General features: G+C 45.9%; 3 protein-coding genes, 2 long non-coding RNA genes and 1 pseudogene across 11 annotated transcripts; 3 read left to right on the top strand and 3 right to left on the bottom strand.

Annotated features, from left to right (window-relative positions):
- Positions 1 to 10,865: 10,865 nt before the first annotated feature.
- Positions 10,866 to 13,102, bottom strand: LOC125554989. Its single transcript, XM_048718323.1, has 7 exons — positions 12,622 to 13,102; positions 12,339 to 12,540; positions 12,033 to 12,236; positions 11,776 to 11,949; positions 11,344 to 11,694; positions 11,161 to 11,256; positions 10,866 to 11,073 (listed from the first exon to the last, which is right to left on the bottom strand). The coding sequence occupies exons 1-7, from the start codon at positions 12,864 to 12,866 to the stop codon at positions 10,930 to 10,932; spliced, it is 1,416 nt and encodes a 471-aa protein (XP_048574280.1). The 5' UTR covers positions 12,867 to 13,102; the 3' UTR covers positions 10,866 to 10,929.
- A 10,545-nt stretch (positions 13,103 to 23,647) lies between these two features.
- On the bottom strand, positions 23,648 to 25,162 carry LOC125554408. 2 transcript variants are annotated; one of them, XR_007304405.1, is made up of 3 exons: positions 24,934 to 25,162; positions 24,727 to 24,801; positions 23,648 to 24,329 (listed from the first exon to the last, which is right to left on the bottom strand). It is a non-coding gene; the product is annotated as an uncharacterized LOC125554408 (long non-coding RNA). The 2 variants fall into 2 exon arrangements; XR_007304404.1 differs by having other exon boundaries at positions 24,946 to 25,155.
- A 7,918-nt stretch (positions 25,163 to 33,080) lies between these two features.
- On the top strand, positions 33,081 to 37,101 carry LOC125553181. 6 transcript variants are annotated; one of them, XM_048716970.1, is made up of 4 exons: positions 33,081 to 33,298; positions 34,227 to 34,336; positions 34,667 to 34,829; positions 35,737 to 37,101. In XM_048716970.1, the coding sequence occupies exons 3-4, from the start codon at positions 34,766 to 34,768 to the stop codon at positions 36,936 to 36,938; spliced, it is 1,266 nt and encodes a 421-aa protein (XP_048572927.1). In that variant the 5' UTR covers positions 33,081 to 33,298; positions 34,227 to 34,336; positions 34,667 to 34,765; the 3' UTR covers positions 36,939 to 37,101. The 6 variants fall into 6 exon arrangements, with proteins under 6 accessions (XP_048572927.1, XP_048572925.1, XP_048572924.1 ...); XM_048716968.1 differs by lacking the exon at positions 34,227 to 34,336 and adding an exon at positions 33,460 to 33,575; XM_048716967.1 differs by lacking the exon at positions 34,227 to 34,336 and adding an exon at positions 33,460 to 33,628.
- A 9,430-nt stretch (positions 37,102 to 46,531) lies between these two features.
- Positions 46,532 to 48,740, top strand: LOC125554407 (annotated as a pseudogene).
- Positions 48,741 to 50,003: 1,263 nt separating this feature from the next.
- LOC125554406 lies at positions 50,004 to 51,611 on the top strand. Its single transcript, XR_007304402.1, has 2 exons — positions 50,004 to 50,627; positions 51,228 to 51,611. It is a non-coding gene; the product is annotated as an uncharacterized LOC125554406 (long non-coding RNA).
- A 17,505-nt stretch (positions 51,612 to 69,116) lies between these two features.
- On the bottom strand, positions 69,117 to 70,499 carry LOC125554988. Its single transcript, XM_048718322.1, has 3 exons — positions 70,391 to 70,499; positions 69,964 to 70,113; positions 69,117 to 69,701 (listed from the first exon to the last, which is right to left on the bottom strand). Exons 1-3 carry the CDS (start codon positions 70,463 to 70,465, stop codon positions 69,117 to 69,119), a joined length of 810 nt encoding a protein of 269 aa, XP_048574279.1. The 5' UTR covers positions 70,466 to 70,499.
- Positions 70,500 to 71,438: the final 939 nt, after the last annotated feature.

Raw genomic sequence — 71,438 nt, 5'->3', positions numbered from 1 at the left:
TGGCTTTTTATAAAAGTTGGGGTGGGGGGAAACCCCTTTTTGTCAAAAAAAACTTACATTTAGGAAAGGAGGGAGTACTAGCAGAGACCTTGGAAGTCCCGACCAGTAGATCAGGTCCTTGCTGCACACCCCATGGGTGAAGCTGGTAGAGGAGGTAGCAGGCAATATAACGACAGAGGAGGGCTGACGATGGAGGAACTACCCTATATGGCATTTGCTCACAGCTGTTTACTCCTTTATCAAAATAAAGGCCGAACTCTATCTCTTGTTAAAAGAATTGCCCACACCCTAGCCAACGATTATTCTTCGAATGGATGTCTGGAACGGTATATTAGCACGATGCTATTATGATGGACAAAACAACTATACATCAAAGGGGAAATCTATTGTAAACCGTCTGCTCTTTCCTCTTGCCCAGTGGCATAATATTTAGAACGTCCCTATACTTAAGGAGCTGCATAATGGAGTACCACTAGTAGAAAAAGGGTCAAACGTGAAGCACATTAGTGCCGGTTTGTATTTGAGCCGGCACAAATGTATACATTAGTGCCGGTTCCAACGGCTAGCCGGGCCGCTCTCATTAGTACCGGTTCGTGGCTAACCTTTAGCACCGGTTCGTGCCACGAACTGGTACTAATGAGAGTGGTGGCATGATGTTGTCAGTCTGGGCCCCCTCCAGCACCTTTAGTACCGGTTCTTAGCACGAACCGGTACTAAAGGTCGTCCTACATAAACCCTTAGTCCACCCGAGCTCGCTCTGTTCTTCCCCTTTCCCCTCTCCTCTCTGTTCTTCCCCTCTTCCTCTCGAGCTCATCACACATTTTGCCCAAAATTTGTCAAGATTTGAAGGCCCCCATCCATTCGAATGATCACAAAGGTTAGCAACTTTGTCATTTCATCTCTCATTGCTAGATTAGCTCTTGCAATGCTTTATATAGTTATTAATTTGTGAGTTTAGTAATTTGGGAGGAAATATATATATGTGCTAGTATTTGATTTATATGCAATTTGAGGTCAAAAATAACACTTAGTTTGCATATGTAGGTGTGGTTTACTTAGTACCTTCTAAATCTCCGTCGTAACCACCGTCGATCGCCCGCACCGTCCCGTCGCCGGCACCACCTTGTGGTGAGCCTCTTGTTCATGAAATTTTATATAAAAAATTGATGTTTGTGTGATTTGGATATATAGTTACTCGTATAATAATTATCTTACCCGTACGTTGTTTGTTATACATAGTGCCATGGTTTTGATATCCGTCCCCGTCGGCCCTCGTCCTTGTTATGATTCGGATGTGGTATATTCTCTTTTAAAACTATTTGTTGCATTTCGTGTTTATGACAAATTATGCCCATCAAGTTGACATAGATATTTTTATCTAGGAGGTATGTGAACCGGAAATTCCAACCGACCCTATTGTCGCGAGGTTAAATTTAGTTGAAAGAGAAAACGAGTACTTGAAAGAAAAATTGAAAAGAATTGAGGGGGAGAAGATGGAATTGGAGTTGCATGTTGCCGATGTCATCGATGATCACAAGATCAAGATGGAGAAAATGCGCTTGAAGATTAGAAAGATTAGAAAATATGCCATCGATAGTGAGGCTTGGTATCATTATGCTGTTGGATCAATTGTTAACTTAGTTGCGATCTTGATCGCATTTGTTGTTGCATTTAAATGCTTTAGCTAGAGAGTTATTTGTTTGTTGCATTTAAGTGTTGTATGAACTTGTATTAATTTGGTCTATTCGGTGTTGTGTAATGAAGATGAGCCGGCAATGGATGTACGATGACCGATGCTCTCCCTAGTTCGTTGAGGGCGTGCATACTTTTCTGCTTGCGCCTAAGGCAAACAAGCGGGCGGATGGTTTTATGCCTTGTCCATGTGCTGGCTGTAAGAATGGTCGCAATTACTCTACATCAAGAACCATTCACGTCCACCTGTTTGAGTCTGATTTCATGCCCCACTATAATGTTTGGACCAAGCATGGAGAAAGAGGGGTTATGATGGAAGACAATGAAGAAGAAGAGGACGACGACAGCTATCCTGGCCATGGGTTCCCTGAATACGATGATACAACAATGGGGGAAGAAGCTGAGCCGGTAATGCGGGAAGAAGCTGAGCCGGCAATGCAGGAAGAAGCTGAAGAAGAGGCATCAGATGAGCCCGTTGATGATCTAGGTCGGGCCATTGCCGATGCAAAGAGAAACTGCGCAAGTGATTTGGAGAAGAAGAAGTTGCAGCGCATGTTAAAGGATCACAAAAAATTGTTGTACCCGAATTGCGTAGGTGACAAGAAAAAGCTGGGCACCACACTGGAATTGCTGCAATGGAAGGCAGAGAATGGTGTATCTGACAAGGGATTTGGAAAGTTGCTGGTAATGATAAAGGATATGCTTCCAAAGGACAACGAATTGCCCGAGAGTATGTACGAAGCTAAGAAGGCTGTCTGCCCTCTAGGGTTAGAGGTGCAGAAGATACATGCATGCCCTAATGATTGCATCCTCTACCGCGGTGAGTACGAGGATTTGAACGCTTGCCCGGTATGTGGTGCATTGCGCTATAAGATCAGCCACGATGAGCATGGTGATGTCGAGGGCAAGCGCCCAAGGAAGAAGATTCCTGCCAAGGTGATGTGGTATTCTCCTATAATACCATGGTTGAAACGTTTGTTCCAAAACAAAGAGCATGCCAAGGCGATGCGATGGCACAGAGAAGACCGTAAGAAAGACGGAAAGTTGAGAGTACCCGCTGACGGGTCGCAGTGGAGAAAAATCGAAACAAAGTACGGGAAGGAGTTTGCAGATGACGCAAGGAGCGTATGGTTTGGTCTAAGCGCAGATGGCATTAATCCTTTTGGGGAGCAGAGCAGCAACCATAGCACCTGGCCTGTGACTCTATGTTTGTATAACCTTCCTCCTTGGTTGTGCATGAAGCGGAAGTTCATTATGATGCCAGTGCTCATCCAAGGCCCTAAGCAACCCGGCAACGACATTGATGTGTACCTAAGGCCATTAGTTGAAGAACTCTTACAACTGTGGAATGGAACAGGTGTACGTGCATGGGATGAGCACATGGAGGAAGAATTTGACCTAAAGGCGTTGCTGTTCGTGACCATCAATGATTGGCCTGCTCTCAGTAACCTTTCAAGACAGATAAACAAGGGATACCGCGGATGCACGCACTGTTTGGATGATACTGACAGTATATATTTGAATAGTTGTAAGAAGAATGTGTACCTGGGACATCGTCAATTTCTTCCAAGCAGGCATCCCGTAAGAAAGAAAGGCAAGCATTTCAAAGGTGAGGCAGATCACCGGACGAAGCCTCGCCACCGTACTGGTGCTGATGTACATGATATGGTCAAGGATTTGAAGGTGATATTTGGAAAGGGTCCTGGCGGACAACCTGTTCCGAAGGACGCTGACGGACGCGCACCCATGTGGAAGAAGAAATCTATATTTTGGGACCTGCCATATTGGAAAGACCTAGAGGTCCGCTCCGCAATTGACGTGATGCACGTGACGAAGAATCTTTGCGTGACCCTTCTTGGCTTCTTGGGCGTGTATGGGAAGACAAAAGATACACCTGAGGCACGGGAGGACCAGCAACGTATGCACGGAGAAGACGGCATACATCAGGGTCATCTAAGCTACGCTCTTACCAAAGAAGAGAAGGAAATCTTCTTTGAATGCCTGCTCAGTATTAAGGTACCGTCTGGCTTCTCGTCGAATATAAAGGGAATAATAAACATGGCAGAGAAAAAGTTCCAGAACCTAAAGTCTCATGACTGCCACGTGATTATGACGCAACTGCTTCCGGTTGCATTGAGGGGGCTTCTACCAGAAAATGTTCGATTAGCCATTGTGAAGCTATGTGCATTTCTCAATGCAATCTCTCAGAAGGTAATCGATCCAGAAATCATACCAAGGTTACAGAATGATTTGGTGCAATGTCTTGTCAGTTTCGAGTTGGTGTTCCCACCATCCTTCTTCAACATCATGACGCACGTCCTAGTTCACCTATGCGAAGAGATTAACGTTTTGGGTCCTGTATTTCTACACAATATGTTCCCCTTTGAGAGGTTCATGGGAGTCTTAAAGAAATATGTTCATAACCGTGCTAGGCCAGAAGGAAGCATCTCCAAGGGCCATCAAAATGAGGAGGTCATTGAGTTTTGTATTGACTTTATTCCTGACCTTAAGCCGATTGGTGTTCCTGAATCGCGGCATAAGGGCAGACTGGATGGAAAAGGCACGCTAGGAGGGGAACAAATAATATGTATGGACGGACATTCTCTCACTGAAGCACACTACACAGTTCTACAGAATTCCGCCTTGGTGGCTCTGTATATGGATGAACACAGGAATTTGCTACGCTCCAAACACCCGGAGCGGTCTGATGACTGGATTACACGTGAACAAACCAGGAGTTTCGCCAGCTGGTTGCAGACACGTACCATGCATGACACCTCTATTGAATATGACCTGTACTTGCTGTCCCAGTTACCATCTTCGAATATAATGACTTTCAAAGGGTACGAGATAAATGGTAATACATTTTACACGATCGCCCAAGATAAGAAGAGCACCAACCAAAACAGTGGTGTCCGCTTTGATGCAGAAACCAAGACGGGAAAGGAAACATATTATGGTTATATACAGGACATATGGGAACTTGACTATCGACGTGGTTTAAAGGTCCCTTTGTTTCGGTGCAAATGGGTCAATATGACATGAGACGGGGTAACGGAAGACCCGCAGTACAGAATGACAACAGTGGATCTCAACAATCTTGCGTATGCAGACGAACCATTCGTCCTAGCCAATGATGTGGCACAGGTTTTCTATGTGAAGGACATGTCTACCAAGCCAAGAAAAAGAAAAGATAAGGAAGCGAATGCATCGTACGATGAGCCAAAGCGGCACATAGTTCTTTCTGGGAAGAGAAACATCGTGGGAGTGGATGACAAGACAGACAAGTCAGAAGATTATGAAAAGTTTGATGAAATTGCTCCATTCACAGTGAATATTGACCCGAGCATCCCGTTAAATGATGAAGATTTTCCATGGTTACGGCGCAAAGGGACACACGCGAAGAAAAAGTTTCACACCCAAAGATCTGGGATGTGATCGGCTTCACTATCATCACTTTCTTCTGTGTTTCACACCCAGGAGGGAATGTCTGTAATAGTTAGGGTAGTTATGTGTTTTGGCATTTGAAACGCGAAGAAATTTTATGTGCAAACAAATTCTTTTCATGCATTTACTGATTTTTTCCAGCTAAATGACCCTGAAATTGAAAAGCATTTCAAATGAACTCAGAAAAGATTGAAAGTTGGCATGGTATCATAATTTCATACAAATAGCATGTGCAAGAAAGTAGAGAGGGTTACGGCAAAAACTGGATGCACTTCGTGTACAAAATGGACAATCTCTTTCAAAGTATCAGGGTTTCCGACGAAAACTGAACTGTTACAAAGGTATTTCATTTTTTAAATACCCTAAGCATTACTAAATTGAATATAATGATAAAACACACTAATATTAAACATAAGAAAAAAGAATCACTGAAAAAACTTTTTTCACAGTTAAGTTATTCACAAACTAGTGATTCACACAAATTTCAAATAATTCAAAATTTAAACTATTCAAATTTGAAATCTACCGGCACTAACAGAAAGTTTGTAATTTTTTGTACCTAAAGCAAAAATATTCACAAAGAAACTCTAAATACAGCAAAAAACAACTCAAAAATAAATAAAACAAAAATAAATAAAGCGAAAAAAATTAAGAAAAAAAAGCCCGCCTACTGGGCCAAAGCAGCCTGCATACGACTAGCGACACAACCTTTTGTTGGGCCAGGATGCAGGCCCACAAAGGCCCAGTAGGCCCACTGGGCGAAAAGGACAGGTAGGCCCAGTAGGCCTGGTTAGGAGAGGAGCTCGAGAGAGCTACCGCACTGGGGCTTATAAACCAGTGCGGTAGCCCCTCGACTAGCGAGGTGGGACTAAACTTGCGCACTGCCTGGAGCCAGCGCACCCCCTTTAGTACCGGGTCGTGGCTCCAACCGGTACTAAAGACCCCCCCTTTAGTACCGGTTGGTGCCACGCCCCGGTACTAAAGGGGGTGCGGTTCCCGCCGCTTGGCCTGGCCAAAACAGGCCTTTAGTACCGGTTGGTGGCTCCATTATCGATATCTAGTCACACAACTAATACACATGCATATTGATCTCCTTCTTAACAGTTCAAAGAGGTGCGGGAGAAGCTCCTAGAAACGGAGCGCGTAGAAGCACTTCAAGAGGAAATAGCGGGATTTTTGCTCGACCAGGTCATAAATCCGAAGGGAGAATACTATTACCCGCTACCGCCCCCATGAAAACCACTTCCAATTGTCATCGTGCTCTGAAGGCACCAATTAGGCTAATGCTACTGGCTCCGAAGGCAACATGCATATGTAGGAGAAATTGTATATAGCTATACATATGTGTATGTGTGAATTAATTAATATGGTGGTTTGTGAGACACTGATGATATATATATGCATGATTGGTTCTACTAGAAATTCTATATATATATATGCATAACGTGTACAATGTGTAGTATCGTAAAATACCAGCAAACGAAAAAGAATTAAAATGGAAACACAAAATTAAATGAAAAAGAAATCATAAAACTAAAAACCCCCCAAACCTTATAGTACCGGTTGGTCTTACCAACCGGTACTAAAGGGATCCAGGCCCCCGGAGCTGGCTCGTGCCACGTGGTTGCCCTTTAGCACTGGTTCGTGCTGAACCGGTACTAAAGGGGGGGGGCCTTTAGTGCTCACACTTTAGTGCCGGTTATGGAACCGGCACTAAAGGGCCTTACGAACCGGTGCTATTGCCCGGTTCTGCACTAGTGTACTCATAGCACTTCCTTGCCATAAATGTATTTTTTGGATTTAAGTGGTCTTTGTTATGAGCTATATTTTGTTCTGTCTATCTTTGTGATCTTTACCTTTTGCAAATAGTGCTTTGTGGTCTTTTAGCTTTTGCAAATAGTGCTTTGGGGTCTTTTAACACAAAATTCATTATTCTAAGGTTGGAAGACGTCCCACCAATCTACTAGTGCCTTTCCCGACACGGCATGGAGTAATGGTTGGTGTGACTATTGGAAGATCCATCATCAAGATGGTGACGCGAGCACCGTTTCATGTCCGGGTGAAAACTCTTGTCCTAGCATTTATTGATCGGGCTTAACAATGACGAATTTGTATCATCTTCTTGTTGAATGCGTTGTCTGCTTGTTGTGCTGGTGTTCACTGGTTGGTATCGACAACTAGGATGCAAAATTCCTTGTCTAGGTCATATCCGAACGTGGATACGGTGAGGCGAGGGCTTTATTCCTCTTGGAGTTGTTGTTATGGAAGAAATCAGACTTAATAGTTGGCGTCGTATCTTGTTGTCTACATGTGGTGCTAGTGTTCACTGGTTGGTATCGACAACTAGGATGCAAAATCCTTGTCTTGATCATATCCGAACATGCACTACTAGGAAAAGGCCTACTAATGGCGCACCGATTTTGCCTACTAATGGTGCACTACCGGTGCGCCATTAGTATCATGCCACTAGTATTTTTTACTAATGGCGCACCACTGGTGCGTCATTAGTATCTGGTATACTAATGGCGCACTTCTATGTTTTTTTCAGAATTTTTTTTAAATTTTTTTTCAAACTTTTTTTCAATTTTTTTCGTTTTTTTCTTAATCTCAGGTTACTATGGCTTAATCTCGGGTCAATATGCTTAATCTCAGGTCAAATCGCACTCCGTGATCAAACTTCCCGAAAGGTCACCCATCCTCACACTACTCCAGCCCAAGCACGCTTAACTTCAGAGTTCTATCCAAACCTAGCAACAGCTCACTTCATAGGCACTTGTTGATATATCTAGCATATCAGTCCAATTATACCTTGTTGATGTCTAGGACTTTGTTCATGTTCATGACTATGATAAAATTTTGAAAAATATTTCAAACTTCCCGGTCATATTACGTATCATTTTTTGAAAAACAATTCAAAAAAAAAATTCAAAACCAATTTTTTTCTATTACTAGTGGCGCACCACATCCATAGTGCGCCACTAGTAAGTTAGAAAATTTTTGAATTTTTTTGCCTCTAGATCTTGAAAGCCCCGTAACCTTTTTTCTGTTAGGTTTTTGGGGATTTTGAAAATGTTTAACGGGGTTCCCCCAGTAGATGATTTTTCATATAAAAAACTTTTTAATCCGAGTTCGTATGCAAAAGTTATGGCCATTTTGCAAATTTCCAGAGAGATTTTGCAAATAAAGTCAAAATTCATATTTGTAAATTTTCCCAACAACTAGACCACATATCACATGGGAAACTTATTTTCTTTTATTTTTTTGACATTTTTATCATTTTCTTTTATTTTTTCTAAAACTGAAAAGGCGGTCCATGGGGTGCATTCGGGAACTTTTGTGCCAAGTTAGTAATGGCGCATCGTGGGGTGGTGCGCCATTACTAGTTTTGAAAAGAAAAAAAATTAAATTTTTTCTTGAAAAAAACTTAGTAATGGCGCATCAGTGGACAGTGCGCCATTACTAGTTAAAACTACTAATGGCGCACTGTCCACAGGTGCGCCATTACTAACAATTTTTTTAAACTACTAATGGCGCACGGTGGGTGTGGTGCGCCATTACTATGTGCAAATACTAATGGCGCACCACTCCCATGGTGCGCCATTAGTAGTTTTGAAAAAAAAAATTTAATAATGGCGCACCGTGGGATGTGGTGCGCCATTAGTATTTGCACACTAATGGCGCACCAACACATGGTGCGCCATTAGTATTTAGTAATGGCGCACCACATGTGCAGTGCGCTATTAGTGTCCATCCCATCTATAGCCCTTTTCCTAGTAGTGGTGGATACGGTGAGGCGAGGGCCTTTATTCCTTCTTGGAGTTGTTGTTGTGGAAGAAATCAGACTTAATAGTTGGCGTCGTATCTTGTTGTCTACATGTTGTGCTGGTGTTCACTGGTTGTTATCGACAACTAGGATGAAAACCCTTGTCTAGGTCGGAACGTGGATACGGTGAGGCAAGGGCATTTATTCCTTCTTGGAGTTGTTGCAGAAGAAATCAGACTTAATCGCTGGCATCGTATCTTGTAGTCGTTCGAATGTGATTGAATATGTTATATATGTTTGTTGATGTTTTTGGCCTCATTGCCTTACATCAACTATAATAAAATATGGATGTGTGCCTGACAATGATGTAGAGGCCTGGAGTTCCACCCCCCTTTTTAAATATTTTTTTTCATTATTAGCAACATGGATGTAAATTATGTTTATACTCCTAATTTTTGTAAGTAAATTGTATTGGGGCCTGATCAAACTTAAGAAAGTTTGACTTGCATGCCATCCAAAAAAGACTTACATTTAGGGATGTATTAGTTTACATTCGTGGATTACATAGCAACCCTAGGTGTAAGAACAAGCATGTAAAAATTTGGAGAAGTGTAAGTCAGACACGAATGTGACAGATTGGAAGACCATTAAATGATAGCCAACTGATTGTATGTATTTACAAGAACTGAACCAGATATTATAGATATAGAACAAACATGTTAGAACTTATAACACATGAGCGCAGGTGCAACTAACAAATTTTGTAAGAGGAAATATCACACGTAGTGCTTCACTACTGGGCATCATTTTCCTCTGGCGGTCCCGGCCATTGCTAGGAATAGAATCGTAGTGATTACAATGCAAAAATGTGTGCACAAGGAAGCCAGGTCAGCAGAGGAAGCAACACTACCGGACTCGCGGGCTATGCCTACGGCCCAGGGCCGTCGGCATAGGTCCTTTGCCGTCGGCATAGATCTATGCCTACGGCTGCCGTCGGCATAGCCCCGTCGGCGTAGATCACGTCAGCGTAGATGTGTCAGACCGTCGGCGTAGTATAGCCATCGGCATAGGTGCATATGCCGACGGCCGTAGGATAGCCGTCGGCATAGTTTAGCCGTCGGCGTTGTTTTCCGTCTGACGGCAACGGATGGCGCCGTCAACAGCGCTGGCGATTCAGGGGACGACACGTGGCGCAGTTATGCTGACGGCTTGGCCGTCGGCATAGATGGAAATCTATGCCGACGACCTAGCCGTCGGCATACCTGCGCCACGTGTCGTCCCCCGGCTTCTCCTGGCGGCAGGGCTATGCCTACGGCTAATCTATGCCGACGGCTTTGTCGTAGGCATATGTCTGCCACGTGGCAGCCCCTGGTTTCTCCTGGCAGCAGGGCTATGCCTACGGCAAAGCCGTCGGCATAGTTTGCCACGTGGCAAGCCCTGGTAACTCTTGGGCGTATATATGCCGACGGCTTTGCCGTAGGCATAGTTTTTTTCCCCTGTTTTCTCTTTTCCAATTCATTTGACAACATTTCAAAACAGAACAATATGAAATTATGCAGAAATATGACAATTCATCATGTGAACATACTCAAGTTCATCTAAACATACTCAAGTTCACCATCATCATCTAAACATACTCAAGTTCATCACATCATCTAAAGATCATCACCGATGGAAGTTCATGAACATAAAAATAGTGCAAGACATGAAACATGATAAAAGTAGGAATATGAAAGGCATGGCACGATGGCCACATGCACGGAATCATCAAGCAAGAGCACCCCCGCCAAAACCACCACCTCCGCCATAACCACCACTACCTCCGCCAAAAGCACCACCTCCGCCAAAACCACCACCACCACCTCCGCCAAAACCGTCATTGCGACCACCACCACTCTGCCAGATCAGAGTGACTGGGGTCGACGGAGCAGGAGTCGAGCCACCGGTCCCCTACATGTTTCAGAAAAGATTCTAACGGTAAATATGATATGATAGTGTTTCATGAACGAGAACTAGTTTGCTAGTAGTTAGGCAAATGTACTAACCGAACCATCACTGCCTAGTGCCACCCATTCATCGAACGTGGGTACGTGTGGGGGTTCTCCCGCAGGTGGTGGTGGGGGTCCCATTTGTGGTGGATCCGTGCGGTTAGTCCAAGACGCCAACATAGCCTGAATGTTAGTTAAACAAGCAAACTAGAGGATCAGAAGGAATGAAAGTGCAAAAATTTAGGTTGGTTTTAAGAGGGCAAAACTAACCGTCATCATCTGACGGTTGTAATCATCGTTTGCCTTCACTCGTTTCAAGTACTCCCGCACCTCGAGATTCCTATCCTCGACAAACTCCTTATATGCCTACATAATTTAGGTTGTTTCTAAGTGAGCAATGCTGAAAATAAACTGAGAATGCAAGATAGAAAAAGATAAAGAGGAAGTACTTACAGCATGCTGGCGGGCTAAGGGAGTCTGTGAACGCCCCGTACTCTCTAACTGGCTCGGGTTGCTAGCCCGAAGCCGTGTGTACGAGATCGAAGGAGTGATCAAGCCATCGAAACACGGATACCGGCCATTCTTCTTCCCCTGGATGGCCACCACCGCCGTGTCGTCGATCTGAGACTGGGCGACCTCAGCAACAGGAACATCCGGATGCAACTCCTGATAGTGATGAATGTAAGACCCCAGGTGCTCCTCGGTCTTGCCGTAGTACTGGCTCTCGCCCTCCTTGCGATGACTCCGCTCGCGGGCCATCTTCCACGACTCCATGTCTGAGAGCGGCCTCTTCAACTTGTCCTCCTACAACGTCAAATAGAAGTCAGCCATACATAAGAACATGACGTAAAGAAGAACAAAAATGCATCATGCACATAGATATACCTTCATGGCCTTGAAGCCCCAGTGGTTCCTGTTTCCTTGGCCGTGTGTCCCGTCGTCTCCACGGTTAGCCCGGGCCTTGATGCTCTTGGCAGCAAACTCTGCATCGGCGCCGAGCCACCTATCCACCAAACTCGCCCATCCGTCATGCCTTCCATAGCACCAACGAGGAACAACCTATGCAAATTTTGGAAGCATGAAATGTGAGCACAAAACATATAGTTGACTGCTTGAAACAATGAAAAGTTAGTAATAGTTACCATCATGAACTGCTCCTTGCTCAAGGTAAGTCGTAGCTTCTGCGCTTGAGTTTTGGTCATCTTTTGGTGCAGGTAGTAGTGGTAGTACTGCGAGACGGCAACCCAGCGCACCTCGTACTGCAACTGACGAGCTTTCTTCTTCGCAGCCGCAAGCAAGACCACGTCGGCTCTGGCCTTGTGCTCATCAAGAAATCTATAGAGTTGCTGCAATCATGCAAAAACCAGAAGCAAACAAGGCATGAGTCGAGTGATTCAATGATAAACTATGAACGAAACTGAAGACAAGTGATTCAGAAGAGAACTTACCCAAAATTTGGTGATCACGGCCTTAGTGGTCGTCCCGTACTCCGCGTTGCTGCAAGCCTCGTAGTGGGCCCAGCTCGTGGCCAAAACCCGCTGCTGCGGGTCCCTGTCTGGCCGCGGGCAGAATAGGCCAGGCCAAAACTCCTTCAACAGGACAGTGATAAGGCCGTTCGGTTTACGGCCCTTTCCGTGAAGGATCCAGTTTCTGCAAAAGAATCAAATGATTGCCATGTGTACAATAAGAAAATGTTGTCATGTGTTGAAAATATGATTGAGAGGCACTTACTCTGTCCCCACAGGTTCAATGAGCCACTTGTGCTCCTCGATAGAAGGTGGTGTAGGTAGTCCGGCATTACCACGCAGCCACCCCTGCGAAGAACCCGGTGGCAAGTCACCCCACAACGCGGGATCAACCTCCCCTCCACCCTCCTCGGCCTCCTCCTCACCCTCTTCCTCGGCCTCCTCCTCCTCGCCATCAGGAACATACTCCTCCTCCTCAGACTCAGAAGGTGCCTCTGTATAGGAGGGCATCGAAGAAGACCCTCCTATTTCAGACACGGCCCGGAGTTTTTTGCCCCGGTTGCCTCTCCCCCCACCTCCTCCTCTAGGGGCTCTCCCCCCACCGCCTCCTCCTCTAGGGTCTCCTCCCCCGACCCCTCCACCTCCCTGTGAGGTGTCATCCTCGCGTAGTCGGGAGGGAACCTTGTGGGCTCGTCCACTCCGAGTAAGTCCTTTAAATTTACTGAGGAAACTAGCGCCGCCGGACTTGCCCATGATTATTAAACCTGCATTGAGAAGAGAATAAACAATTAGTAAGGATATCAATTAAACAAGCATACAGGAAAAACATTAATACCACAAGAGCACATTAAGCATACTATTGTAATGATCATTAAAAGAACTTACATTTTCTAGAACCCATATGAATCATCACTATTGTAATCTATTTGTGGACCGGTCTCATCATCACTATCACGCATATCTTCTTCGTTGTCTGACGGAGGTGGAGGCTCTTCCTCATCGTCAGCGTCTTCATTTAACTTTTCAAGCATAATTATGTCTCTTTGATTCACAACTGCCTCACCATCAATCTGTGCGTCGTCGTTGTTTGGGTCCAGGTCAACATAACCCAAGTCATCATCCTCGTTGTTTCGGACCACGTCATCATGTTCCTCTTGATAGAACACTCCCTCGTATGTCATGGGGTTTATGTTGTAGTAATCATCATCGTTCGGGTCCGGTAGCTTACCATGCGGCGATACCTTGAACACAACTTCCCAACCCTTTAGGTACTCTTTCTGGCATGGGTAAGGCAGATAATATACTTGTGTGGCCTGGGTAGCGGCGATAAAGAGATCAGCTCCGGCATAGACGGTTGATGGTTTAACTTCAACTAAACCAACAGAAGGCGTATGTCTCAGACCCTTTTTGGGGTCGAACCATCGGCATTTGAACACAGTGAGACTTAGGTGTTCACGGCCACGTTTCAATGTAAGCTCGTATATTTTTCCTACCCTTCCGTAGTAATCTACTTCATTATCTCCTTCAGTGAAGACTCCGGTATTTATGGTTTTGGGATCAGGCCGACTGTTCTGGTGCTCCTCTGTATGGAAGCGATACCCATTCACATCATACTTTTCGCATGTCATGATGACAGGATCAAAACCCATGGAAACCCATCTCAATTCTTCATCCATTGATTCGGTCGGATCATTTCCCTACAAGTTTAATTGAAATTATAGGGTGCATGAGTTTAATTGAAATTATAGGGTGCATGAGTTTAATTGAAAGTGTGAAAAATTACTTTCTCGATGAACCACGCAACGAAATTTTTCCTTCCATCAGCACCCTTTCGGAGAAGAGCAAGTGCCTCCGCTTCAGAAGGAGGCAGCATTCCCGTCCATTCTTCTTCAACGAATCGACTACAATAAGAAAAGCGGTATAAGAACTAGGCAAAGTGAACATAACGAATTGACTAAAACAATGGTGCAAAGGTATTACCTCATCCACTCATCCTCAACTTCCTTGATGTTGTGCAAGATATAGAACATGACATCCTCCCACTCATCTCGTGGCATGAGATAAGATTTCGAGCATCCAGCCCTACTACCTTGCCCGATGAATAGAGGCAACTTGGGTTTATACTTGGGTTCTTCTGTATTGTATCGAGACACCTTATTGTGCAACGTGGGAACATGGTCCGGATAGTAGGCTGTTCTGAGGTCTGCCACCTCCTCTAGGATAACTGCCTCAGCTATGGAAGCTTCAATCTTAGCTTTGTTTCCACATTTCTGTCTCAAATGCTTGTTCTGTCTCTCAGGGCCGTACTGCCAACGATTCTGCACAGGTCCCCCCAAAAATACCTCGTTCGGGAGGTGCAAAAGGAGATGTGTCATCGGAGTAAAGAAGCCTGGCGGGAAGATCTTCTCTAGCTTGCATATCAACTCCGGCGCCTTCTTATGCATTTCTTTTATCTTCTCAGGACATACTTCTTTAGCACAAAGCGTGCGGAAGAAATGGCTTAACTCCGCAAGCACACGCCAGACACGCTCGGGAATATAGCCCCGAACCATCACCGGCATAATCCGCTCAATCCATACATGATAGTCATGACTCTTGAGCCCGGTCACTCTGCCCATTGAAAGATTGACCCCCTTACTTATATTCGATGCATAACCATCAGTGAACTTCACGACGTGTTTCAGCCACTTGAATGTCTCCATCTTATGATCCTTTTTAAGTACGAAGTCAGCATCTGGCTTGAACCACGATTTTCGACTGCCTGTGGGAGGCTGCATGTGTAGACGTGGTCTATCGCAAATATTCTGTTGATCAACTCTAGCATTAACATTATCCTTTGTCTTATCAGGAATGTTGAGGATCGTGTGAAAAAGGGACTCTGCGACATTCTTTTCGGTGTGCATCACGTCTATGTTGTATGGAAGTTTGAGGTCCTTAAAATAGGGAAGCTGCGTGAAGGGGGTAATGTGAGTCCAATTGTGCGTCTCACCATATCCTTCAAAAAAATTCCCTTTACTTTTTCCTTTGCCCTTGCCCTCGTCTTCGCCTGTGGCTTTGCCTTTGCCTTTGCCTTTGCCTTTCCCCTCACCGGCAGGCTTAAGAGCTTTCAGCTGAGCAAGCACATCCGCACCAGAAAACGTTGGAATCTCGTTTACTTCATGGACAACTTTGCCTTTTGTGAAGTTCTTCTTGTCTTCCCTATCAGGATGGTCTGGAGGGAGGAACTGTCGATGCAGGTCAAATGCAACATACTTGCCACCCTTCTTCAGCCAAATGAAAATCAAGGCCTGCATGCACACTGGGCAAGGCATCTTTCCACTTGTACACCATCCGCAGAACAAGGCATAACCGGGAAAGTCATGCATGCAATATTGTAGCCAAACTTTCATCAAGAAATTTTTCTGCAGATGTCGGTCGTATGTCAACCTCGGGAAGTACCAAGAATGGTGCAAATCATCCACCAACGGCTGCATAAACACACTCAAATTCTTCCCCGGATATTCAGGCCCCGGAATTATAAGCGACAGGAACATGGTCTTGCGTTGCATTATGGCGCCGGGAGGGAGATTCAGCGGAATAACAAATACGGGCCAACAGCTGTATGGATTAGACGACATACCATATGGATTGAACCCATCACCTATTATAGCAATTCTGACATTCCCATCCTCGGCTGCTTCCTCCGGGTACTCTATATCGAATGACTTCCATGCTTCACCTCCTGATGGATGTACAATTTTTTTTGGATTGTACCTTTTCCCTTCCTTGTGACACTTCATCATTTTGGCAGAATCCTCGGTGATGAAAAGGCGCTGCAGTCTTTTTATAAAATCAAGATACCGAAGAACCTTCACAGGGATTTTTAGCTGCTGCTTCTGACCATGCTTATCGACCACCTCAATATACCGAGAGGAACCGCACTTCCTACAATACTTGTCATCCGCATACTCATGCCTAAACAAAAGGCAATTCTTTGGACAAACATGTATTTTCTCATAGTCCATCGAGAGCGCCTTCATGATTTTCTTCGTACCGTACATGGTTTTCGGCAGTTCATGGCCCTCAGGCAGGCTGTTAGCCCATACTCCCAGAAATGCTTCGAAGCAACCTCGGCTACAGCCGTACTCAGCCTTGACTGCCATCAGTTGCGAGATGGCATCCAGCACAGACAGCTTGGCACCCTCATAGAGAGGTTTCTTTGACGAGGCCAAGATTTCCAGGAAGGCCTTTGCGGTTTCCTCCAGCTCCTCCGGTTCATTCGCTGAATGTGACGGAGGTGTCGGCTGTGCAGCAAAGACATCATCTAGCATGTCTCTAACCCCATCATCCTCATAACCAGCGACGCGTTGTCGTATCACATCCTCTCTACCACGGTCCCGCTGGGCAAAGTTTATCGGCATATTAAAGTTGGGCATAAATCCATGCGTGCGAAGGTGCTTAGTCATCCCACTCTTATCTCTGCGGATACGCCTCTTACATCTGGCACACGGGCATTCTGGCACCATCCTCATTGGACTACGGAATATCTCTTTCAAAAACACATCAGTTTTCTCGACCCACTTTGTTGTTACTTGATTCCGACGGAAAAACCCACTATACATCCACTGGTTATCTGCCATCTCTGCTTTATTGGAAGCCACACAACAAAATTAAGGATTCATTTAAATTACTCACATCAATATTTTATTTTTTACAAGGTTGACAAGAAACGACATTTAATCCACCTACATCTCTAATAGGTAAAGATGGGTCCTAATCCCACCCGAGAATGTGTAGATTGAGTACGTTGTCCATGCTCTACCCCATTCCGAGACAAAATTTCGGCAGCACCTCCCCGCTGTTCTCCAAATACACGTCTCGGCAAAATGCCGAGAGAATGTGCATCCGGAGAACAACAGGGAGGCGCCGCCGAAATCCTGTCTCGGAACGGGGTAGAGCATGAACAACGTACCCAATCTACACATCCTCGGGCTGTCCGTGGAAAGCGCTGGACAATCCGAAAGAGCTGCGGTGATAAATATGCAATTGAATGCATATTTATCGATGCAACCCTTTCGGACGGGAGACCTAGGTTACGCGACTTGATGTGAAAATTTAATCTAGTTAAAAGAGGCTAGGAGGTGAAGGTGGATTCGTAGCTCACCCTCCGCTGTAGAGGAAGTAGTCGAGCAGCGGCAGGATCACGTACCAAACCCAGACGACGAAGGCTCCAGGGAGATGAATACCACAAAGCCTGTAAATTTTACCGAGTCAAAAAATTTGACGGCACCACATCACATAAAGCATTGACACTTCAAACTATGAAAAAAAAATCATATTGCTAATGACATCTAGTCAAGGTTTTAGATCATCATGATACTTCAAATCCTAATTTTCATCAAGTGTCAAATTTTGTTCTTCAATTTTTAGCAAGATCATCATGATAAAATAACTACTCATCAGATACCAATTTTGTCAACATCACAAAATGAAACTATAGCTATTTGACAACATCTCAAATATACCAATTTCGTTCTTCAAATTTGAAAACATTTGACAACATCACTAAGTTGACCAAAGCTATAACTAACCAATATACATTAATCCATCCATTCATCCATACAACATGCATCTATCACATAACAAGCAGTAAAAAATGCAAAAAAAATGAAAAAAAAGCTCACCGGGGCGGCCGCGGACGGTGAGGCAGGGGCGGCAGGGGACGGTGAGGCAGGGGCGGCCGGGGCAGCGGCGAGCAGGGGGCGGCGGTGGAGGGCCGAGGCGGGGCGGCCGGGGACGGGCCGGGAGGGCAGGGGCGGCCGGGGACGGGAGGGCCGGGCGTGCGGGCCGGCAGGAGCCGCGGCCGGCGCGCGGTCAAGGGGAGGCCGGGGCGGTGTTGGGGTCGGGGGGGGCCGGGGGGGCGCGGGGGGGTCGGGGTCGGGGGCGGGCTGGGGTGGGGGGCGAGCTGGGGTCAGGAAACGACTGGACGGGGCGCGCCCGGGTATGGATAAGGCGACCTATGCCGACGGCTTAGCGTCGGCATATATTAATCATGCCACGTGGCATGTATGCCGACGGCTAAGCCGTAGGCATAGGTATATTTCTTTTTTTTTTCAAATATACGTTCTTGAATTTTTTTGAATGATACATGGTATATAATTATATTAAAAATGATACATGGTATACATATTTTTTACATGCATGAACATTATTTCAAATGTACCATACATTTTCTTTAATGGTTTGAAACATTATTTTTAATTACATGATCCTTTTTTTATATTGTACAACAATTTTCTAAAATATCACGTATATTTTTTCTGAACCAGATTTTTTCTATGGTCAACAATATTTCTTTATGATATAATTATTAGCTAAATTGTACTAACAAAAAATGTCAATTGTGTTAAATATTTCGAAATAAATTGAGGGGGGCAACATTTTTTTATGATATAAATATTTTCTATGGTCTCGTGAAAGGTGATACATAGGAGAGCAACTGACTGAGGGGTACCGTTACCGAGTACCTGATCTGGTAACTATGCGAGTGCCTGATCCGTCTACTACCGTGTCATCGCCGTCCGTGAGGGGGGGAGGCACGCCCCGGAGACGCGTGCCGCCTCTTCGGACATGCCACCACACCACCCCGCATGTATGAGGGCCCGCGGTGTGACGCTCCGGTGGCATTGCTACCCCAGGGCCCCCTGTCCGCCCTAACCCTGTAGCGTTTGACCACGGGATCTAGCCCTTTGACTTTGCACGGACGGGCTTTGACCAGCGGACCTCCCCGCCCGGTTGTGTTAGGTCAGCCCATAGGAACACTTTGGAGCAACAACCGGGCCAGGCCCATAGCAAGATCACCTCCGTGTAGACCCGGCGCTTCCGTTTCCCCCCTCCAGGTGCCGGCGGCGGCGCCGTCCGTGAGGGGGGGCACACCCCGGAGACGCGTGCCGCCTCTTCGGACATTTCACCACACCACCCCGCATGTATGAGGGCCCGATGCGATGCTCCGGTGGCTTTGCTACCCCCCAGGCCCCCCTCCCGCCTAACCCTGTAGCGTTTGACCACGGGATCTAGCCCTTTGACTTTGCACGGACGGGCTTTGACCAGCGGACCTTCCCACCCGGTTGTGTTAGGTCAGCCCATAGGAACACTTTGGAGCAACAACCGGGCCAGACCCACAGCAAGATCCCCTCCATGTAGACCCGACGCGCCCGTTTCCCCCCTCTAGGTGCCGGCGGCGGCGCCGTCCGTGAGGGGGGGCACACCCCGGACACGCTCCGGTGGCATTGCTACCCCCTAGGGCCCCCGTCCCGCCTAACCCTGTAGCGTTTTACCACGGGATCTAGCCCTTTGACTTTGCACGGATGGGCTTTGACCAGTGGACCTCTCCACCCGGTTGTGTCGGGTCAGCCCAGAGGGACACCGGGGAGCAACATCCGGGCCAGATCCACAGCAAGATCCTCTCCGTGTAGACCCGACGCGTCCGTTTCCCCCTCCAGGTGCCGGCGTCGGCGCCGTCCGTGACGGGGGCCACACCCCGGAGATGTGTGCCGCCTCTTCCGACATGCCACAACACCACCCCGCATGTAGGAGGGCCCGGTACGACGCTCCGGTGGCATTGCTACCCCCAGGGCCCCCGTCCCGGCTAACCCTGTAGCGTTTGACCACGGGATCTAGCCCTTTGACTTTGCACGGACGGGCTTTGACCAGCGGACCTCCCCGCCCGGTTGTGTTAGGTCAGCCCATAGGAACACTTTGGAGCAACAACCGGGCCAGGCCCACAGCAAGATCCCCTCCGTGTAGACCCGGCGCTTCCGTTTCCCCCCTCCAGGTGCCGGCGGCGGCGCCGTCCGTGAGGGGGGGCACACCCCGGAGACGCGTGCCGCCTCTTCGGACATTTCACCACACCACCCCGCATGTATGAGGGCCCGATGCGATGCTCCGGTGGCATTGCTACCCCCCAGGACCCCCTCCCGCCTAACCCTGTAGCGTTTGACCACGGGATCTAGCCCTTTGACTTTGCACGGACGGGCTTTGACCAGCGGACCTTCCCACCCGGTTGTGTTAGGTCAGCCCATAGGAACACTTTGGAGCAACAACCGGGCCAGACCCATAGCAAGATCCCCTCCATGTAGACCCGACGCGCCCGTTTCCCCCCTCCAGGTGCCGGCGGCGGCGCCGTCCGTGAGGGGGGGCACACCCCGGACACGCTCCGGTGGCATTGCTACCCCCTAGGGCCCCCGTCCCGCCTAACCCTGTAGCGTTTTACCACGGGATCTAGCCCTTTGACTTTGCACGGATGGGCTTTGACCAGTGGACCTCTCCACCCGGTTGTGTCGGGTCAGCCCAGAGGGACACTGGGGAGCAACATCTGGGCCAGATCCACAGCAAGATCCTCTCCGTGTAGACCCGACGCGTCCGTTTCCCCCTCCAGGTGCCGGCGTCGGCGCCGTCCGTGACGGGGGCCACACCCCGGAGACGTGTGCCGCCTCTTCCGACATGCCACAACACCACCCCGCATGTAGGAGGGCCCGGTACGACGCTCCGGTGGCATTGCTACCCCCCAGGGCCCCCGTCCCGGCTAACCCTGTAGCATTTGACCACGGGATCTAGCCCTTTGACTTTGCACGGACGGGCTTTGACCAGTGGACCTCTCCACCCAGTTGTGTCAGGTCCGCCCATAGAGACACCCGGGAGCAACATCCGGTCCAGACCCACAACAAGATCCCCTCCGTGTAGACCCGACGCGTCCGTTCCCCCCTCCAGGTGCCGGCGGCAGCGCCGTCCGTGAGGGGGGCCACGCCCCGGAGACGCGTGCCGCCTCTTCGGACATTTCACCACACCACCCCACATGTATGAGGGCCCGGTGCGATGCTTCAGTGGCATTGCTACCCCCCAGGCCCCCCTCCCACCTAACCCTGTAGCGTTGGACCACGGGATCTAGCCCTTTGACTTTGCACGGACGGGCTTTGACCAGCGGACCTTCCCCCCCGGTTGTGTTAGGTCAGCCCATAGGAACACTTTGGAGCAACAACCGGGCCAGACCCACAGCAAGATCCCCTCCATGTAGACCCGACGCGCCCGTTTCCCCCCTCTAGGTGCCGGCGGCGGCGCCGTCCATGAGGGGGGGGCACACCCCGGACACGCTCCGGTGGCATTGCTACCCCCCAGGGCCCCCGTCCCGCCTAACCCTGTAGCGTTTTACCACGGGATCTAGCCCTTTGACTTTGCACGGATGGGCTTTGACCAGTGGACCTCTCCACCCGGTTGTGTCGGGTCAGCCCAGAGGGACACCGGGGAGCAACATCTGGGCCAAACCCACAGCTAAATCCACTCCATGTAGACCCGATGCGGTAGTTTCCCCCCTCCAGGTGCCGGCGGCGGCGCCGTCCGTGAGGGGGCCACGCACCGGAGACGCGTGCGGCCTCTTCGGACATGCCACAACACCACCCCACATGTATGAGGCGCGGTACGATGCTCCGGTGGCATTGCTACCCCCCAGGGCCCCCGTCCCGCCTAACCCTGGAGCGGTTGACCACGAGATCTACCCCTTTGACTTCCCACGGACGGGCTTTGATCAGTGGACCTCTCCACCCGGTTGTGTCAGGTCGGCCCAAAGGGACACCGGGGAGCAACATCCGGGCCAGATCCACAGCAAGATCCTCTCCGTGTAGACCCGACGCATCCGTTTCCCCCTCCAGGTGCCGGCGTCGGCGCCGTCCGTGACGGGGGCCACACCCCGGAGACGTGTGCCGCCTCTTCCGACATGCCACAACACCACCCCGCATGTATGAGGGCCCGGTACGACGCTCCGGTGGCATTGCTACCCCCAGGGCCCCCGTCCCGGCTAACCCTGTAGCGTTTGACCACGGGATCTAGCCCTTTGACTTTGCACAGACGGGCTTTGACCAGTGGACCTCTTCACCCGGTTGTGTCAGGTCCGCCCATAGAGACACCCGGGAGCAACATCCGGGCCAAACCCATAGATACATCCACTCCATGTAGACCCGACGCGTCCGTTCCCCTCCTCCAGGTGCCGGCGGCGGCGCCATCCGTGACGGGGCCACACCCCGGAGATGCGTGCCGCCTCTTCGGACATGGCATAACACCATCCGGTTGTGGTAGGTCATCCGATATATATGAACACTTGGAGCAAAGTCCCCTTCGTATAGACCCGATGTGGCTGTTCCCCATTCCAGTTGCCGGCTGGCGGCGGCACCGTTCGTGAGGGGGGTCACACCGCTCTGTACACAACCGAAAAATAATGTATGTATGCTTATTAACACATAATGTATGTAAGTTAGTTAAATAATAATAATAAAGAAAACAGTGAAGAAAAAGAAAAAAAACTATATGTATGCTTACTATATGCTTATTAACACATACTATATGTATGCTTATTAACACAATCTATATGTGTGCTTATTAACACATACTGTATGCTTAATAATAATAATAATAATAATATATGGAAAAAAAGAAAAAAAGAAAAAAAACTATGCCGACGGCATAGCTGCGGCCAGGGCAGATGGACAGCGTCGCGGATCGATGACGTGTCAGCTATGCCGACGGCTGCCGTCGGCATAGGTCCTGGTCGGCGCGCTCTGGATCGGTGACGTGTCACCCGTATCTATGCCGACGGCCACCCGTCACGGCCATCGGCATAGATTTGACGTCGTTAGCCGGCCGTGATGAGTGTTGTCGGCGGGCCCGCATCTATGCCGACGGCCTATATATGCCGACGACAGCTGTAGGCGTAGTCCGGGATAAGCCGACGGCTGTGATGTGCCGACGGCTGCTGTCGGCGTAGACGGGGATAGCCCGACGGCCATTGTACGCCGACGGCCAGGATCTAGCTGTCGGCATAGCTCGGATTAGGCCGACGGTGGCCGTCGGCATACATTTGGCTGTCGGCTTAAAGCCGTGTTCCGGTAGTGCAACAAGATCCGATAAAGCACGACGGGCCCGACGGTTCCTTATCTGGGTCTGTGACAGGAGCCTCCATGAGAGACCAAACACAATAGCCGATGCCGCAAATAGTAGGAAACAACTGGTTAACATGCTGGGCGAAGTGTTGCGGATGGCTGTTATCGACACAGCCAAGAATCCAGTGAAGGTGACTCTTGTCAGTTCCAACGAAGCCGTTGTGGACGCTTGGACAGCGCCGGGTGCTTGGTCGGCGAGAAGGGATCTCCGATCGACGGCCATTTGATACGCAAGTTCGACGATTATCAATACTGGAGGTGCGAAGAGCATCAGGGCTGGAGGACCCATGAGCTTAAACATGACAACCATCAACACCGTGAAGGTACCACCAGCCATGATGCTGTCGAGCGTCAGAGTTAAACACACAATCTCTCCCTCTCCCCTTTCCTTGAAGTATAAAGGGGGGATCATCTCGAGGTACATCATGCACACACCAAGAGCGCAAACTATGAAGCTGATGGTGCCCACAAGCACGACCTTCAGAACCATCTGATTCTCATGACCTTCTAGTGCCAAACCTTCAAGCCCCAGAAAGAGGATTCCAGTGACGCCCGTCAAGAACTCATGTGATTAATCCAGTACCTTGTGCAGATCCGGTGAATACGGGTCACCATTTCCGCCGAGGCAGTACGAGACCGCTCGAACTAGGATGAAGGCTCCACATAGGACGCCCACGGCGATTAAAACTTGTTTGGAGACAACGAGCTGCGCCATGAAGCAGGCGAGGATGAGGAGGCAAGAAGATGAGAGGGTTGCCAGGCTCGCCGTCACCGGGGCAGGCTCGATGTTACCCATGTTTGGGAACCTCTTGGTGAAGCAACACACGAGCAAGGGGCAGATAGCGGTTATTAAAGTGATACCTGCCATGGCAAGCATGGCGAAGAAAGCAGGGCGCCCATACACTTTGAGGTCGACCTTGTCAAGAGACAATGCTAGAAGCACAGGGCATACCATGACCACAGCTCCTTCGGCCAAGCTACGGGAACGGTTCATCAGTTCAGCGGCCTAAATAAAATAAATAAATCAGAACATTGAATGGAAACTCGCCATCTAGATTCTTTTTTGAAGAATGATCAATGATTGTGCAATTATGTATGCGTAGAGACTTATAAACATCCAAGGGACAAATTAGCATTCAACTTTATCCTATTGAGAAAGAAGATTTAACTTTATTCAAAAAAGCTTGGAATTTCAAAACTGGAGACTTAATTAAGTTTCATTCATCAGAGAAATTAACATGTAACTTTATCATATTGTAAAAAGACCATTTAACTTCTGCAAAAAAGCTTGGAATTTCAAAACTGGAGACTTGATTAAGTTTCACTCAACCGGAATAGTGGGGAAGGAAAAAGTGTATGCCGCCTGTTCAACGGATATATATAGAGAGAGCTAGGCTGCTTACCATCTGAACGAAAACCGAGAATCGACCAGAGATAACTTGGTGAAGTTTGGGTTCGCAAGCAGCTTGCTTAAGTTCCTGTAGTAGCAGATCACGTTTCATTTTGTCAAACTCCATTATAATTGATCATCGTTTTTATGGACAAAAGGCGAAAATCATAAAAGAAATAATAAAAGGACGAACGAGAAGAGGAGGCCAAGATAAACGTACGAAGCTCTTAACCTTTGCTTGACGATGGTGAACGGAGCTTATCTGGCCCTTGTCTTCGCTGAAGGCGGAATGGAGCTATATATGAACCTGCCCGCCGGTAGCAGGCTTGAACACAGGTGCATTCTTAAGCGAAATACCAAAGCAAATCACGCGGAAACAACACTGCCAGTTAGGAGATGCGAAGCTTCGAATGGGGTCAATATAATGATTAGCAACAAAGTTGACATGCATGTAGAGCGCACTGAGATACCCTACCTAGGAGTCGGTAGAGAAGAGCCATCAAAACCAGATTTGTCATTTTATTTTTGCTTAGCCAGGATTCTAATCTTATCAGGGCATAACAATACGGTATCACTTAATGATAGGCAACATATCGGCCAGCAAGGAAGCGTTCGTTGGCGACTTCATTAATCCCATATGCTCCACGACTCTAGTACTCCAATAAACCCTTTGTGTGTTGCACACATGTGAATAAAGTACATGACAGTCTTGTTCATCTACAAGAGATGGAGACAACATGCATACAATCTTTTTTTGGACTTGCCGTGAAATATTTATTAAGATTTAGGCCTCCGGTGATGTGCTGCCAAGAGTAACTTGGGACATCTTGACTGAACGTTCATTTTATTTTAAAAATAATAATTAAATTATGGCATTTTTTTAAGCTAGCGTCGATGTAGCGAGAGCAAATTATAGTGTATTATTTTTCTCTTCTGAATGTGACATTTCATCAAGATTTTCCAGTGATAGTATTAACATTGCTACAAAAATGCACCATTCCCATTTATTTTTTGGACAACGAACACTGGGATGCCACGTCATTGTGTTGAGTACTTATCCATTGATTTAGGTCTTCTGTCAAGGTTACCGTGAAGTTGGACCAGTTAGTCATATGCCACATTGGTAAGAGGAGGCCAAGAAACTTAGTGCTCGATGACAGCAGCGATAGACAACTAGAGGAGGAGGTCGAGGGTAAGAATGCTGAAAGAAAATTTTATGCATGCTCGTCTCTTTTGGTATGAAAAAAGCAGTCAAATCTATCAGTAAATGATAACGTTCAAATTTTAAGCATGGCAACCCGAGCGTTTTTATGGCAATTTTAGTTGACACGAGGTGGCAAGTTTAGTTGGTAAACATGATAATTTTCTAACAAAAAACAAACTGAGACAAAATTGCCATGTTGACCAAGTGAACTTGCCACCTTGAGTCAACTAAACTTGTCATGAAAAATGTTTGGGTTGCCATGCTTAAAATCTGAACTTTCGGGATTTACTAAGTTCCAATCTATTAACCAAACTAGTAGTACAAACACCATTGATTAATACATAAATTATTAAAGGTCCCTGGTAGAACACCATTATCTTCCTCTCGCAAGACTGCATTCCAACCGATAACCGGAGCCGTGATGCCATTATTGATGGCATGCATGACGTAGTCAAGGCCGTAGACCTTCTAGACCATGGCCCTGGAGGAAAAGCCGCGGCCGCCTGAAGATTCGCATATCCAAGACTCAAACCTACAAAACTTCTCAGAGGCCAAGTCCTTCTAGACCATGGCTCTGGAGGAAAAGCCGCGAACACTTGAAGAGTCGCATATCCAAGACTCAAAGCTAAAAAACTTCTCAAAGGCACTCTCTGGAACCGGAGGATGTACTGATGTGATAGAGACAAGGCTAGAGGACCAGAATACAAAGGGATGCTAACTACCTCTGCCTCACAAACAAACCTTGTAGAATCATACCTCACCAGCCAGTGCTACCGCCACCATCGATTTGCCACGAGACTCAATGCAACCTTATTCACCACTAAGACACTAACCCTGACCTATCTAGCAGGAGCCGACTCGGAGGGCCTCAGGATTCTTCAACACTCACATCACCAAGGAGGCAGACATAGGAGAGGGGAACCCTCGGTCTCGACACCATGTTACATAGTGTGGAATGACGCCTCGCACTATTGGGAAAGGGCTTATTGGTGAACCCCCATTACTGGCGGGCAGGACTAGGTGCACGCCACTGATGTAAAGCAAAACTGCCAGTGGTATTCGAGTTACTAGTGGCGGGCAAGCTTTTGCGCCCACCACTACTAACTGATTAACAATAGCGGGTGGCCAGTGACGGGAGGTCAGCAGCGGGCTTGCTTGGGACCATAGCCCACCACTGATGGCCATCTTGCACCCGCCACTGCCAGCCATTTCTGCAGTAGTGTCTCCACTGGGAAGAAGGTATGCAACAGTCAGACTTTCAGTAACATCTATGTGCCAGAGGATAAACCCAGAGAAACTGGAACTAAGAAGGGCTGTAGGATAATCCCAACTCCATCTATACAGAGGAGCAGGTGATTGCCTGTATCTGTGTTGGTATTTCGCCGAAGAGGAGAGGATGATGCAGCATGACAAAGATAAGTATTTCCGTCAGTTATAAAACCAAGGTTATCAATCCAGTAGGAGAACCAAGCAACACTATGTAAACAACACCTGCACACAAACAACAAATACTTACAACCCAACGCGTAAGAGGGGTTGTCAATCCCTCCTTGATATTGAGATAGACAAAATTGTATGAGATTTGATAAATAGATCTAGCAAAAACACAAAATAAAATAAATAAAGAAAAAGTGCAGCAAGGTATTTTTGGGTTTTAATATGATAGGAAATAGATCCAGGGGTCGTAGATTTCACTAGAAGCTTTTCACGAAAAAATAGCATACGATGGGTAAACAAACTACTGTTGGGCAATTGACAGAAGAGCAAATATCCAAGCCAATGCTCATGTATATAGGCATCACGTCTAAGATTAGTAGACCGACTCCTTCCTGCATCTACTACTATTACTATACACATCGACCGCTATCCAACATGCATCTAGTGTATTAAGTTCATGGAAAAGCGGAGTAATGCAATAAGAACGATGACATGATGTCGGCAAGATCTATTCATGTAGGAATAGACCCCATCTTTTTATCCTTAATGAAAACGATACATGCGTGTTATGTCTCCTTATGTCACTGAGATTGAGCACCACAAGATCCAATCCATCACAAAGCACCTCTTTCCATGGCAAGAAAAATCAATCTAGTTGGTCAAACAAAACCAAAGTTCCAGAGAAGAAATACGAGGCTATAACAATCATGCATAAAAGAAGTTCAGCAAAGACTCAAATAATATTCATGGATAGATCTGATCATAAACTCACAATTCACCGGATCCCAACAAAGACACCGCAAAAAGTCACTACATCAAATAGATCTCCAAGAACATTGAGGAGAACATTGTATTGAGGATCAAAAAGAGAGAAGAAGCCATCTAGCTACTACCTACGGACCCGTAGGTCTGTGGTAAACTACTCACATCATCCCGGAGGGGGGGGCGAGGGTGATATCGTTGACCCCTCCGGCAGAGTGCCAGAAGAGGCCTCTAGATTGGATCTCATGGTTCTGGAACTTGCGGCGACTGGAATTTTGTTTCGTCGACTCCCCTAGGGTTTTGGGGATTTAGAGTATTTATAGAGGTGGATGGCGGTGGAGAAGCTTCCCGTGGGCTCCACTACCCATCAGTGCGCGCCTGGGCCTTCTGGCATGCCCTGGTGCCTAGTGGGCCCCACGGGCCTCCTCCCGTGCACTTCTTTGACTCCCTGGGTGTCTTCTGTCCAGAAAAAAATCTCCAAAAAGTTTCGTGTCATTTGGACTTTATTTGTTATTGATATTCTGCAAAGTAAAAAATAAGCAGAAAACAACAACTGACACTGGGCACTATGTCAATAGGTTAGTCCCAAAAAATGATATATTGTTGATAGTAAATGAATATAAAACATCCAAGATTGATAATATAATAGCATAGAACAAACAAAAATTATAGATACATTGAAGACGTATTAGCAGGACACAAACGGACAAATCTCACAAGTTCCCCTAAAAAGTTGTATTTGGCTAAGATTCATCGAATGAAAGTGGAACTAGAGAACAAAAACAAACCGCAACACCATCCCCTTCACAGGGCGCCACCGTCATGGACAAATGCTCGAGGACTCTACAAGAACGGACCCGACATACATACTTGGGATTCCCTTGCCCTCTTATTTTCATAGCAAGTCACGGAGGGCAAGTGAACCCGCAGCGGGCCGGTGGACCAAGGGGAATTTTTTTCCGGCTCTTGTCTTGTAAACCATAGAAAAATGATTTTTTGGAGTCCCCAACGTTTTATGATTTGGGGTACCTGCTCATCCCTTGGGCTCAAACCAAGCATGGAAATATCATCCCACACATTTTTCCAAGCGCAAGCATGGCCAACGACTTTTCTGTTTGGCATTTATAAAATATATTTTAATGTGCTTTGTTTGTCACATATAAATGATTATAATCATGTAGGACAACTCATATATCTAAACATTGTGGGGGGGGGGGAGATTGATACATATCTTACTACCATAAAAAGTATTTTGGGAGGGGGGGGGGGTAGAGTACTCACAACTCATTGAGAAGCAATTTGACATTGATGATGATGAAGATATGCGGCAAATTTTCCCTCAAGCGAAGTACCGGTTGACAGTGATGATGGTGAAGATATGTGGCAAATTTTCCCTCAAGCGACGTACCGGAGAAGCAATCTAGAAGTGTTCCGCCCGGATCACAAATATCTCTATGTGGGGGCGGCAATTTTTTTTTCTGAAACTTGTGGGCAAATTGAATACATAGGTATATACAATGTTTGCGGTCAAAGGACATAAGTGGTGGTGCTTCACGGGTCCAACCCGCCTCCAGCATTAAGACGTCTGGGATGGGCAAGGGCCTACAATCCCTCATTTTGTAGGCCTTTGTGATCCGAGGAAATGTTGTCCTATGGTTTTTCCAAGTTTTTTATGAGCTTAACAAATTTCCCGAAATCGCAGCACCTCAAAAAGGAAAATGTACCTTCTTGTGTTTTATTGTTATGCTAGGCTACTTTAAAAAAACTTAGGAATTAAACATAAAAAGGAAGCAGTACATTTTAGATGTATTCACTCCACCGTCACACGTTCAACTTCTATGTGGTATGCGCCACGCCACCTCCCTAGACGCAAGAACAACATCGTTCACGCACGGTTTTTGTTATATTGTTGGGTTCTTCCTCATCGCGTTTAGTGCTGCCAAAGAACGCCTCATGCTTGGGCTCGAGCAAACAAACACCCGTTTTGCTCTATTGAGGGCAACCCGCATGGGGGACACGCAACCCAGAGTCAGCACAATTTTGCATTGCACATGCATTCACGATGGAACGACTTATGCCAACGGTTGATAAGTATATTAAATTTGTTTCAGGTTTTTCGGCGATGCATGTTCAGTAAGAGTAGATGTTTTTTTCGACTATAAGGCGCCTATGATGACTACGTCAATCTCAAGATGATATGTCGGTTCAATCTCTCTCAGGTGCTCATCAGAGTGGGGTGTGTGGGCATTCATAAGAATACGTGTATGCCGCAGCTACCGAGGCCAACTTGCTACGATCGTTCGTAATAAATCAAAACAAAGATATAATACTCTTTCCTTACAACTTCAGGTGAGTGTTACTGTCTTGTGCGTATTCGGTTTCCCTTATATATTAGTCAAGGTTATAGTAATGTAATTGATGAGTTATGCATGTGTGTGCAGTTTCCACTATATTCTCCTAGAGATTAAGCTTGAGCAGGGAGTAGTAACCGTCTTAGACTATAAACGAAAAGATCCCCAGGACTATGCAGACATGACTCAAATACTCCAGAAGTAAGTTAAATCGATCATTATCCACCATATCAGCAACTTTGTTCATTTCCTGATATCAAGTAATTGTTTTCTTTGTCCGGCAAGGTTTGGAGAAAATTCACCAAAACAGTTTCGGGACTGCCGAAGGAGCTGGAATTTAGACACTCGAAAGTAAGTACTATAGTAGCATGTTCCGCGCATCTCCTAGTGATTCAAGCGCTAGTTTCATCAATACCATTTAGCATTCTTGCTTATCATGATCAGTTTGATTGACCTCTATTTCTTGTAAAGTGGTTGTGGCAGGAACAAGGGAATGATTTCTGTGGATACTACATCTGCGAGTCCATCCGCCACACGACCTGTGAGCGGGGCGGGTACTCTAACGAACAATATGAAGTACGTAAATAACAACATTCACAATTTTATTTTATTACCATCATTTGTGTTGAGTTTCATTCATTCATATATATATGTATTGACCCCCTTCTTCAAATTAGATGTTTCAGAAGCGGGATGAACTCCTAGCACCAGCTCGCATGCGAGCAATTCAAGAGGAATTGGCGGCATTCTTTCTTGACCACGTGATCCCTGAAGACGGAGAATTCTATGTGGACCCTGAGTCCGTATGATTATATTTGTAAGAGATAATTATTGTATATATGTAGCCGGTAGTGTCAGATAGATATACGAGAACTTGTTGTTCGACCAATCTCTCGGAGAAGGAGAGGTGGTCGATATCACTTCTCTCTGTATGCATATATGTTCATGACGATCTTCTGTTTCCTTCGTTTGCTTACTAGCTAGCCAGCATGTCTAGTCCTCTCTATACGTATGTATAGTACGTAGCGTCGACCAAGCACGGACATAAGAGAGGACACTTCTCTCTATTAATTATAGCTAGCTAACACAATATATGAAACACCTAAATTAACCCCCCAAAACCCCCAACCCCCCCCCCCCTTAAAAAAAACAAAAACCCCAGCCACAGAAATGCTGACGCGTGGATGCCTATTGGTCCCGGTTGGTGCCACCAACCGGGACCAAAGGGTCTCCTAACTGGGCTCTGCGCACTGCCCACGTGGAGGGCCTTTAGTCCCGGTTCTGGATTGAACCGGGACTAAAGGGGGGGGAGGTATTAGTACCGACACTTTAGTCCCGGTTCCGGAACTGGCACTAAAGGCCCTTACGAACCGGGACTATAGGCCCTTTTTCTACCAGTGTGTATGCGTGTTTATATGAGCGCTTGCGTTTGTAATGTGTTAAAAAAGATAACTATATTAAATTGATACTATAGTAGATTATCTAGTTGTATTATATATATGGCGAAGTCAAATTACTCAGCCCCACCATGATCTATTATTAAACCCCGGTTGTACATATCGATATTTTAGGAAGTACCGGCCGCCGATGGTTTGAGACAGCAATTGTTCAAGAAAAGAAAATGGGCATGTGTTAGTTATTGGCACTTGCATGCAGTTGGAACGGCGTACGACTCCTTCCTGGCTCCTAGCTACTCCCTCCGTGCCATAATGTAATACATTTTTTGACACTACACGCTAGTATATTTAAGTTGCATAATGTAGAGCTTCCTGCCGTTGGACCTCACCTCGGCCATGGCTAAAAATGGGTTTTATAACAACTTCGTTTATTCCCGCCCAACGAACAAGGAATTCTAGCCCACGTGACGGAGGTGGCTTGCACGCTATTTCCGCCGGTTTCCTTGTCTTGGGTAGAAGATTGCCCGAGCATATACGTGCCCCCAACGAGGCGTTGACGAGAGCCTTTAGTTAATGGGGTGGCGACATGGACGGTTTGGGAAAAAACGGTGGCGATTGGCTCTACATTCTGACTTTCAATGTGGATTAGTCATTATTGGTTAACGTGCCAGTCAGTTGCTGCCGCCTCCTATCTCCTGACCCCGAATATATTTTCTTAGGAAAACAGGGGCAGCGCCCCTTGGCGCCATAGCAAACAACCATAATGACATTCTGACTCTCAATATTTTTTCCGCATCCGAATTAATCATAACTTATATGTACGTATAGATTTCTTGTGGTTGAAAACTGCTTGTACGTGTGTTCATAGAGGTGGGTGTGCGCGCATCTTGTGAGTTTCTACGTATGTACTGTTTTTTTAAGTAGTTATTCTAGCTCTGAATATATATAATTTATATTCGATATGAATTCAGTGATACGATTTTTGCTCCCGCCGCAGTCGGTTTTGTTGGTTAAATTTACGGTCAAACTTGGATCTCGGAAAGCGCGGACGCACTACATTATGGAATGTAGGGGGTATCAACTTTTATAAAGATTAACTATGTTATAGAGAGAAAACAATATAAAATTTACAATAACACTCCAATAAAATATGAAACCCCGAAATCGTCCTCGGACCACTCTTGTTATATATGGACCTAGCTAGCAAACTTGCTTCGTCTTCCATCCTCTCATAATCTGCACGCCAATTCATCGATCGGTTCGACCGTCCAGCCTCCTTCAGAAGAAAACCATCTATACAAGCGCAGGAGCCGGCCATCGGGGCTGAGATCAACGGATAGTCTAGGGGTGGAGTTTCTCAAGCCCCTACATCTATATAAGCAAGCATATCCATCATTCTGTAGCGCGCAAGAGCATCGTCGATGTGATATATAGGTACGTGAGGTCTGGCTATGTACTCACTATGTTATTTGTTCGTGAGCCCTCTTCCCTTGTACAGAGGGTGTGTTCTTACTTCTTACTCCTTCATTCGTTTCATTCTAGCTAGCTGGCTATGTATTACCTCTAGCCTTTTCTTCTCATTCATGCATATGCAGTTGTGACACAATAAAAGAAAACCCAGACCAGAGGTAGTCGACATGATGATGGTCATTGGCAAACATCAGGACGGGTCTCAAGCAAGAGATTCAAAATTTCAGGACGTTCATATGAGGTCGTCGGATGTTCATAGAAGGCTCTCAGTAAAATTGCTGTTGGTATATTCAGGTCATTCATGGCTCTCGTTGAGAGTCGTCTAAGATATATCACATGCTTTCATTGCGAGTTTTCTGTGGCTCATCAAAGACGGCCGGGGACCCACCAGTATAGATGTACTCATGACAAATGGGTTGCAGGTTAAATAGGTGATTTTAGTTGGTTCAGGTGTTACTACAAAGCAATTCATGTAGAACCGTCTATGATCTAGAGCATATTTTTTTCAAGCTTGGAAAAGTTCTGAAAACTTTATACAGGCAAAAAAAATTAAGAAATTTGTTAAAAAAGCATCACAAGTGATAAGTACTGTAACTAAACTATCTAGAAATCAAAATAAAAACTAAACTATCCACTTTGTTGTTTTTGCACGACACAAAATTGCTTGTTCTTTTATCATTTTGGATGAAAGTTTTATTAGGTAGCTTAGTATAAGACTGTTAAGAGGTTTACTAAGCATGAAAATATTAGTTATTATTTTCAGAAAATATTGAATTTTCATCTGTGATGCACTAGAGGTCATATCTGTTATACGAAGGCTTTTTTATCTTAAATTTGGAATGATAGAAAATTTTGACAAAAGTGATTTTATTGGATCAAAATGGATCGTCAGGAGGATACAAAGCACAATGAGCACATCTGGTCTTTGCATAGCTAGGATGCAGACCGCCAACACCAACGCACACACAAGAACACGCTGTGTGGAGACTTTACGGTCCCCATGTAAGTAAGTCCAAAACTTAGTTTCATGAACTTCAACTAAGTTTTGGATTTATTGAAATTTAAAAATCAAGATTCTCAATGTTTGAAATTTCTCTCCATTTCTTGCATGGGGACTAAACATGCACCCCGAGGCAGCAAATAGCAAAGTCATATATGACCAAATTAAAGCTATGCATATGCGAGTAAAAAAACCAAAGAAATCGGATCCACAATGACCAAACTACAACAATGACTACTCACATGCATGGATCATGTAGGAATCTTTTGCTCGATCGACGATGTGATTAATGCAGGGCTATCAATGATGAGTTTGCTACCATTGCATTGCAGTGCCAGGTTAGATCGACTACATAGCCGCACCAAGTTGGCCCATCCATTGGCCAGCGGGCTGCGAAAACCTCTTCACACAAAGTCGATAATAATCAACCAATGGGGCGCCAGCAGGCAGTCAAGTCACGCGATGTACACCCTCTAGTGCCACCAGGATTTATCGGTAAGTCTATTGCGACTTTCTTCGACGTCCAAATTGTTAACACTTGCGACATTTATGTATATATATCTATATGTAGGCATGTATTTTCATTTTTGTAGAAAAAGAAAAACAAGCTAGATAGAGAGGGCCACAGAGCCCTTGCTCAACCTACAACCCACAAGAGCTGGACTGGGAGGTTGGAACGACCACCAATATGTTAATCAACCATATGTAAAGTTTGATCAAATTACTAATACGTTTTTGTGTGTGTTGTTCTTCCTTGCTGTTATGCTTTCATTCATTGAGTTTGACCTATATATCAGTCTAATCCATATTATTTCCAAGATATTCTCCAAGCAAATATGGTGGTGTGGATAGTTGTCTCCGCGAGTCAAATTGTTTTCATCCGGAAGCGATGCATCCATCATTATTTCCTTCGGGTTCAGGACTTAATCGAGGATTTGCACAAAAAGTTGCAAACGAGTCTTTTCCTCATAGTAGACATATCCAAGGCCTTCGACCCAGTGAACCGATGCTACCTACTCTATGTGTTGCAGACCCTAGGGTTTGGCCAGAAATTGCAAGGTTGGACCTCCATGTCGTTGTCCCTCTGACGTGCTCCTCAACAGAGAGGCAGCTCCCACCACCCAACCCACCCCACCCCGACCCCTCCAGCAGAGACCCACTGTATAATTCATACAAAAATATATTTCTAATCCAGCGAGAATTCACGTAAATATTCAGGGTGGCATGCCGTGAATTTTCTATATATGTACTGCATTATCGTAAATGGGGTGTTTTTATTAAAAACAGGCACAAGAATACTTTATTTGATACACAGACAGATAATAGTAATTCTACAACTTAATTTGTATATACATTTATATTTTGATATATATGATCTGATCATCTTATTTTTTTATTTCAGAAAATCTTGGGGTATCGGATGGAATATGCCTCATAGCTGTGACGTGCACACTGGCCAGCTGTCTAGTCAATTTCCAAGTGTCTCAATTAAGCGATGATGGTTTTACCAACAAAGAATATAGTGAGTTGGTAACTGGCACAGTGGAGGTTGCCATCTCCGTCCCATATATAGTTGTGAAATCGCACGAGTGCTTGTCCAATCTGCGGGTGCGGAAGTCATGGATCACATGCCGTCCTAATGTCTGGATTTTCAGAGACGCAGTCATTCTTGTGCTCATAGCTTACGTGATATTAGTGGACATCAGCTTGAGCTTCGTCTGGCTCGCCATCTTTCCAGTCATAGCTCTTGTTTTCATACGAGCGTTGCACCTCAAGTTCAATCGGCGTACTGGGGGCAGCAGTCGTAAAGTTAATCCAGGATCTTCTAACGCCGCTGAGACTAAAATGAAAACTATGGAGGTTGGGATCATTGTGATGATGACGCTGGGGGCGCTACTGCTTATGGACCAGCTTCCAGACCATGCAGCTGCCCAGTTCACCATCTCACAGTTCCTCCTGTTCCTAAGCTGCACGGTGGCGGCATTGACGCGCATGGTGATGAAGCTGCCCGCTGGCGCCTCACCGGGCATAGCACTGGCGACGGAGATGCTCCACAAGACCTTGCTTCTCCTCCTGCTGGCGACGGCGCACATCGCGGCCGCAGAGTGGCTGGGCGAGGATGTTGTTCTGCTATGCTTGCCGGAGGTCATCCCTGTGCTTCTCTGGTTCAGCCTCCATCTCGACCGTAAACCAGGAAGCAGCTCCATCATCAGCGTTGACAAGTTGAAACCACACAGAAATTGGCTCATCTTCCTCGGTGCAATGGTGGTAGCTCCTCCTTTTGCTTACCTGGCCAACTCCATGGATGAAGTTGGGCTCTCCGGCTGGTCTACGACATTCCAGGTGTCATGTGGCGTCTCAGGGATTCTGAGCTACTACCTTGTGTTCATGCTAAGTCACTGGCCGAAGAAACAAGTAGCAGCTGCTGGCAAGGATGGTGGGGCTTCCGGTATGCTCAAATTATGGGCATACGCTTTACTCATAGCGGCGGCTGCGTCCCTGCTGCTCAGGTGTCTGGTTTCTGCCCGGCTTGGTCTGCAACTACCACTGCATGCAACGGTTATATATGTTAGTAATGCTTTGGGTTTTAACTACTCAAATTAGTATAATGATCTTGTTGTGTACCATATCCAGTGTTGTGTAGTGTTTGTAAAATACACGCGGTGCTGTATGTGTGTGTACACTGTACATACATGCATACATAATTACATATACGGCGGCATGTATGTGTGTCAGTTTGCATGTTAATACTGGAGTCTTGGGTGCACACGCATCAATTAGCTAGTTAGTTAGTTCTGAAGGAACAAGCAATTTAGCTAACTACTAGCTAGTGCATGTAGTCTGTACTGTACTAGTGTTGCATGTTTGCTTGCTAGCACCACCTAGTACTTGTACATGTTGCATGTGTGCGACTAGTATAGTTGGAAAGAGGGAGAGAAAGAGAGAGAGTTAGCTACCTGGATTGCTAAGCTAGTTATGTATGCATCTGTGTGATATTTTAAGACTGTATATACAATTAATCGGCAGTTTGTAATAAGTTATATCAAGAAGAAAACACACTATCCTGGCCTCCTTTAATAGTTTTTTCTTTGCGAGTATGCCTCCTTTAATTGTTTATTTAAGCATTGACCGTAGAACAATTGTTCTACAGTATTTTCATGTATTAAAAGAAAATTACAGGTTCAACCAATTCCTTCATTGGAAACATCAAAAACTGTGGGAACTAGAAGTGCTAAACTCGAAGATGGACCTCAATCCAACTATAGATAATTGGAATGTAACTTGTCTTACTCTATGGCTCATGATCCAGAGATCCTATTTCAACAAAAGCTTCCATTGAGAAGGTTGGGTCTGATATTAGAAAAATCAGATTGTTCCTCTGCATCCAAGTATTCCAGCAGTTCATAATTAAAATTTCAATAGCTATTTCTGGAGGCAAAGCAGTAGCGGCAAGTTGAACATCAGTGATAACAGGAGTACTTCGTCTTCTGTTGGCTATAAATGGAATCCCAGCAGAGGAGGGCAAAGGTGCAATCCCAAAATAGATGCATAGTTTTGTCTTCATTGTGAGTGTTGCACAGAACACATGATTAGGAAGGGAGCTATCCGCTGAAGTAGATTTCTGGTGTTCAATATATTATGAAGCAAAATCCAAAAGAATCTTTTGTATCTCAGAATGGGTCTACTCTTCCATAACTTCCTAAAAACAACGTGTGCTGGAACTCCAGCTCTCAAGGTTCAACCAATTCCATTCTTTGGAAGCATAAAAAACTGCAGGAAATAGAAGTGCTAAACGAGAAGATGGACCTCAATCCAACATTCGATAATTCGAAAGTAACTTGTATTACTCTATGACTCATGATCTTGAGATCCTGTTTCAGCAAAAGCTTCCATGTGAGAAGGTTGCGTAAGCTATTATGAAAAAACAGATTGTTCCCCTGCATCCAAATATTCCAGTCGCCCATAACTAAAATGTCATAGCAATTTTTGGCGGTAATCAGTAGCAGCAAATTGAACGTCAGCAGTAACATAAGTACTTCTTCTTCTATTCATGATAATGGAATCCTAGCATAGGAGGGCAAAGGTGCAATCCCAAACTAGATGCATAGTTGTTTCTTCATTGTGAGTGTTGCACAAAACAGAAGACTAAGAAGGAAACCAAAAGGATTTCCCTTGAAGCAGATTTCTTGTGTTCAATCTATCATGACGTAAAAGCGGGAAGAATATTTTGTATCTCAGAATGGGTGCACTCTTCCACAACTTCCTAATAACAACATGTGCCGGAACTCCAAGGTTGTATACATTTTAATCTATATCTATACCAATATAAAAAGACCCAAAGGGGCAGATCCAATTAATCTCGGTCATCAAATCATGTTAATCCAACGACCTAGACTGCTTCAATGTCGAGCGCTCAACACGTTTAGTGTGCAGTTAATTTCATGCCAAATATAGTGCTAATCACATAATAACACGCAAATAATATCCTACTTAATATCCGCATGCACTTAATATACTTCCAAATTAACGTGCATTGCACGTACACATTGACTAGTAGGACTAAAAGACTGAGAATTCCAAGAGTAACTCGTTTAGTGTCCCTCCGAAAGATGGTTGTGCTGCACAAGGTCTTGTAAGAGCTGAAATTGTTGATGAGCTTGAATTGAAAGGGGTATGTGAAAGAGATTTTTCAGACTAGGGGAGCTGAGAGCCTGCTAGACTATTTTCTCACTGATAGCAATGGAGTACAACTTGGGAAATTTATTTGTGAGTGCAGTATCGTCCCACTTGTCAACCAGAACAAAACGGTGTTATCCTTGCCCAACATGATTGGAAGCAATATATTTCAAAGCAGGCATTAACTTCAGGATGCTCTTCCACCAGAAAAGCCAACCACTCTGTCACTAGGTGGTCCAGTAGAGTAGTAAGTCTCCCAAATAAGACGAGCTCTAGCTGATTAAAGAACTTATGCAAAAGCTTAATCAAGAGGTTTATTCTAGTTAGCAATATCCAACACCACAAGACTACCAAGGTCTTTAGCTAGAAAAAATTTGTCCCAAGCACTCAAGGTACACCGTCTATGTTCCATGCCATACTTTAATTCTCTAGAAGCAATGCCTCAAGTATTTGTTGATCTACTCAACTTCAGTCTTGGGGAGCTCCAAGGAACACATGAAGAAGGTTGGAAGACTAATGACAATAATTTATCTAACTAAAGCTTCTCTCCATAGGGAAAACAAGTTTGAGTAGCCGGATAGCCTTTTCTCACTTCTTTGCATGCAACGGGCATAATCCTTGACTTAAGGTTTAGAAAGGTAGAGAGGATCCCTAAATATGTGGATGGCAAACTCCCCTGAACACAACCCAAAATAGAGGTGTGATGCTGCATGTTCCACTCTCGTACATTGATTGGGACTATCAAAGATTTTCTATAATTAAATCTTAGACCAATATAGGCAGCAAAGTGTGTAAGCAAATTCTTAGAGTATTGGAGTTGAACTAGGCATGCAGGCAGGACAAGAATGGTGGCATCGGCATACCCGAGTGATTGGGAAATCAAGGGAAGCAACACTATCAGAAGGAGTTCTGACTAGTTCATTTTCCATAGCATCACTCAAATTTGTGGGTAGCACCAAAATGAGAGGACAAACGGTATCTCATTGCCCTACACCCTTTTGCATCGGAATTTTTGCATGTGATACCATTTAGAAGAACTAAAGAAAACCCATAGGGGTAGATCCTGCTCTTAGACCTATCTTGTTATCGATCAATGTTCGACACTACATTGGACCTGGGCAAGAAAGGGTTGTTGCTTATGTTTTCCTTTTTCTATTTAAAAGGGGTTATTGGTTATGTGGTGAGAACTAGATGGTTGAGCATCTCTTGTTACCATGCCCCCATCGCGTTTTTAATTTGATGGGGTAATCGAGATGGGAAACTTTTATTTTAGCAATAAACCGTATTTCATATTATCTAATGATGAGTCCACCTCAATACATATAGCTCGGGTTAGGGCATCTCAAACACGGGCCCTCATTTCATCCCTATTTGTCTAGGGGACACTTTTTGTAATCCAACACTTTGCTGCATTTGTCTGCGAACATGTCCGGATTTACGAAGTCCCCCAATCCGACCTCAAATTGAGGGAAGTAGGGGAGTCAGACACCACCAACTCAGCATTGGATTTCTCTAACGCCTAGCCATGGACACGGGTAGATGAGAAGGGAGGATGAATGGAAGTTTTTCAAGCTCGGGAGTGAAGGGTGCTTAAGCGCAGGAGCTCGAGAAGGAAGGCTATGGTCAGAAGGAATGGGAGAGTAAAGTTGGCCCCTCCTCACCCTTAGCCTTTTTATGGGCAGAGTTAAATGCCAAGTGATGGTAGGGTAATCTGTGTGGCAGTAATTTGTGCACTGTCCCATGTGAAGTGCGATAATCATGCGTGGGAATCGAGGGGACAATTGATTAAATGATAGTATCGAGGCGCACGACCTCTTATGATAAGGCATGGTGATAGTGGGACCCCAACACACTCACGCATGTCGTGTTGACTGATGAGTCAGAGGTGCTCTGCGGCCACGTGGTTTGATAGATTAGAACGGTCTGTGATGTCAGAGATAGGCTAGGTTATCATCATGGGCCAAGCGCAAGAATACTTTGTGAGGCAAGGCTGCACTGGAAAATTTTGGACATCCAGATCGGCGCAGACAGGACAAGGAATTCGCCGGAAAGTAAAAAGAACACGAAAACTCTTTGGGTATGCTTCGACAAACAAAACGTCGAACACATGGGGAATTTGTTGGACCACTTTTCAAGACTGATGACTCAAGACGAACAAGACCTCGGAAGATCCAAGGAGCGCCAGCAACTTGAAGACCGGTTCAAAGGCTATTGATGGTGTCCCGGATTAGGGATCACTTACTACGTCATCTCCCGACTAGGTGGGTCGGGCCAAGGACCCCACGTCGGTTCGCCGGCGAGCCACACCAAGGCGGCCCGTGGCGCGTAAAAGGAATGTGTTTGAAGGCTTGGTGCATACTCCAAGACTTAGATGTCGTCTACAACATGATTACCTTATACTTAGCCGACCTTACTATAACCCTAGATCTCCTGGGTACCTATATAAACCAGGAGTAGGGCTCATAGATGACATGATCGACCTCATGGTAGATCAATCTATACTTTGTACTCCATCCCAAATCAATACAACATAAGCGTGGCTTAGGGTTTTATGTCCACAGAGAGCTAGAGCCTAGGTAAAATCCCTTGTCTCTGTACCTCGTATCTAGACTACTAGCTCGGGACCCCCTACCCGAGATCTTCCATAATCGATTATGGTAGGTCGACCTCCTCGTCTCTGTTGGAAATATGAGAAATTTACCAAATGATTTAATTAACAGAAATACTAGATAAAGCAGGACTAACATAGTAGAGATAAAACAAGTCATGCGTTCTGACAGAGAGAAGGTAAATAGCTTCTGCATATATGAACCGTAGCCTAGCATATCTATAGCAGACAGTAGAACTAGTTGCATATATGAAGTAGAGCGTAACATTCTAGAGCAAGTACTAGTACGAGAAACTGTGGCAGGACATCTAACAGAAAGGAGAACACGTATGGGACAGCAGCAGCAGTAGCACTAGACTTGGGGCCGGTGTCCTCGCCGGCCATGTCGTCGAGGAGGTTGTCGACGTCGGGGAAGAAGTCGTCATCGGGGAAGTAGTCGTCGGAGTCGGGGGCGTCCGTGACGAAGGAATCAGTCAGTAGTCGCGCAGAGCGCTCCCCAAAAACCTTATCACCCTTCTCCCGTACAAGACTCAAAGAGGTGCGGTTTCGGAGGCCTACTGTCCCGTCCTGCGGTGCACGCCGCAAGCCGGGATGGAAAAGATCGTAGCAGCAGCGCAGTGCTCAGGAACTTGTGGCGAGAGGAGGAAGAGATTCTGGTGCGTCTCTCTGAGAGGAGCGACCTCCCTTTTATAGGCGCAAGAGAAGGAGGCGAGAGGCTGCGCCGGGAGCTGAAGGGGACGCGGGAGATGAAACGAACAGACAACAGCCGAAGGGTGCAGCGTTCGTATTCAATATCCACTACAGCAAAAACTTTCCAGCTCCCGAGTGACCTTTCGTATACCCGTAGTGCGTGGCAAAAATTTAGATATCGGCTCGGCTCATTCTTGCAACTCGCAGCGCGTCGTGACGAGGCGGGCGGCGGAGGAGGAGCGCGCGTGGATATCCCTCTTGTTCTCATGCTCGTACAAGTGGGGAAAGAACCTCCCTTATAAAGAGGTCCAACTCCCTCTAAACTAGCAATGTGGGACTAAACTTTTGTTCCACCTCTTGCCTTGCACAAATGGGCTGCGTGGGCCTCTAGGATTTATTAGGAATTTTTGAAACTGCTATTGTGCTAGGCCCAAAATAGACAAAATTCCAGCAGTCTCATCCCTACCGGGGGTGATGCCGGCCACCTCCTACAATGGCTCAGCCACGGCCTCCTACCAAGGTGAATGAGGACAAGGAGGACTGTCACTACTGCCATGTATCTGGATCTGGAAGAAAATGAGCGCTCACCTATGCGGCCGCCGCTGCCCTCGTTCGTCCGCTGCCACAAGTTGAAAGAGAAAGAGAGAAAGGGTAGAGCTAGGTCTTTTCTTATCCAAATCACATGAGCGTACGTTTTCAGGAAGGGCAATGGATTGCTTAGGTACTACTCTAAAAATCAGAAAGAGCGAGATACCAAGAAGGAAAGAACCCAACTTCTCCCTTTTATAGTCAAGATAACTAATAATATCATATGCAACATCACTCGAATGTAGAATGTTAGTTGAGATTGGCACATTAACGTTGAATCGTGCGCTAGGTCTAGCAAGAGAAACACATACAAAGGATTCCTCAGGAGATAAAAAAGGGACACGCTAGGCGTCAGCCGACAGATCTGGTGCGTGGATCAGCCGGTTCGGCCGCTGTCTGATCCATCCATTGGATCCGCTTCGCAGCCGCATGCTGCTCCCCACTAGCACTGTCACAGTACCACATGAGAAATCGGGTCTACGTCACTCATGTCATTCATAATTTTCTTGAAACGTTGTCCATGGCATGCACAAATGTTTGATGCTTGGTTGCATTTTGTACAGTAATAGTAAATCAACTCGAGTAGTAAAAACTATACCAGCCTTTCGAACAATATGTTTCAAAATATGTACATACGTGCACATATATTGACAAAACAATTTGTTCTTTTGCAAAAATCATGATAGACGGTTGCAAAAAAATAATAAAATTTTAAACACCATTCTTTTTAAGCAATGGCAGCAAATAATAGAAAAAAATGTTGGGAGTCGTAACACATTCGCCTTTCTAGTGTCGCATGTTTTGGCAGCACGACGGTGCATTGCAAGAAGAAAAAAATGATGGCCATTCTTGCAGAAATTGCGCGGTTTGGCGGTACAATGGTCACACCATCGGTCGGTCATGCAACGCCGCGAGATTTTGTAACACAACAATTCGGTTTTGTAGCGTAAAGAAAAAAATCAGGATCCAAATTTGCAACACCGAGGTTCTAGCATTGCAGCATCACCCAGTCGGCCTTACAGAGTCGAGCGCCAATTTTGCAACATCACCGGTTGGCCGCATCGTCATGTGACTGGCTTTGCAGCACGACAGCCTGGGTTTGCAGCATCTGCAGCCGACCTTGCAACTTCATGCGGCCGGGTTTGCAGCATATGTGTCCGACTTTGAAGCATCTTGCGACCAGCTTTGCTGCATGGTGGCCCAATTTTGTAGAAATTGTGGCGCGCTAGCATCATAGCATCGTCATGCGACCGACTTCGCAGCAAATGTTGTCGACCCTGCGGCATCGTGTGCCTGGCTTGCAGCAACGACACCCCAACAGATGTTGTGTGTGGATGAACCAGGTGATTTTGGTCTTCTTCTATGTAGGGAATCTCATTAAGTTGTAGCCAAACGTCGAGAGAAAACATTTGCCACGTGAAACGACGTTGTAGCTGACATTCTGGGGGTTGTTTGCAATGTGAAGTGACCCGTGTGTTTGCAACAGAAGAGACACCAGTTTGCAGCATTTAGAAAAAAAAGGATGATTTAGCCGCTAATATCTGTGATTTTGTGTTGGATTTACTTACAGTAAGCAAGTAACAAAGTAGCTAAGCTAGTCCATGAGACAATAATAGCATCACGTGGAGGAGAACGGACACACACACTCGTGTGAACACGGTGCAAGAGAGTAGCATGAAAAGAATCAAACGATGGAGCATAAAGGATCCCACACGAGGGGAAGGTTGCGCTGATTAAGGTAAGAGAAAGTATAATAAGGTGATATAAGCAAGCTATAAGGACCAAAATATTATACATTTGTTTACATGGAGAAGAGAGAAAAAAAGAGAGAAGCAAAGCGGGTTGTAGAATAAGAGCCAGCTATAGCACGAGATCCAAGATACTTTGTGAGATTATAAGGTAGACCAGCTATTAATAAAGTAGTAGTCATATCTAAAACTTACTATTGTACAATCGACTATTAGGTTGGCCCTAGATGACATGGCAACTTCTTATAGCCGATTATTGGTTGTACTATTAACCATGCTCTAACTGCTCCCATGAATACTGCAGATAGGTGAATCTAGGAGATCCACTTTTCCCCGCTGCCGTCGATAATTCCGTGGGTTCCCTCCCCCTCTGCTGGCTGCTCCAGCGGCGGGAGAGTGGGGGAACCCAGGATCTTTTCTCCAGCATGTGTATAGGGTGTGTATTCTCCGTCCCGCGGCGCTATCGAGCTGGTTTTCCATGCAAAAAAATGCATATCTATGGTTTTTTTTTCTTAAAGCATTTGTATCGTTGGGTTTTATGAGATGGTTCTTTTAGTTGGAATAGCTGTGTTTTTTTATTTAACCACCGTAAACTTCAAAGCTACCATGGAGTCGATGTACTCAAATGACAACTGGAACCAATTCTTATAAAGTTTTTTCGCACAACCTTCTCTAGTCAATACATGTGCTACGCTATTTGGTACCTTAGCCTACCTTAAAATCTAAAATATGAGCTTCAAGACATTTTCTTGTTTTCCTTCCCTAAGCCTAGGCGGCTAGAGCAAACTCTTCTATCCAACTTGCCGGCGAGCCTGTGGATTCGCATCCCCTTTGTCCACCAGTCTGGCGGTCGGTGGCAGGAGGGGAATCTCGGTGCCTCCGCTGCGGTTAGTAGTTAAGTTAGGATTTTTTTTGTCCTCGCAAGTGCGGTGCTCGGGCGGATGGCGACGCTACTTCTTCGAGTTTGTCCGTCTGGACGTAGTCGACAGAGCTCCGGTGTAGATTCCTGCCGTCTCATTGGGGCGGTGAGGTTAGGGTTTCTCGTCTTGTGGCGAGATTTGGTGTCAGGTGCTTCAGATCTATGCATGGGTTCAACGATGACGGCTGTGGCTCCATGGCGTGTTGGTCCTTAGGGGCACGTGCATGAAGACTTCCCGGTTGTCATCGACAAGGTCAAGCCGATTCCGGTAGGGAAGTGGCGATAGCGGCGTGTTGGCGGCTTGTTCTGACGATAGTATTGGTTGTTTTGGGGTCTTGATATATTTTTTTATTACGTTCAAGATGCTTTGTACTTCTGTTGAACTTTGATAATAGATTTGGATCATTTTTGCAAAAAATATATGTGCTTCAAAACCGGCAAATGTTCACTGTGGAGGATGGCATTTGCGAAAGATTTCCATGGTAGTTTTAGTTATAGAATGGTGGCAATTTCTTCGGGCTAGCATGACAATTTCTTTCTAGAGAAGACACTGCAAGGGCGTTCACTGAGTGTTTTTTCCTTGTGAATGTTCGCCATTTAGCATTACCGTGAAATATTTTGGACAGGTGGGTTTTATGAGTTAGTTGTAGTGGTTGTACAGTACTTAAAAAATCCAATAAAAAGTAAGTCCCGGCAAAATAAATAAAATAGAAATTCTCCTGGGGAAAAGTGACAGCACCAATCGAATATAACCACGCAATCTCAGCGACTAGCAGCCGCACACCGGAGGGTGATCGAGGAGGAGGCGGGAGCAGGATCCATCGAGCTGTCTAGATCGACGGTCACCCGCGGGAGGTGTGGAGCGCCGGAGGGAGGGTGAGGAACCGCTTCCTCGGAGCAGGGCGCCGCCGCATCTCAAGATTCTAGGGTTTCAACCAGCTAACCAATCGGCCTCTGGATTTCTGCCATGGAGTCGCCGCCGCGCAAGCTCAATATAGGCCGAGACAGAATCAGCATGCTCCCCGACGAACTCCTCCTCGAAATCATCGAGCGCCTTGACCTGCCCGAGGCGGTCCGGGCCGGCGCAGTCTCGATGCGGTGGCAGCACCTCCCCTACCGGCTCTCGCGCCTGCACCTCGGCGTCTGCCACTTCCAAGGCGCCACGCCGCTCGAGGTCATGGACGCGTTCACGAGCGCTGCGCATACGCTGCTGTCTGTGGTTCCTCTGCACGAGTGCGATGTCGTTCCTCTAGGAGAGTGCGAGACTGCGAGTGCGAAAGTGATGCCCTCAAGACCCTCATCCTCACCTTCTACATGTCATCTCCTCATCTGAGCACCATAGGCCGCACCGTCGAGGACCTTGTGAGATACGGCGATACCGAATGCCTTGAGTTTTGCATATCCGCGCCGCCCGCGAGCAACGCCGCCCCGCTGCTCGCCACACTGCTTGCTGAGTTAGGGAAGCAGTTCATGTCCTTCTCCCGTGCCTACCCGACCACCTTCCAGTGGCTCACGAGGCTTACACTCAAGAACCTTGCGTTTGGACATTCCGACATCACCGAACTCATTAACGCTTGCGATAAGCTCAAGCACCTCACCCTGAGTTCCTGAAGTCTGGTTGATCAGCAGTTGGCGCTCAAGATTGATACCCCGTGCTCAGGGCTTCGGAAGCTCAACCTCATCCATTTTTGTTGTCAACAGATCGAACTCATCTCCGTCCCCGAGCTCAGGACAGTGATGTGCTCTTCTCGGCACAACGCGAACCTCCCAGTGCGCTTCGGCGACGTTCCCAAGCTTCGGTGAGTGACCCTCGGTTATTATGGAAAGGCGTGGCAACCACCTCTCATGCTGAGCGAGTGTCTTCCAAGAAGTTCCAGGAATCTGTTGAAACTGCAACTCATTTTTTTCCCCGAATGGTAATGTTAATTATGTGCATTTACATATCATCTGCTCTTCTTCTTTGCCAAGTTCAGTTGTGTATCTTGTGCTCTTCATGTTACAGAGATTCAGCCGGAGCAGCCGAAGCAGCTCACTGCTATATTCAGAAACCTGGCCAATGTGCATCTTTTTGGTATCTTCCCTGAGTGTGACCTGAGCTGGACCCTGTTTATCCTAGAAGCTGCATCTGCCCTGCAGAAATTCAAAGTATGGATGTGGCTCATTCTAGAATGGCATGTTACTCGAATATTCAGCTTTAACAATATAGCAGGAAGCAGTTGATATATTTTTCAGTTACTCACCAAATCTAATGTAGCACGAATGTTAAAAGTAGTGCATACAGTATCCTGCTGTATTTGTACCTCGTTTTAGAGTTCTCCAAAATTCTCTCCTTGCTTTTTTGGCAATGAGGAAATATGCACATATCCCTTTTCATTAGAATTATTTGTTACAAAGTATCTTGGTTGAAATAAAGAAATAAACATGTGAGCAACATAGGAGGATTATAGCTGTAATTTCATAGGAATCCCAGAAGCATATTTCTGTGTCTTACTTTACCTAGGATTTAAAATTCATCCAAAAACCCTACAGGGGGGTCTAGATTTAAGATATAATTTTGAAACTTAGATTTAAAATATTAGTATTGAGTGTGTTGAAGTTAGCTAGACAGGGCCCATGACTTGGTTTCGAGATCTTATGTGTTTCAACTCTAGCCTACCCCAACTTGTTTGGGAGTGCAAGGCTTTATTGTTGTTGCAGTGGTAGTAGTACAAGTAGTATTGAGTGTGTTGCAACTTTTTAAATGGCAAAGATATTTTTAAATGCAATTGTTGTTACATTGTCCTGCATGGGTGAGGCAAGTTTAATTAACATGTGTTATGTATTTTGTTTGCCCATGCATGAAGTTATCCCAAACTAAACATGCATGTGAGAAAAAGCCTGATGATACTGCCGAGAAGACCAATGTGGTGTGGGAGCCATCGAAAGATAAGCATCTCAACTTGAAGTTGCTCATGATATTTGGGTTCGAGGAAGAGGTCAAGGTGACAAACTATATAAGGCTAGTCATGGAACATGCTGCGGGGTTGAAGAGAATCGAGCTTCATAGTGAGGACCCATGCAAGGAGTGCAATGCCATTGACCCGATGAGATCCCAGGTGGATGAAGCTAGCAGGCACCGGATTAAGGAGCAACTCATGCTTGAATCCTCCTCGGCCATGAAGAGAATAATTTGTTGATGGGTATGGTAAAAAATGATAATAATCTCATAAAACAAGTGTTCGCACTTCTGCTGGACTGATGATGACGTCCAGTGAGTCGTAATTTTAGTTTATTTTAGAATAAAAAATACTTGTTGGTGTGGAAATTGCATTACAGCATGGGTTGTATTACTTGTGCACTGCTTTTCAAATTGCCTACTGTATGCAGTATGCTGATTCAAATTTGTAAGGCATTCTCTTTTCAGAATGAGACTTTGGGAGGCCTGGGAGAATAGAAAATGGTAGCAGGTGAAAAACAGTAAAAGAAGCAGGTGGAAAACTACCCGATAGAGATTATGTTTTGAGCATCTCTTCTGCATAATAAACAGCTCGTTTAATGGTACCTACTTTGGTGGCTGGAAATGGTGTTTCATTTTCCTTTTTTTATTTGTCATGGACAAAGGAGGGCAAAAAAGAAAATGAATTTTGTGTGTGACGAATAGAAAGTCGGATAAGAATTTTGTGGTCCAAGCCCATGGCCGCGATCACAAACTTCCGTTCTCATATGGCGTCGGTCAAAGCTTGCGATGTTGACTTCTTTGTGCTGCTTGGTAAACGAGGAATGTATTGTGGCGTCGAAACTCCGGTCTAGCGGTGGAAGGTGATTCCCTGTATGAATTGAAGTTCATGCTTTTCCATCGTCCAGTCTTACTCCGGCGGGGTAGAACAAACTACCGTTGTTTCCACATTTGAGTGGTAGATTTGTAATTTTAATCAACGAATATGTTAAGTATAAACTGGCTGGGCAAGCTGCTCTCTTCCTATTCCATTATCTGGAACGAATTGTGCATAAACTGGCTGATTCCTCTTTGAGAAATTTGACTGGGATCTGTCAAGATCTAATAACTATTTTTCTTTTGCTTTTATCTTGGCTGGCAGTGTCATATTAGGCTGTCAGTTTATTGCAGAGTCATGACTGAGCCGTGCTCGGTTGCAGATGCGGATGGTTATCAAGATTATCAGGACAGCCTGTAGTGTGAGACTGTGAGACAAGCATGCCAACTGGTACTTGTTCATGTATTTTTCCTGTTATTAGATGCGGATGCATTGTATCCATGAACTGACCCGTTCTTCGTGTAACTGACATCAACTGTTAGTTGAAATAGCCTTATCGCTGGAGCTCTGACTTTTCATCATTTAGGTCATATATTATTCCCATGATTGCTTTTATATATACTCGTCATATTATGATGGATGAACAAATCAGAAGGATCACACAATCTTACAGAGAGTCTTGCAAGGAATCAATTGACTAGTATATTACAGGTTCTCTCCAGATGGTGATATTATACTTTTAGATCCACTTGACAAGTGGGGGTGAATTCTTTATATAGATGGTGAGTCAATGGAGGCTTCCTTGTTCTTGAATCTGAGGCCATTTGTTCTAGTACAATGCACACGACTGAGTAGTATAGCGATTCCAAGAAGGCTCTTCCCTTCCACAACCTGTTCCAACTCTTGATGTGAGGCCCTACTTCCAGCAAATCAGCATCTAATGGCGGATCCAGTGACCATGCTAGGCATGAAAGCCATAGGATGGGTAACAGCGCCTATCGTCTCTGAGCTTTTCAAGAAATGCGCCAACTACCTGAGCTTTCACGCGTCAGAGAAGTTACGACAGCTTGGTCCAAAAGTTTTGCTGATCGAGCGGGCTATGGAGGTATTTGAGGAGTTCCCCAACAGGTCTCGTGTGGAGCAGTTCTTCAACGATCTTAAGAATGCTTTCTATGAAGCCGAAGACATCTTGGATGACATTGAGTATCATTGTCTCGAGAAAAAAGATCCAAGATGACAAGTTCAAATCAGATGGCATAAGAGATGCTGGCTGAAAAACTCCTGCCCAAGGCTCCCCCCCTAAAAAATAAGGTTTGTCCTTTTGGTCTATCTGTTTCGGTTTCTCACATGTTCTGAAACATTGTGGTGCTACATATCTGATAGGTCACATGATAAGAAATGGCCCTTTTCCTTTTCCCTTTGGAAAATCCAGCTATTCAAATCATGTGTGCATAATTTCTCAAGAGTTCATAGATAGATGTATTTCTTGTTTGTAAATTATACAAAGCTGCAAGAAATATAACTAAATTTGAACTTTAGAAGACGATTCAACTGCATGCAGTCGATTAGTTTTATAGACAGGATCCTTTCCTAGTTATGTTAATGTGATGCAAGCATCATCAATATGTGCAAAAGCAATCAGCGTCAGTTACTACTCCTTCGCCTCCAATTATAGACACAATTTTCCAAGCTTGTGCTTGGTAACTTCGATTTTTTTCTAGTAATTGTTTGGGTAGTGCCATATTTGTGGCACAATACACTCTTGAAGCATACCATGCCATGCTTATTTTACACGCAAACCCTTGCTAATGGTGACAGAAATTCTGTCCCTTTTTTTTATATGTTTACGCTTTATTTTTTGCTGCAGTCCTAATGTTTGTTGACACTGCACCCTTTGATTTTGTTTTGCAGGCTACTGGTATATCAAAGAAGGATTTGAAAGAAAGGTTAGAGAAGATAGACGATATTCTAAACAATGCATACAAATTTGTAGAACATCTCAAATTTATCGACCGTGATTAATTTCAATGGAAGCCAAGCTGCTCCTGCTAGTTCGGAAGGCGCAGTCACTACGGGGGGCCCTCCCCCAATAGTATTCGGGTGAGATAAAGAGAGTGACAAGATCGCGGAAATGCTTCATGAGAAGGAATGTGATGGTCAGCCAAATACCAACAGTGGTTTATGTTAATCTGTAATTGGTCTTCATGGCATTGGCGGGTCTAGGAAAACTACCCTTGCGCGGTTAGTTTATGCCCCTGAGAAGGACAAGCAAGAAAAAAAAGTATTTTGACCTTGTTATGTGGGTTCATGTTTCTCAGAATTTTAGCGTGGGTGACATTTTGAAGGAAATATTTGAGGCAGCTACATGTAATTCGTGCCCTCAACTCAATAACCTTAACACCCAGTGGCGTAGCTGTTGGCCCAGACCCGGCGTCAAGTACTTTCTGACGACGGCGATACGACCGACGACGAACGACGAAGACAGACGAAGCTCGCTGACGAACTCGACGAAGTTCCTTTACGCCGAGATGCCCCGTAGTGCAAAGCTAGTCTCAACTCACGTTGAAAGCTAGCACCGGACCTTGATCGATCCACACACAAAGTCTTCGTAAGCAAGCACAGACCAAAGCTAGCCTGTTCTAGCTAATCGATCTGTAGAACGCCTCCTGTACGTACACAACGGCCAGCCGGCCGGAACACACGCACGCACACGAGAATAGCTTGTTTGATGGCTACAGGAACGTGTCGTTCCTGCTACTTTATTGCTTCAAATCAGATCCACGGTCTGGTTGTTACAGGGTACAGGCTACATGTATATATAGCCTAGGATAGCTACGTGAGCAATACTACTCGGTTTGCTAATCCTAGTCCTACACGGTACATGCAAGTAACCTACTCGTACATGAATTCCTATACCTACTCGGTGACTGCTACTAGTCCGTGCCGGACAGGGGCACCACGTCGTGGTTAATCCCAACAATCACCCCCCTAAACACGACGTCGCCATGTCACAGCTCGGACGCCGATCCTTCTTCTCATCTCCAAGAACTTCTCTCGATCCAAAGCCTTGGTCTGGATGTCCGCCAGCTGATCATCGGTGCAAATGTAGTTTACCTTTGTCTTCGCTTCTTCCACGCAGTCCTTAATGTAATGATACATCGTATCAATGTGCTTGCTCCTATCACGCCGCACTGAATCCTCCCGTAGAAAAGTTTCAGACTTGCTATCAACATTAAGCACCACTTGTTCCAGATCTCGATCCATGAGATCACCGTGTAGCCGCCCTAGCCCACACACCTTCACACGCCGCAGTGGCAGCTGCAATATACTCTATTGCATTAACTGCGGGTGCTTTACTCTTCTTGTTCAGCTCAAGACGAGGTTTCATTGAAGCATCATTGGATTGCAATCTTCATGCCATAGTTTCAAGTATTTCCTTGCGTATGCCTCCTGGCATAGTGTGACCCCCTCCGTCTTTTGATGTACCTCTATCCCGGGGTAGTAGCTCAAAAGACCTAGATCATCCATCTTGAAAAGCTCTTTCATCTGTAGCTTGAACTTTGCAATCACCTCTTCATCTGCTCCAGTTATCAATAGGTCGTCGACGTAGATGCCAACTAGTAGACGATCCTTTCCTTCACCTCTCTTGTACATTGCATGCTCTAGTGGGGCTTTCTCAAATCCAAGAGAAATCAACGTTCGATCAAGTTTGATGTTCCACTCCCGAGGTCCTTGCCATAGCCCATACAAGATTTTATGTAACTTCAGTACCTTGTGCTCTTCTCCCTCTTTGATGAAACCCGGCGGTTGATTCACATACACGTCTCTCCTTCTATCTCGCTGTTCAAAAACGCGGATTTTACATCCATGTGATGTACTTTCCATGATTCCTGAGCCGCGAGAGCGATGAGTAATCTCACCGACTCCATCTTTGCAATGGGAACGAACACTTCTTTGAAGTCCATACTTTCCTCTTGCATGTATCCTTTGGCCACTAGCCTCGCTTTGTGCTTCATGCACCCTTCGACATATTTCTTGATCTTGAATTCCCACTTGAGCTCTATAGCCTTTTCATTGTTGGGAAGATCCACAAGCTTCCATGCATTATTGTCGTGGATCGACCTCAACTCCTCTTCCATGGCCTGACGCCAACACTCCATCGTATTTGCGTCATTAAAATCTGTCGTTTCCTCGGCACTTAGACACTGCCATCCACTCCTCATCTTTGCCGGGTCAATCTTTCGAAGAGCTTGCTTCGAATATTGTTGTAACACCGGTTGCGGAAGTACGGACGTGGGTGGCTGTGTCCTTTCCTCCATTACTATCGGAGACGACGTGCTATTTTCTGCTACGCACTTTACTTTTGGCGAAGCAAAAATTCCAACGTGAGCTCCTAAAGCTAGGCTTCTTTTTCCTTGTACAGTGTATGGACTGCTTCCCGATGGCAATACTGAGCTGCACCCTCCAGCAGTATAGGCTACTTGTAGAGTTTCATCATGGGATGGGACAAGCCCACCTCGACCTGCTCCTTGCCCTCCTGCTGGGGGCGTACTACTACCCGTACGTGGGCTGCAGCAGCCTTCGTATTCATCGCTTGGTACCTTTCGCTACCTTCTAGCCTTGTGGATTGTCATTTTCTGAGACATGGAGTGCCGCGTCGTGGCCACCAACTCCATGTATCTGCGCCATCAAGCTAGCTGCGCTTGCATTCGATACACCAGCGACTTCCAGTTCGTTCGTAGCCGCTGCACTCGTCTTCACTTTTGCGCTAGCATCAACAACAGTTTCTGTTTCTTCGTGGACTTCCGACGCCACGTACGTCTTCGTTTTCTCTGGACGCATCGCACAAAAACTACTCCTCCATGGCTGAGCACACGCGGCAATTGCTGCATCCACTCCAGCAAAATTAGCACTAATGCCCGTAACATCGATGTAGGTTTCAGAATCACCCCCCGCGTCCGTAGCATCGACACGAGTTTCCGAACCATGATCTTGAGAGCGAACTTTTTCTTCACGGAGCGCGACAATTTCTTTAGCCGACACTTGAAGAATTGATCCTCCTTGTCCACAAGTTCACACATCAACATCATGTCACCATTCATCTCCTTGCTGGGCCATGAGCGCCTTCTGCTTCGGTGCTTCCTCGCAGTCAGCCTTGAAGTGGCCGAGGAGGCCACAGTTATAACATCTCACTTTCCTGATGTCAAACTTTCTCCTCGGTGGCGGTGCAGCCTCATCGTCTGAGTCGTCGTCCGAGTCGGCGAAGTTCTTTCTCGCCGAACGCTGCTTCCCCTTCTTCTTGCTGCTGCTCCTGGATCCGCCTTGCTTTTCTAGGGCGATCCACTGCGCCTTCGTGAGCATCACAAGCTCGTCGTTCCTCCTGTCTCCGAAGACTGTACCGCATCCGCTCATCGTGAGCCTTGTACCGTCCGACAAGATCGTCGATGGAGAGAGTCGCGAGATCGACGCACTGCTCGATCGCCGTGACAATTTGCAGGTACCGGGGAGGGGCCGCGCAAGAACCGCCGGACAACCGAGGCTCCGTGAGGTTTTCTCCAAGCGCGCGGATCCGATTGACGAGAGTAGCCACCCGTGAAGCGAACGCGTCCACGGACTCATCGTCGCCCATGACCAAAGTCTCGTAGTTCCTTACGCGCCGGCCCGGCTCCACCTCCTTCTCCTCCTTTATTTCGTTGGCACAGATCCCGTACGTCGAGTACTTTCCGACGTACACGTGCACACAAGCTGGCTTTTCCCTGGAGATATGCACGTACACAGCAAGCAGGCACACACGTCTAGCTAGCTTTGCACAGCCTCACGCTTAGTCAAACTAGCAAATCAGTTTCGCCGACGCCGCCTGCCGATCCTTCCGGTGCTCGGCTCCCTCCTTCTTGAACGCGTCGCCTCCTGGGTCGACCGCGTCCCATAGCTCGTTGGCGCGGAGACCACACTCCATGAGGGCCTTCCAGACCCCAAAGTTCTCGCAATCAAACCGTGGATACGACGAACTCGCCGGAGCAGCAATTACTTTAGCCGCACCGGAGTACTCCGCCAGCTGCTTGTTCCTCTCGTCGTCCGCCATGATCCTCCGTTACTAGAAGATCAACCTTGCTCTGATACCAATTGTTGGCCCAGACCCGGCGTCAAGTACTTTCTGACGACGGCGATACGACCGACGACGAACGACGAAGACAGACGAAGCTCGCTGACGAACTCGACGAAGTTCCTTTACGCCGAGATGCACCGTAGTGCAAAGCTAGTCTCAACTCACGTTGAAAGCTAGCACCGGACCTTGATCGATCCACACACAAAGTCTCCGTAAGCAAGCACAGACCAAAGCTAGCCTGTTCTAGCTAATCGATCTGTAGAACGCCTCCTGTACGTACACAACGGCCAGCCGGCCGGAACACACGCACGCACACGAGAATAGCTTGTTTGATGGCTACAGGAACGTGTCGTTCCTGCTACTTTATTGCTTCAAATCAGATCCACGGTCTGGTTGTTACAGGGTACAGGCTACATGTATATATAGCCTAGGATAGCTATGTGAGCAATACTACTCGGTTTGCTAATCCTAGTCCTACACGGTACATGCAAGTAACCTACTCGTACATGAATTCCTATACCTACTCGGTGACTGCTACTAGTCCGTGCCGGACAGGGGCACCACGTCGTGGTTAATCCCAACAGTAGCCAGGTCTGGGTCACACCCTGGGCCAACCTTCTTAGCTGCAGTACTTATGGTTGCGACAACAACATACAAAGGACTTCCTAGCCACACCCCAGGCTATGGCCCCTGTTGCCTGGGCCTGGCTACGCCCCTGTTAACACACTACAAGATAAGTTGGAGGACAAATTGCATGGAAAACGGTTTCTCTTGGTACTAGATGATGTCTGGTGCGATACTAGGGGCGAGAGGCAGCATGGGAACTTGCGGCGGATATTTTCTCCACTGAAGACTGGAGAAGCAGGAAGCAAGATTCTGGTGACTAGTAGAACTGAGATGTGTTCCCATATCTGACTTGGATGATGATGTATTCTGTAGTTTGTTAATGCACTATGCACTTGAAGGAGCAATTCTAGATGATCATGTTCTAAGAAGACTGGATGTGGTTGGGCTGACATTGCGAAAAAATTGAAAGGGCCGCCTCTATCAGAATAGTTGGAAGACGGTTAGGTATGAGACCTGATGCTGATTTTTGGAGAACAGTTAGAAATGAAAAGTCTGCCAGAGGAATATCTTCTAGTCAGTTTGTTTATTCTCTCATTTCAGTTCACTATAGTCACCTTCTTCGTATTTTACGATATCTTCGTGTCGCGGTCTCTCACCGTCTCTTCTTTCTTCGTTCCTACCCATTATAACTCCAGGCCTATTCGGATGTGTTGACCCTCGAAAATGGCATGATCGCAAAGAGTGGCTTGAATCTGTAGCAAGATGAAGTAAAATTTCGGATTGGAAGTCACCATTAGATGGCTGTCTTCGAGAAGATCAAGACGGATATAAAGATAGTCCAAAACGGAGCTCGGATGCAAGAAGTATGACAATTACAGAGATGCCAGTGTTGACATAGGATTATGAAATGGCATGAAACGTAATTAAGATAACCTCAGATGGAAAAAGTTTCAACATGAAAGTTCTTCATCTTGTCGAATCGGATGATTTTGATATATTAATCGTCTTAATTGGAGATCGTATGCAAAAGGAGAGCCAAAAACGTGCAATGTTGCAGAAATCATGGAGATGTCCGGATGCCCGAAACCTCTTGTTGCTACCGGACTGTCCGGTAATTGGGACCAGACTATCCGGTCTGGGGCGAGAAACACGTCAAAACCTTCAGTTGTGACCGGACAGTTTGGTTCGGTCGAGCCGACAGTCCGGTTCGAACCAAAATCGTGTATCTCTACGAGTCTGATGATTGTGGGGGCGATTAGGCCTTCAAGATGATCTTGAATCAAAAAACAAGCAACACGAACACGCCTCGTCGAAACGGTTAAGTTTGCTTTTAAGTGCATCTTCACCCGAGGTCGTTTGTGGCATGTGAGACCCAAAAACTGAACTGTTGTTTCAGACTTTCCTAAATCTGAGTTCGATTAGTTTTGGAAAGATTTGGACGGGATTTGGAGTCCTTTTCTTGTACGGGAAGTCCAGCCGCCTCATAAATAGATGAGAGATGATGGTCGATTGAAAAAATAACACACAATCAAACAAATCCGTCTACCACTTTTACCTTTACTTTTATCTCTCTCCCTTGTTCTTCTTCTTCCTCGTTCCTCGTTCGTTCTTCTTGTTGCAGGACGGTGAACCTCGAGACCCTAGGAGCGATCAGGTCGACCTAGGGCAGCCCATAGCCGTTGCGCGCCCTGACGGGGTCCCTCCTGAGCGTGTGGGGTTTCGGGTCTACAAAAGCGCATGTCGGATTGCTTGCATACCGCGCCTCCGGTCGGATCTCCTTCGACGTAAGCTGCGGTGCACCACCCCCGACGTCAAGGGTACACGGTGACGTGTTCGTGTGCGAACGGGATGCTACCTGGGTCAGTGGTCCCTTGGATCGCCGTTCACTTTCTACTTATTGTGTCTTTCTTGGTGGTTTTCTCATTGCCTGAAAGACAAAGAAACAGACTAACCAAGCTTTACCATATCCAGCTGCTACATTTTGGTGGTGGTGTAAGTTTAGACTCTTCCTCTGATAGCCTCACCAACTTGCTTCACATATCCTTCTATTCAAGACCGAATATATTGAACATTGGAAGACTAACGTCACTCCAAAAGATACCATCATTCAGAGTACGGAAGGAACCAGGGTATGAGGTAAAGCAACTGAGGGACCTAAATGAGCTTCGCAGCAGCTTGTGTATCAATGGTCTTGAAAATGTTGAGAGCAACAAGGAGGCTGTTGAAGCCAATCTATCAGCCAAAGAACAACTCGCGGAACTCACACTGAACTGGGATGGTGACAGCTGTTGTCCAGAAGATGAATCAGAGGTACTTGAGAGCCTTTGTCCTCCCATATATGGCTTGAAACACTATGTCTCTCGTACAACAAAAGTTCGAGGTACCCAAATTGAATGATGGGTAGTCAGAGCGGCGGCCCAAACTCGAGTTCTGGGAATGCAGCCAACTTGGACCTGCTCCTAAACTCGAGGGTTTCACTCATCTGCCTTCACTCTGGCTTGGGGCTGTAGCTGTGACAGCTTGCCAAGTACTCCATCTAAACACTCTTATATTTCTTTACGGGGTGAGTAATATGAAGAACATCATGCCTCTCAAGAAACTAATGCTTGATCATTGCTTGAATATCCGCTGGCTTCCAGCTCTGCCCCAGTCTCTTGACGTATTTAATCTCGTTCACTGCAATGACGAGTTCATGACGTCATGTGAAACGATTGGGCATCCAAACTGGCAAAAAATTGAGCATGTCCCCAAGAGAAATATCAAAGGTTAGTCAGCTTTTTTGGAAAAGGAGGATGACCCCGCCTCTACATCAGAGTGATGCATGCAGCCATATTATTAAATAAAGTACAAAACAAAGTCTGAGATTTGAATCTAACTCACAAACGGAGCACAACAAAAAGGAAAATAAAAGATGTCGCAGCCGGCGAAAATAGCAACAGGCTAAGATGCCTACACACCTAGCCTATTATTAGCTCGCCATCCATTGGTTGAAGATAACCCGTGTTACCATCTCCCAATGATTGCACCTAATAACCAAAAACTCCCTGGAGTCCGCATGAGTGAGTAACGGCCACGTACACATCCAAACAGTGGCTCTGTAGATAACCTGCAAAAAGTTGATAAAGTTTTTGTAGTTAAAGATCATATCATTTCTTTTGTTCCATATAGCCCAAATTAATGCACATATCCCTATCCGAATATTTTTCGCTATATTTGGTTCCACTCCGTTTAGCCACGTCCCAGATAACCTGTTGATGCAAGATGGAGGAGTAACGTTGAAGGCTATATGTATCGTGCGCCATAGTAGTTTTGCCAACGGGCAATCGAGAAAGAGGTGTTGTATAGTTTCATCTTGGTCACAAAAATAACATCTAGAACTACCTACCCATCTTTGCTTAACCAAATTATCTTTCGTCAAGATCACTCCCTTGTGGACAAACCACATGAAGATTTTAATTCTAAGTGGAATTTTAATCTTCCAGATGTGAAGGGATCGCGGAATTGGCCCAAAATCATTTAGATCCAAATACATAGACTTCGCTGAGAAACTACCATTCGTAGCTAGTTTCCAATGATGGTGTCTGACTGGCCAGAGAGTTGAATTTCCATCAACCTATGGACCAAGTGCAACCACGAGTTCCATCATTCCCCTATACCAGAGACCTCCTGAATTGTATATTAAGGGGGACCGACCGTAATATTGTAGCAACATAAAATTCCTTATGTTGTACAATATTATATAAAGTGCGATATTGTAAGGCTAGGGGCGTTTCCCCTAACCATGCATCTTCCCAAAATCTAGTCGTGTTATCATTGCCAACGATGAACTTTACCTCTGAAAAAAGGAGACTTTCATCCTCATCCACCCTTTCCAGAATGGCGAGTCGTTAGGCTTAGTGGTAAGGGCCAAAGTCTTAGATTGGAGATACTTATTACGCAAGATTTATATCCACATACCCTCAGTCTTAGTAAATAGTCTGAATAACTATTTGGAGAGGAGGAATTTATTCTTAACTTATAAGTTCTCGATCCCTAACCTGCATTGGTCTTTGGGTCTGCAAATGATATCCCATCTGGCCAATCTGTATTTCGTCTTAACCTCGTCACATTGCGAGAAGAATCGAGATCGATTGAAGTCTAATCTTTTTCGCACCCCTACCGGTACTTCAAAGAAAGAAAGGAGAACATCGGCAGACTCGTCAGCATCGAGTTTATCAGCACTAGTCGACATCCATAAGACATAAGCTTGCCCTTCCAACAGCTTAGCCTTTTTTTGAATCTATCTTCAATGCACTTCCACTCCTTATTTGTTAACCGGCGATGGTGAAGCGGGATCCCTAGGTAACTAAACGGTAGTGAACCCATTTCACAACCGAATATTTTTTATATGCATCTTGTTCCTCTTTGGCTCTCCCAAAACTGAACAATTCGCTTTTGTTAAGATTAATTTGGAGTCCCGACAATTGTTCAAATAAGCAAAGCACTAGCTTTATATTTCAAACTTTTGCAATATCATGTTCCATGAAAATAATTATGTCATCGGCATATTGTAGTATGGACACTCCCCTATCCACCAGATGTGGAACTAATCCGTCTACTTGGCCATTTTCTTTAGCCTGACCGATAAGGACTGTAAACATATCCGCCACTACGTTAAACAGAACAGGAGACATCGAGTTTCCCTGTCTTAATCCCTTATGTGTCTGAAAATAATGACTTGTGTGTCATTCACCTTAATCCCAACACTACCTTTCTGAATAAAGGAATCCACTTGTTTCCTCCAGGCTTCATTGAACCCCTTCATACGTAAAACTTGTTGGAGGAAGGGCCATTTGACCTTGTCATACGCTTTCTTGAAATCCACTTTGAAAATAACCCCATCTAGTTTCTTCGAATGGATTTCGTGAAGAGTTTCATGTAGGACCACAAACCTTTCTAGGATGTGTCTCCCAGGCATGAACGCCGTCTGACTTGGTTGGACAATCGAATGGGCAATCCGCGTCAACCTATTCGTACCAACCTTAATAAAAAAATTGAAGCTCACATTGAGTAGACTTATCGGCATGAACTACTCAATGCGTACGGCCTCCTTCTTCTTTGGCAACAACGTAATTGTTCCAAAGTTTAGGTGGAATAGCTGTAAATGAAAGATTAGTCAGCTTACTCTCAAAAGAAGAACATTTAATGTTTTCAATATGTTACTATGTAGCTTCTGTAATTGGTGGCTTATGTTTACTGATTCTTTTGCTAACATGTGAAATGGCAGACCCCGTTGATCAAGAGAAGGTGATTCCCGCTTATAGCAGGATAAAGTATCGCAAATATAAATGAGTTGGACCTGGGTGATCTGTAGTTTTGCACAGACATGCCCAGAATCGACGAGCGGAAGGACAAAAATCATGTATGACCTCAGTTATACACAACTTTGGAATGCCGACCACAAGGTTTCCCGAAGTCAGTCACATTCTGGTAACAAAACGGCAAAAGAATTTGAATGAAGTACAAGATGAAATTCTCTACAGCCTCGCGGTCAACCTCATTTACATTGCTGTAGCTACTTCAGCAGTGTCACACAAATTTGTAAGGCAAGTTATTACCACAGGGTTTCCTAAGAAAAAGTGAAGAATTTGAGTGATGCTCCCAGCAGGTGAACAAATCAGCATACAAAAGGCAAGTACTGAAAAGAAAAGGATGCATCCAGACCGCAGTACACACAATATAGCTACACTGCAAGGTCCAGATCAATCGAGTATCCTCAGGCTATTAGTACATAAAAATTTAAATAACTACTGGGCGCACCACATGCAGAATCATCACTGCAATAGCAGCGAGCGTTATGAGACGATGTAGTACATTATTAATATCTCCACGGTTGAGGAGGATCCATGTGTGAGTCGCTCCTTGACCTGACGCCTGCAAACTTCATTCACCTGGGATCTCGTCGGGTCAGTGGCATCGCATTTCTCACATGGGTGTACACCATACATCTCGATTCTCTTCAATCCCACAGCTCGCTCCATGACTAGCCTTATGTAGTTTGTCACCTTGTCTTCCTCCTCGAACCCGGACATCATCAGCGACTTCAAGTTCAGGTGATTCAAATTCTTGGATGGGTCCCACATCACATTGGTCTTCTCGGCACTGTCCTCAACCGTTCCGAGACAAGCATGCCGTTTTTGAGACAACTTCATGCATGGATGATCGACATAGAATGTAAACAATACATGGTACAACTAAACTGGCAACCAACCCATGCATGCAGGAAACCATATATATAGCAACAATTGCAGTTAAACACCTTTGCCATTTAAAATTTTGCAACAAGATCAATACTACCATTTAGGTAAGTTTAGGACCCTACAAAACTTTTGACAGAATGTGCTTGAACTAAATCCTGCATAAAAGTAACACACATGAATATGCTTCCAGGATTCCTATGAAATCATAGTCCCCTCTACAAAATTCAGTGGAGCAACGAAACCTCCGCTTGCACTGCACCATCATGCATATGCAATCCATGTGTTCCCTAGCTAAATATAATTACCTACTTCTAACAGAGTTTGATGAGTAACTGAAAATCAGATCAATTTCCTGGCATATCTTGTTAATGTTGAATATTCCGGAAGCATGTCATACTAGAAGTGAGTTATATATATCCAGGCCAAGATGTGGATTAAATTTAAAGAAGGTAAAGTAACCACCATACGTTGAAAGTCTGTAGCGCAGGTGCAGCTTCAAGGATAAACAGGGTCCAGCTCAGATCACACTCAGGAAAGATAGCGAAAAACTCCACATCCATCAGGTTTCTGAACATAGCAGTGAGGTGCTTTGGATGTTCCGGCTTAATCCAAATCTGCAGCAAATACACAAATAGACAGCTAACATTTAGCAGAGAAGAAGAAGAATGCACGATATTTAGAAGCATGGGAAACTCGTGCAATGAATAGAAATTAACTAACCATTTGGCAGCAAAAATTAAAAGAGAGTTTAGACAGGTTGGTGGCACTCCTTGACATGCACTCGCTCAGCAAGAATGGTGCCTGCCACGTCATGGCATGAGAGCTGAAGGTCACATCGCGAAGCTCTGGAACGTAGCCGAAGCTCACCGGGGGGTTCCCCCTGTACCATGATTCGCACCACACTTTCCTGAGCTCGGGGACAGAGACAAGCTCGACCCGCGTGCAAACAAAGCGGAACAAGTCGAGCACCTGGAGCCCAGAGCACGGCGTGTCGATCTTGACCGTGGACGTGGAGTGCTCCTTAACCAGTGTGCAGAATCTAAGGGTGAGGTGCTTGAGGTTATCGCAAGCCCTAATGATTTCGGCCACATCGGTGTCTCGGAACATGAGTTGCGTGAGAGTTAGCACGGTGAGCCAGCGGAACGCAACTGGGCAGTCACGGGAGAAGGACATGAACTCCTTCGCGGACTGCGCACGCACCCCGCCAGCTTCATCCGCGCATGTCGAGCGTATGTAAAATTCAAGACATTCAGTCTCACCGCGGGTGACAACGTCCTCGACGGCGCGGCCTATGGATATCAGGCGAGGGTCCGACTCAGGGAGAGTAAATAGCATAAAACTACTAGTTTACAGATTAGGGTTCTAAAAAAACTACCACTTTTTAATTTTTCTCAGAAAGCTACCAAACGCGCGGTCCGCTGTTTCAAAAAACCCAAACCCGCGGTGACTAGCGATTTAACCGTTTTTCTGACGGATTGGGCCCACATGCCAGGCCACCTGGCCACGCGCGCTCACGGCGCGGCCGTTGACGGCCGTTAGCCGACGCGGTCCGGTCGGAACCAAAGTAGGCGGTCGGGCCAGACACTCTCTCGCTCCCCCTCCTCTCCACCTCCTCTCCCCCGCAGTGACCTAGGTGGGCGATGGCGGCGGCGCAGCCAAATGTCGTCGGCGGCGAGCTATTGAGCCAAGGCGGCACCGGCCAGGAGGTCGGTGGACAGTCAGAGGTGGACAAATGGCTAGGCAGCTCGAGCTTCCCGGCGCAGCGATCGCAGCAGCATCACCGCCCGCGACTCCTGTGGATCCGGCGAGCTCAGATCCGGAAGTCCGGGCGGCCAGGGCAGTGGCAAAGCGCATCCACGCTGATCCAGCAGGCGGCCACCATTGGGCGTCGTCCTTTGGTGGAGTGAGGTAAACACTGTTTGTTCTTAGCATGCTACTGTATTTTTGGGTGATTTTTAGTTCAAATTAGAACTAGAGATAGTAATTGTTTGTTCTTGGCATGCTACTGTATTTTATTGGTTAAGTCAGTGTAGAAGAAAGTGCATTTGGTTAGTTCATTTGGTCAGTGCATTCACTGTAATTAGAAGAAAGTTCAGTAATATTCAGTGACTTAAAAAACGGTTGTTTATCAATTTAATCCTACAGCTTAGATGAAGAGATTTGGGACTTGAGGCTACATTTCCAAGGAATAGATAATATGGAGAAAAAGTATTCAGTTTCCTCAGATATCAGTTATCTGACCATATTAGCATTGGTTGAGTTGGAGGGCTATGGCATGGATGCATTTCTGATATGTAAAGGAAGAGGGAAAGGGGCTGGAGGGTGTGGAGTCCCTGGATAGTGAGGAGGCATTAGAGGAAATGCTTGACTTATTTGTTGATAATAAGGTACTGAACATCAGTGTCAGAAAAGCTACTGATCCAAGCCCAGCAGATGAGGAACAGATCCCCATTGATCATGATGGTGATCCTGTTGTTTACAGAGTTTCACAAGAAGGTGTTCTGTACCCTGCCTCTAATGCTAGTTTGCCAGCTTTAACCCCTGATGAGCCCTACATGAACACACAGCAAAGCAGCAATTTTAACAAAGGGAAAACAGTTGTGGAAGAAGAAGATGTGGAAGAAGAAGATGTAGAAGAAGAAGATGTAGAAGAAGAAGCAGATGAAGAAGAAGAAGATGTACTAGAGGAAGAAGATGAAGTTGAAGATGACAAATCATCTTCAGATTTTGAGTTCTTTAGGGGTGATTATAGAGGGGAGAAAATTTCTTACAAAGCTTGGTGTAGGGGTGAAGATGAGGCTGGCACTGATACTGCAGAGCACTTTTGTGCAGCAAACTCAGAACCTTCTGAGTTTTGGGAGGAAGAACCAGTTGTTTCTGAAGATGAAGTAGTAGAGGATCCTGCTGTAACTACAAAAGCAGCCAAAAAGCTTAAGCCAGTTAGAAAACCTGGCCCAACTAGCAAGTCTCACAGTGAGCCTGAGCACATCAAGTTTGAAGATTATGTCTCTGAAGCTGATGAGTACTGTTTTCCAGGTGATTTTGGCATAAGTGATGAAGATGATGCACCAAGGCTGCCATCTGGAAGGAAGAGTAGGAAGAAGCAGAAGAAGCAGAGGATATGGTATGATCCATCAAGGCCTGATGCACATGAGCAGTTTGCAATGCATTTGTGCTTTGAAAATGTAGTTGAGTTCAGAGAAGCAATTAGAAATTTTCATGTGAGGACTCTTAGGAATTTTGAGTATCACAGAAATGAACCAACTAGGGTTATTGCTTGGTGCTCTGACAAAAAACATGGTTGTAAGTTTTACATAGTTGCCTCCAAGATAGCTCATGAGGCAACTTTCAGTATCAAGAAGATGAACCTGGATCACACTTGTGGAGCAAGTGGAGAGAACACAAAGGTGACAGCCAATTGGGTTGCTAAGGTTTGTGAGGATACAGTCAGATCCAACCCTGGAGCTGGTGTTGAAACAATTATGTCATACACAAAGAAGAAGTTTGGTGTGCATGTGCCTAAAAGCTTGGCATATAGGGCAAGGAAGCAAGCAGTTGAGGTTGTGTAAGGAGATCACAAACTCCAGTATCACAGAATAAGGGACTACCTGCAGTGTGTGCTAGATACTAACCCTGGCAGTAGGTGCATAGTAACAACACATGAGGACCCACTTAACCCAGCTTCTACCCCAAGGTTTCACTATATGTTTTACTGCTTGTTTGCATGCAAGGAGGGTTTTCTGAATGGATGCAGGCCATTTATAGGTAAGTATTCAGAAATTTATATGCTTTTTAAACATTGATGTACTTAGGCACTCATGTTATCATGTTAGCAGGTCTGGATGGTTGCTTCATCAAGCTAAGTACTGGTCAGCAGATATTGGCAGCTACAGGGAGGGATGGCAACAATAACATCTTCCCAATAGCTTTTGGTGTTGTTGATAAGGAAGAGACAGACAGTTGGACATGGTTTCTCACACAGTTGAGAACAGTCATTGGAACTGGCAATAAGTTTGGCAAATACACAATTATGTCTGACAGGCAGAAGGTATTGTTCTGAACCTAGTCTTTACATTTGCCTTTACATTTGCCATGAGTAAAATGTTATTTAGTAGATGAGTAACACTTAAGATTACCTTACATTGAACAGGGATTGTTGAATGCAATAGATGATGTATTCCCTGACTCTCCATAAAGGTTTTGTCTTAGACATATTTATGCCAATTTCCAATGTGCTGGTTTCAGAGGAGAGGAACTTAAGAAACATGTAGATCAGGCTGCCTATTCCTTTACCAAACATGGACATGATTTAGGCATGGATAATTTGAAAAAAGAAAGTTTAGAAGCTTGGCGGTGGTTGTCACAGATACCATAGCATACCTGGGCTAGGTATAAAATGGACACTGTGTGCAAAACAGACCTGGTAGTAAACAACCTTAGTGAGGTTTTCAATAGAATGATATTGGATGTTAGGAACAAGCCAATCAGGACTATGTTAGAGGGCATAAGAACAAAGCTGATGATTAAGTTTCAGAAGATCAGAGAGAAGATAGAGACATGCAGATGGGAAATCACACCTACTTATTCAGAGATTTTAGAAGAGGGGAAGAAGTGGGCTAAATATTGTGAAGCATACATGGCAGGGCCAGGGATATGGCAGGTCACAAGTAGCTCTGAAAACACATATTGTGTTAATTTGAACAATGAGACCTGTGACTGTAGGAGGTGGGACATGACAGCTATCCCCTGCAGTCATGCCATTGCTGCAATGCAGAAAGTGAAGATACACCCTGAAGACTATGTTTCTGCTTTTTTCAAGAAACCCATGTATTGTGAAACATATAAGCACATAATATTCCCTGTGCCAGGTCCTGACCATTGGCCTCATACACCTGGTGATGATATTTCTCCCCCTGTGTTTAGAGAAAAGAAAGGTAAAAAACAAACTGCCAGGAGGAAAGGCCTGTTTGATGTGCCAGCTAAAAAGGATACTTCTAGGATTGGTACAGTGACATGCAGCAACTGCAAGAAGCAAGGGCATAGGATCAACAATTGTGGTGTCCCTTTGAAACCTAAGTTCCAGATGAGGCTGAACAAGCACCAGGTATGTCCATTCATTCCATTGTTACATTCATTGCATTGTTACATTCATTTCATTTGTAGGAAAATAGTTCTAACTAATATTGTTGTGTAGGAAAATAGAGCAAACTACTTTGAGGCTGGTTCTTCAATGGTTGCAACTGCACAAAGGCCACCAAGGGTACCTGCTGCCTCTGCACCTGCACCAACTCCTCCTCCAACAACAACTGAGTCAACACAGACAGCTTCTAGGTCAAGGAAGAGGGAAGCACCAGCTACAACAGCAGCACCACCACCTCTCAAGAAGAGCAGGACCAACACTTCTTCTGCAACAGTAGTACCACCTCCCAAGAAGAAGAACACAACTATTTCTGGCAATGGATCAAGGTCTTCTCCAGCAAAGAACACCAGGTCATCAAGATCTTCTCCAGCAAAGAACACCAGGTCATCAAGGTCTTCTCCAGCAAAGAACACCAGGTCAGCTGCTGCCAATAGAGCTGGCACTGGATCAAAGAGGGTCAGGAAGCCATCTAATAGGCTGAAAGATTACTTTTATGCAAGTGGTAACTAGCTGAAGTTGTTGAACTCCAAGTGCTTGATACTGTTTGATTTGGTTTGTAATAACATTGCCTCACTAAGTACTTGATACTGCACTGTTTGATTTGGTTTGTAATATGGTACTGTATGTGGATTCTGCACTTGTTTGCAACTTCATTTCATCTGTAACTTTTATCTATATGTGGATTCAACACTTGATATACACCTTACAGATAGAAAGATAGTCTCATAGATAGAAAGATAGATCTCTAGAAACATACATAGATAGATCTCTAGATAGATATATAGTCTCATAGATTACATAGATAGATAGTCTCATAGATTACATAGATAGATAGTCTCATAGATTACATAGATAGATAGTCTCATAGATTACATCAAAATCTCACAAAAACTACCAAAACTCTCTCTCATAGATTACAGATAAAAAGATAGATAGCTAGATCAGTCATAGCGCTCAAAGAAACGGATCCACTTGGCCCTAGTTGCTGGATGAGGAGCCATGACTGTCCTAATCCTTGCCCACCTAATTATCTCCATGAATGATCTTCCCCTGCCTCCAGTGAAAACCAGCTCTAGTTCTTCATCATTGCACTTATCCAGTACCTTGTTGGCGAGTCGGCGGTTGAACTCCTCTTGCTGCTCATCTTGGGCCGCCTCTAGGGCCCTCTGCCTGCGCCTCTCCCTCCTCCTCCTCTGTGCAGCTGCTGCTGTCCTAACCTCCACAGCCTCCCCCTCTTCCTCTATGACATCTCCCATGTCAGGATCCATCTGTAGGGTTTCTTTTGGGTGGCGGCTGGTGGAGTGACTGCGAAAGGGTGGGGGTGGGGAGGGGTTTATATTGACAGATGGATGGGGTTGGGTTTAGTAGGCCTAGGGTTGCATTTGGTCAGAGAATAGTGGGCCACCAAGCCCAATTAACCACAGAAATAATATATGTAGGCTAACAAATAACATCTAAAAGATAGAAGATCAAGTTGAACACTTAATAGCATACAAGATCCATTTCCACAACTTAGTAGCATAAGAGATCCATTTTCCACTACATAATAGCATAGGAGATCCATTACAACACTTAATAGTATAGGTGATCCATTACAACTTAACAACATAGTAAATAAAGTTCTTATACTAGGTTAAACTTCACATTCCTCCAAAATGTACACCCATAATCACTTGCAGTCATGCCAAGCCACATCCTTATATAAAGGCCTTTGGATGTACTTACTTCACCAACATATCAAAGCCACTTCAAGAATCAAGGATGGCCTTGATTTGCTCTATCTTCTCCTTGCTGCCATACCCTTCTTTCAGCAGCTCGGCAACAACAAGCTCAAGCTTTGCCTTATCCTTCTTAAGAACATCTCTGTCAACTTGAACATCCTTCATAGCCTTCCTGGTGTTCTTGATGATATCAGCTTGGCTCTGCAAAATGCACCTCTGCTCTTTTGCAAGTTTGAGCTTTTCCATCTGCACCTCCAACATAGCTTTCTCCTCTAGCTCCTTCTTCTTCTTCTCAAGTTCTTCCTCCTCCACTTGTTTCTGGTGCACCTTCTTGTCCACCCTACCATCTTGCCAATCAAACATCTTGGATACATCTTGGACAAGCTTGGTGTACTCAATGCAAAGCTTGTCATTTTCAGCCCTAAGCTTGGCCAACTCCCTTTCATGTTCACTCTTAAGCCTGGCCAACTCCTTCTCAAACTTCTCCTTGTCCTGTACCCTTCCAAAGTTCTGCTCATGGAACATCTCCAATAGCTTGCACAAACATCTCTGAAGAACAGTTGGCCAAGGCCCATCAACCCACTCTACAACACCACAATTCACACCATTTTCCTGCATTTATAAATGTGATAAGTTATTACAAATGGACTAGGAGCTTATTTCAGTTCCATGATTAACTTGTATATACTTGATAATTTCTAACAATGAATAACATAAATGAGATATGATAAGTTATTATAATGCCATGATTAAGTTTCCAAAGTAACAAAAATACATAGCAGAAAAATGTTTATTGGCATCATATCAAACAAAGTGCTGCATCATATCAATCATCAGTGACCATACATAGCAGAAAAGTTTATTGCCATCTAACCTGGACTGGGCAGCCATAGAAACGCCTTCCTGTTAAAGGCCCTTCAAAAGCAACACGCTTAATAGGCCTCATTTGATGCAGAATGCACTTGGGATGAGCAAGCTCAAGTTGGCCACAGAAAAGGGGCTCCACAGTGGTGTCTGGTTCCTCCTGCAACCAAAATAACCAGCAAACACTAGTTTCAATCTGCACTCAACACCAGAATATACTTGCATGCTTCATTAAACATGAACACTAAAAAAATCCCCAACTCAGCATGAACCCTAACACTGTACTGAGATGAACCCTAGCTTACATCAATCCTACAATCAAACCCCAGCCTCACTATTGAACAAGAATCCTACAACACCAACACTACACTTAGCAAGATCCATGGCGGATAGGCCTACTAGCACCTAACCCTAACCCTAGATGGCAAAGAACTTACCATAAGTCCCATGTCCATGCTGACGACCTCGCAGTCCTCCTCCGAGCTAGTTTCCTCGTCGTTCCAGGAAGGCATGGTGGCAAGGAGGTCAACGGCGAGCCACCTCAAAGACGGCGAGCGGCGGCGAGTTCGTACTGGAGCAGGGGAGTGAGAGCAGGGGAGTGAGCGAGCAGGGAGAGAGTGAGTGAGCAGGAGCGACCGACCGAGGGGGTTTATTTACCCCCGTTCCGACCGGGCCGCATCGGCTAACGGCCGTCAACTGCCGCGCCGTGAGCGCGCATGGCCAGGTGGCCTGGCATGTGGGCCCAATCCGTCAGAAAAACGGTTAAATCGCTAGTCACCGCGGGTTTGGTTTTTTGAAACAGTGGACCGCGCGTTTGGTAGCTTTCTGAGAAAAATTAAAAAGTGATAGTTTTTTGGAACCCTAACCTGTAAACTAGTAGTTTTATGCTATTTACTCACTCAGGGAAGAAGTCGAGGAGGAGGGTCTTGATGGCGCGCTTGCACTCGGCCGGAGCCGGAGGAGACAGCAATCTGCACATCGCGGCCGTGAACGCCTCCATGGTCGCGACTGGATCAGTCGCTCCGCCGAAGTGGCGGACGTCGAGGTGCAGGCGCGAGAGCCGGTGGGGGAGGTGCTGCCACCGCGTGGAGACTGCACCGGCGCGGACCGCGTCCCGCAGGTCGAGGCGCTCGAGGATTCCGAGGAGGATGTCGTCGGTGAGCGCGCTGATTCTATCCTCGTCTCGGTCGTCGATGTTGAGCTTGTTCGGCGGCGGCGGCGGCGGCGACGGGATTCGGAGGCCGGTTGAAACCTTGGTTAGAAGCAGAACCAATCGCTTGTATGCGGCCCGGAGCCGTAGGGACGGCCTCCTGCTCCGTGGCCGCGTCTCCTCCAGCGCTCCGCTCCCCACGTCCATCGTCCCGCCCGTGGATCTGGACGGTACGGGGGAAGCCACCTCCGTCGCGCTGCCAGGTCGGTGCGTACTCTCCCTCCTAGATTCCGCTCCGGCCGGCCGGGGCGCTGCCGCTAGTCGCCCTTTGATCC

The sequence above is a fragment of the Triticum urartu genome, chromosome 4, assembly GCF_003073215.2.
Source record: "Triticum urartu cultivar G1812 chromosome 4, Tu2.1, whole genome shotgun sequence".
Classification (NCBI taxonomy): domain Eukaryota; kingdom Viridiplantae; phylum Streptophyta; class Magnoliopsida; order Poales; family Poaceae; genus Triticum; species Triticum urartu.
Note: the sequence above shows the minus strand (reverse complement) of the source record. Positions and strands in the feature narration are given on the sequence as shown.

Bases quoted from the DNA above. Each gene is read 5' to 3' on its own strand.
- LOC125554988 (XM_048718322.1), bottom strand. From the start codon at position 70,465: ATGCCTTCCTGGAACGACGAGGAAACTAGCTCGGAGGAGGACTGCGAG. The intron at 70,114-70,390 runs GTAAGTTCTTTG...TTTTGGTTGCAG, and splicing joins GCATGGACATGGGACTTATG to GAGGAACCAGACACCACTGT. The intron at 69,702-69,963 runs GTTAGATGGCAA...TTATAAATGCAG, and splicing joins TCTATGGCTGCCCAGTCCAG to GAAAATGGTGTGAATTGTGG.
- LOC125553181 (XM_048716966.1), top strand. From the start codon at position 34,766: ATGGGGCGCCAGCAGGCAGTCAAGTCACGCGATGTACACCCTCTAGTG. The intron at 34,830-35,736 runs GTAAGTCTATTG...TTTTTATTTCAG, and splicing joins AGTGCCACCAGGATTTATCG to AAAATCTTGGGGTATCGGAT.
- LOC125554989 (XM_048718323.1), bottom strand. From the start codon at position 12,866: ATGCCCTCCTATACAGAGGCACCTTCTGAGTCTGAGGAGGAGGAGTAT. The intron at 11,950-12,032 runs GTAACTATTACT...AAATTTGCATAG, and splicing joins GCAAGGAGCAGTTCATGATG to GTTGTTCCTCGTTGGTGCTA. The intron at 11,074-11,160 runs GTTAGTTTTGCC...ACTAACATTCAG, and splicing joins ACAACCGTCAGATGATGACG to GCTATGTTGGCGTCTTGGAC.